The sequence below is a fragment of the Lucilia sericata genome, unplaced genomic scaffold, assembly GCF_015586225.1.
Source record: "Lucilia sericata isolate MDLA Ls3-8-SP2 unplaced genomic scaffold, ASM1558622v1 Contig002320F_arrow, whole genome shotgun sequence".
In the NCBI taxonomy this organism is placed as follows: Eukaryota; Metazoa; Arthropoda; class Insecta; order Diptera; family Calliphoridae; genus Lucilia; species Lucilia sericata.
The window spans coordinates 1-67256 of NW_023996134.1; the positions used below are offsets into that span (position 1 = coordinate 1).

General features: G+C 32.1%; 1 protein-coding gene and 1 non-coding gene across 2 annotated transcripts; both read right to left on the reverse strand.

Moving 5' to 3' along the window:
• Positions 1-4278: 4278 nt before the first annotated feature.
• LOC119613803 (neuropeptide CCHamide-2 receptor) lies at positions 4279-13797 on the reverse strand. Its single transcript, XM_037969861.1, has 6 exons — positions 12870-13797; positions 10081-10300; positions 9778-9956; positions 7749-7942; positions 7147-7267; positions 4279-5088 (listed from the first exon to the last, which is right to left on the reverse strand). The coding sequence occupies exons 1-6, from the start codon at positions 13343-13345 to the stop codon at positions 4614-4616; spliced, it is 1665 nt and encodes a 554-aa protein (XP_037825789.1). The 5' UTR covers positions 13346-13797; the 3' UTR covers positions 4279-4613.
• Positions 13798-64290: 50493 nt separating this feature from the next.
• Positions 64291-64372, reverse strand: Trnal-aag. The gene has a single exon. It is a non-coding gene; the product is annotated as a tRNA-Leu (tRNA).
• Positions 64373-67256: the final 2884 nt, after the last annotated feature.

The following is a 67256-nucleotide window of genomic DNA, read 5'->3' on the forward strand; positions in this document are numbered from 1 at the left end:
TGTTAGAATTCTCATGTTTAGTATTTTGTTTAATTGACGGTGGGTGCTCTTTGTGCAGACATTGGAATCCATAGAAAATAGTTTTAATTACCGTTATTAAAAATATATTATTATTTTGATTTACAGATTTTTTTAAAATTATAATTATATAGAATTTACATACAAACCTGATTATAGCATAGATATACTTACATTATGCACGTATGAACATGATGTGATTTGTTTAAAATATATAAATAATTTTAGCGTAACTAACTAACTAACTACTAACTAACTAACTAACTACTAACTAACTAACTAACTAACTAACTAACTAACTAACTAACTAACTACTAACTACAACTAACTAACAACTAACTAACTACTAACTACTAACTAACTAACTAACTAACTAACTAACTAACTAACTAACTAACTAACTAACTAACTAACTACTAACTACTACTAACTAACTAACTACTACTAACTAACTAACTAACTAACTAACTACTAACTAACTAACTAACTAACTAACTAACTAACTAACTAACTAACTAACTAACTACTAACTAACTAACTAACTAACTAACTAACTAAACTAACTAACTAACTAACTAACTAACTAACTAACTAACTAACTAACTAACTAACTAACTAACTAACTACTAACTAACTAACTAACTAACTAACTAACTAACTAACTAACTACTAACTAACTAACTAACGAACTAACTAACTAACACTACTAACTAACTACTAACTAACTAACTAACTAACTAACTAACTACTAACTAACTAACCTAACTAACTAACTAACTAACTAACTCAACTAACTAACTAACTAACTAACTAACTAACTAACTAACTAACTAACTAACTAACTAACTAACTAACTAACTAACTAACTAACTAACTAACTACTAACTACTAACTAACTAACTAACTAACTAACTAACTAACGAACTAACTAACTAACTAACTAACTAAACTAAACGAACTACTAACTAACTAACTAACTAACTACTAACGAACTAACTAACTAACTAACTAACTAACTAACTAACTAACTAACTAACTAACTAACTAACTACTAACTAACTAACTAACTAACTAACTAACTAACTAACTAACTAACTAACTAACTAACTACTAACTAACTAACTAACTAACTAACTACTAACTAACTACTAACTAACTAACTAACTAACTAACTAACTAAGACTACTAACTAACTAACTAACTAACTAACTAACTAACTAACTAACTAACTAACTAACTACTAACTAACTAACTAACTAACTAACTAACTACTAACTAACTACTAACTAACTAACTAACTAACTAACTAACTAACTAACTACCTAACTACTAACTAACTAACTAACTAACTACTAACTAACTAACTAATTAACTAACTAACTACTAACTAACTACTAACTAACTAACTAACTACTAACTAACTAACTAACTAACTAACTAACTAACTAACTACTAACTAACTAACTAACTAACTAGACTATAGACTAGACTATAGACTAGACTATAGACTAGACTGACTAGACTATAGACTAGACTATAGACTAGACTATAGACTAGACTATAGACTAGACTATAGACTAGACTATAGACTAGACTATAGACTAGACTATAGACTAGCTATAGACTAGACTATAGACTAGACTATAGACTAGACTATAGACTAGACTATAGACTAGACTATAGACTAGACTATAGACTAGACTATAGACTAGACTATAGACTAGACTATAGACTAGACTATAGACTAGACTAATAGACTAGACTATAGACTAGACTATAGACTAGACTATAGACTAAGACTATAGGACTAGACTATAGACTAGACTATAGACTAGACTATAGACTAGACTATAGACTAGACTATAGACTAGACTATAGACTAGACTATAGACTAGACTATAGACTAGACTATAGACTAGACTATAGACTAGACTATAGACTAGACTATAGACTAGGACTATAGACTAGACTATAGACTAGACTATAGACTAGACTATAGACTAGACTATAGACTAGACTAGACTATAGACTAGACTATAGACTAGACTATAGACTAACTATAGACTAGACTATAACTAGACTATAGACTAGACTATAGACTAGACTATAACTAGACTATAGACTAGACTATAAGACTAGACTATAGACTAGACTATAGACTAGACTATAGACTAGACTATAGACTAGACTATAGACTAGACTATAGACTAGACTATAGACTAGACTATAGACTAGACTATAGACTAGACTATAGACTAGACTATAGACTAGACTATAGACTAGACTATAGACTAGACTATAGACTAGACTATAGACTAGACTATAGACTAGGACTACAGACTAGACTATAGACTAGACTATGACTAGACTATAGACTAGACTATAGACTAGACTATAGACTAGACTATAGACTAGACTATAGACTAGACTAGACTAGACTATAGACTAGACTATAGACTAGACTATAGACTAGACTACAGACTAGACTATAGACTAGACTATAGACTAGACTATAGACTAGACTATAGACTAGACTATAGACTAGACTATGGACTAGACTATAGACTGGACTATAGACTAGACTGTAGACTAGACTATAGACTAGACTATAGACTAGACTATAGACTAGACTATAGACTAGACTATAGACTAGACTATAGACTAGACTACAGACTAGACTATATACTAGACTATTGACTAGACTATAGACTAGACTATAGACTAGACTATAGACTAGACTATAGACTAGACTATAGACTAGACTACAGACTAGACTATAGACTAGACTATAGACTAGACTATAGACTAGACTATAGACTAGACTATAGACTAGACTATAGACTAGACTATAGACTAGACTACAGACTAGACTATAGACTAGACTATTGACTAGACTATAGACTAGACTATAGACTAGACTATAGACTAGACTATAGACTAGACTATAGACTAGACTGTAGACTAGACTATAGACTAGACTATAGACTAGACTATAGACTAGACTATAGACTAGACTATAGACTAGACTATAGACTAGACTACAGACTAGACTATAGACTAGACTATTGACTAGACTATAGACTAGACTATTGACTAGACTATAGACTAGACTATAGACTAGACTATAGACTAGATTATAGACTAGACTATAGACTAGACTACAGACTAGACTATAGACTAGACTATAGACTAGACTACAGACTAGACTATAGACTAGACTATAGACTAGACTATAGACTAGACTATAGACTAGACTATAGACTAGACTATGGACTAGACTATAGACTGGACTATAGACTTGACTGTAGACTAGACTATAGACTAGACTATAGACTAGACTATAGACTACACTATAGACTAGACTATAGACTACACTATGGAGATTATATACTTTATTGTCGACTGTAGATTATTCTAGACTAAAGACTGGAATATACACTATACTATAGACTAGACTCTATAACCTAGACTAAAATCTTCTCTATAGTGTAGTCTATATTGTAGTCTATAGAGTAGTCTTACTTCTGGTCAAATTTTTTCATCAAAAGGAAATTAATTTTTTTACTGTTGAAAGATTTGTGTGGTAGTAAAAAACATAAAATTTTTTATAGTTTATTTTTTTTTTTAATTTATTATTTTCCACTCATAAGCAGCGTCATACACATTTCATTCGTTTCATTTTTCAACTTTTTTTTTTGGTAATGAATTATTTATTTATTGGTTTATTTTTTTACAAATTGGATTTAAATTTAATTCTATACAATAAATACATAAAAATACGTTATATACAACAACATATACATATAAATTATATACAAAAGTAATTCAAACAACCAGTAAATATATTTGGAAGTTAAACAAAAAGTTATTTTTGATTTAATAAAAAAAAGTTTATTATACTTTAAGTGGCATAATTTTTGCCTTAAATATGTTTGAGTTTTGGGGTAGAATCCTTTAAAGGCAAATAAATTTAATTGAAATTTAAATTTGTACTTTGTTTTTTTTTTTTTTTTTTTGAGGAAAACATAAAACTTTTTACAACCAAGTAGTTGAGAAACTAATTCTGTATGTGTGTAAGTGTTTTATTTTAAAAGAAATTTATAATTTAATAAAATAATTTCAGTCCTAAAGCTAAGATTTCTTATTTAATAAACATATATACACTGATAGTTTCACTTCTGTTTAAAAACTTTTCTATAGTTTTAATAGTTTCAGATAGTTTTAATAAAATTAAATTTATTTTTTAACATGTGCCACATTTTTTAACATTTATCACACATTTTATTAAACTAAATTCTGTTTTTTCTTTAATTTTATTATAAAAAATATTTAATACTTTAAGGAACAAAGGAGTATGACATAAGGAAATTTTCCTTTAGCCATAAAACTCCCCTTTACATATGATTACAATTTACAATAAAAAGGACAACATTACACTAACACAAATATTGTGTAAATATGTTTGGAAATGTATAGAAGAAATCTTTTTTTCTGAGTCTGTGTAAGTGTTTGTCGTTTGTAAGTGTAAGAGCATATTTTTTTTTAATTTAATTTTACAATATAGTATCGGCCTTTAAGACCACAGTCATTGTACCTCACCTCTTATCATTAAGTATAACACCACTTTGAGCTACAGCAGTGGCTGCAGTTAAACGACCATTATCCACTCCTCCACTCACTTTAACTCCTACACCACTATTGCTGTTGCCATTGTGCTGATGTTGCATAGTGGATTGACGTCGATGCGAATGATGATTATAAGCACTTAAACGTCCCAAACCATTTGTATTGTTGTTGCTATTGAAACTTCCTCCCCCTCCGACACCACCACCACCGCCACCACCTGTACAATGTGCATTATTCAAGTGTACAGAAGCACGATTATAATTGGTTGTACTCCTCATTGACATGTTGACAATGCTGGTGTCCATCATTCCCGTGGCAGTTGAGTGTTGCCTTAGACGTGTTTGTCTTTTGACACAAAAACAGCAGAGATATTGATTGAAATGTGCACGAAATGCTCCCGATACACAATACAATGCCACAGGATTTACGCATGAATTGAGAAAACTAAAATTTTTGCATAGAAATTGTTTGTTGGGGGGGAATTGTAAAAAGAGAAAGAGGAAATAAAAATCAATTATCACCTCAACAAAGAGCATTAAGTTAAACCACAAATTTTATTAATTAAATTGGAATTTAAATTAATAGGAAAATTGGAAATGACAATACATTCGAAATCATTGTTTGTAGAATTAAAAATTGGTCATAATTAAAAGCAGCTTTTCTATAGAATAGTTTTAGTTATGAAAAAGTTCTTGTTGAGATTTAGTTTTGTCCTAGTTCTGTTCTAGTTCTGTTCTACTTCTGTTCTAGTTCTAGTTCTGTTCTAGTTCTGTTCTAGTTCTGTTCTAGTTCTGTTCTAGTTCTGTTCTAGTTCTGTTCTAGTTCTGTTCTAGTTCTGTTCTAGTTCTGTTCTAGTTCTGTTCTAGTTCTGTTCTAGTTCTGTTCTAGTTCTGTTCTAGTTCTGTTCTAGTTCTGTTCTAGTTCTGTTCTAGTTCTGTTCTAGTTCTGCTCTAGTTCTGTTCTAGTTCTGTTCTAGTTCTGTGCTAGTTCCTGTTCGAGTTTCTGTTCTAGTGCTGTTCTAGTTCTGCGTCTAGTTCTGGGTGTAGTTCTGGTGTAGTTCTATTCTAGTTCTTGGTGTAGTTTCTATTCTAGTTCTGTTCTAGTTCGTGTTTTCTGTCTAGTTTCTATGTTTCTAAGTTCTGTTCTAGTGTCTGTTCTAGTTCTTTCTAGTTCTGTTCTAGTTCTGTTCTAGTTGTCTAGTTTCTAGTGCTGTTCTAAGTTCCTGTTCTAGTTCTGTTCGAAGTTCTGTTCTAAGTTCTGTTCTAGTTCTGTTCTAAGTTCTAGTTCTAGTTCTAGTTATCTGTTCTAGTTCTGTTCTAGTTCTAGTTCTAAGTTCTGTTCTAGTTTCGTCTAGTTCTGTTCTAGTTTCCTGTTCTAGTTCTGTTCTAGTTCTGTAGTTCTGTTCTAGTTCTGTTCTAGTTCTGTTCTAGTTCTGTTCTAGTTCTGTTCTAGTTCTGTTCTAGTTCTGTTCTAGTTCTGTTCTAGTTCTGTTCTAGTTCTGTTCTAGTTCTGTTCTAGTTCTGTTCTAGTTCTGTTCTAGTTCTGTTCTAGTTCTGTTCTAGTTCTGTTCTAGTTCTGTTCTAGTTCTGTTCTAGTTCTGTTCTAGTTCTGTTCTAGTTCTGTTCTAGTTTCTGTTCTAGTTCTGTTCTAGTTCTGTTCTAGTTCTGTTCTAGTTCTGTTCTAGTTCTGTTCTAGTTCTGTTCTAGTTCTGTTCTAGTTCTGTTCTAGTTCTGTTCTAGTTCTGTTCTGTTCTAGTTCTGTTCTAGTTCTGTTCTAGTTCTGTTCTAGTTCTGTTCTAGTTCTGTTCTAGTTCTGTTCTAGTTCTGTTCTAGTTCTGTTCTAGTTCTGTTCTAGTTCTGTTCTAGTTCTGTTCTAGTTCTGTTCTAGTTCTGTTCTAGTTCTGTTCTAGTTCTGTTCTAGTTCTGTTCTAGTTCTGTTCTAGTTCTGTTCTAGTTCTGTTCTAGTTCTGTTCTAGTTCTGTTCTAGTTCTGTTCTAGTTCTGTTCTAGTTCTGTTCTAGTTCTGTTCTAGTTCTGTTCTAGTTCTGTTCTAGTTCTGTTCTAGTTCTGTTCTAGTTCTGTTCTAGTTCTGTTCTAGTTCTGTTCTAGTTGTGTTCTAGTTCTGTTCTAGTTCTGTTCTAGTTCTGTTCTAGTTCTGTTCTAGTTCTGTTCTAGTTCTGTTCTAGTTCTGTTCTAGTTCTGTACTAGTTCCGTTCTAGTTCTGTTTTGCCCATATATCCGTATACTTAATAATTGGTATTTATACATTTTTTTCAAATAAATTGATGTGGAATATTTAAAAGTCCTTAGAATTGTGTGAAATTGACAGAAAGGTTGTAGAGTAATATTGTCTATAAATTGTATAAATTTGCTTATAATTAAACCACACATATAAAAGTACGTCATATATCCTTTTTCCATAAATTAATAAATTTCCATAACTTCTTATACATTTGCATTTAAAATCATTTTATAAGTATATATAAATATATTTTAATACTTACTAAGTACAAAATCCAATAATACGTATTGTATGCCAAAACTCATCAAAATCTTCGCGTGCTGTGGGATTCAAATGAAACCACAATTCAAACAAATGATAGGGAAAGAAACAAACAAAAAACACTGAAAATAGAAGAATAAAATAAAGATATTTTATTGAAATCAAATTAAATTTATGGGGAATTACACTTCATTGCCTAAACAATTTCACAGCAATTTACAACAACAAATGATTTTATATGGAAATGAAAAATAGACTTGCTGCTACCTAAACACTAGTATTTTTAGATGCTCAATTGTCTATTTATCTTAACAAATCATTCAAGTGTCAATCAATCTATAAGTTTCACACGCAGCTGATGCTTATCTTTAAATTAAACACTAAAAAGAAAAAATAATCTTTAAAACTAAAAAAAGTAGCTATTGCATAAAAGAACACAATGCCACATAAGTTGCACTAATTGTGTGTGTCTAACTGTCTTTCGCATTGTTCACAAAACACGACAGGAAACGCAAGTAAAATGTAATACGTTTAAAATGGTAACTAAAGCAGCAAAAAGAAAAATTACGTCAACAAGCAGGGAGTTTTTTTCCCAATACTTACCCACTACAAATGCCACTACCATACGAGCTACATAACGTCTTGCTCGTACTTGGGAACGACTCTGCATACTTAACGTTTCACCGGGCATATCACGTGCGCTGACATGTAAACGTTGGGCCATCATCAGATATAAAACTGCAATTATAAATAGTGGCAACAAATAGTACACAAATGCCTTGGTTACCACTACATATCTGGGTGTAGGAATAGAGCAAAAAACGACATAAAACGACAGCAAGGATATAAATGGAAATGGAAAAAAGAAAAATAGATAAATATTAGCAACAAATGTAATATTTGCAAAAAAATATTGTTATTTTCGTGTTTAATTCAAATTAGGAAAAACTACAACATTTCCAAAGTAAAAGGTCGATTTTGTCGTAACAACTTTTCTAAGAAAAAGTTGCTCTGTTATGGACAACTTTTCTATAGAAAAAGTTTGCTCCGTTACAGACAACTTTTCTATAGAAAAAGTTGCTCTGTTACAGACAACTTTTCTATAGAAAAAGTTGCTCTGTTACAGACAACTTTTCTATAGAAAAAGTTGCTCTGTTACAGACAACTTTTCTATAGAAAAAGTTGCTCTGTTACAGACAACTTTTCTATAGAAAAAGTTGCTCTGTTACAGACAACTTTTCTATATAAAAAGTTGCTCTATTACAGACAACTTTTCTATAGAAAAGTTGCTCTGTTGCAGTCAACTTTTCTATAGAAAAAGTTTGCTCTGTTACAGACAACTTTTCTATAGAAAAAGTTGCTCTGTTACAGACAACTTTTCTATAGAAAAAAGTTGCTCTGTTACAGGCAACTTTTCTATAGAAAAGTTGCTCTGTTACAGACAACTTTTCTATACAAAAAGTGCTCTGTTACAGACAACTTTTCTATAGAAAAAGTTGCTCTGTTACAGACAACTTTTCTATAGAAAAAGTTGCTCTGTTACAGACAACTTTTCTATAGAAAAAGTTTGCTCTGTTACAGACAACTTTTCTATAGAAAAAAGTTTTCTCTGTTACAGACAACATTTCTATAGAAAAAGTTGCTCTGTTACGGACAACTTTTCTGTAGAAAAAGTTGCTCTGTTATAGACAACTTTTCTGTAGAAAAAGTTGCTCTGTTACAGATAACTTTTCCATAGAAAAAGTAGCTCTGTTACAGATACCTTTTCCATAGAAAAAGTTGCTCTGTTACAGATACCTCTTTCTATAGAAAAAGTTGCTCTGTTACAGACAACTTTTCTATAGAAACAGTTTGCTCTGATACAGAAACTTTTCTGTAGAAAAAGTTGCTCTGTTATAGACCACTTGTAGAAAAAGTTGCTCTGTTATAGACTAACTTTTCTTATTTCCAAGAAAAAGTAGCTCTGTTACAGATACCTTTTCTATAGAAAAAGTTGCTCTGTTACAGATACCTTTCTATAGAAAAAGTTGCTCTGTTACAGATAACTTTTCTATAAAAAAAGTTGCTCTGTTACAGACAACTTTTCTGTAGAAAAAGTTGCTCTGTTACAGACAACTTTTCTATAGAAAAAGTTGCTCTGTTACAGGCAACTTTTCTATAGAAAAAGTTGCTCTGTTACAGACAACTTTTCTATACAAAAAGTTGCTCTGTTACAGACAACTTTTCTATAAAAAATGTTGCTCTATTACAGACAACTTTTCTCTAGATAAAATTGCTCTGTTACAGACAACTTTTCTATAGAAACAGTTGCTCTGTTACAGACGACTTTTCTAAAGAAAAAGTTGCTCTGTTACAGACAACTTTTCTATAGAAAATGTTGCTCTATTACAGACAACTTTTAAAATTGCTCTGATACAAACATATTTGCTCTGATTCAGGCAACTTTTCTGTAGGAAAAGTTGCTCTGAAAAACTTGTTCTCATATTTTGTCAAGCATTTCTTCTGTGTGAAGTATCTTTTTGGAAATGGTGTTAATTTTAATATGTCTATAAATTACTCTTAGTCTCATTACTAAACCAATTCGATTAAGACCTAAAACATGCCATTATACAATAACAATAATATAACCCACCTGGCATAAATTTCAGAATTGTTGCGCTGCTTACCAAACGGTGTACAGATTATTATGGTTAGATTAGTTTTATCATCGATTAGTATATGTTGTAAATCAGACATTACTAGTGAAGGTGTGGCAAATGTTATGCTCAAAAGCCAAATCATGGCAGCCGTTATAACCGTTAATGGTTTTGTCTATGGAAGCAATAATAAAAAAAATAATATAATAAAAATAAAATTTATAGCAACTCAGCACTATATATCTCTTTTCTCTGTTAAATAATATATATTTATTATGTTTTAATACAATTTAATTTACCTGTAATTTTCTTAAAGGATTTACAATAGCACAATAACGTTCGCCCGACAGAGCGGTTAGTGTGAACACTGAAACTCCTATAGAAACATCTTTGAAAAATTCGGTTACTTGACACATACTTTTGCCAAATGTCCAACTGTCAGTGGTATACACTAAAATGGCTAAGGGAACACAAACGATTATAACTAAGAGATCAGCTAAAGCCAAGGAGAGAATGTAACTGTAAGGGGAAGAAATTTGGAAAAAACAATAAATTAAATAGGAAATGGTAATTTTTCAATGTATTAAAATCTATAAAGATGTTAGAAAATCTATAAAATTAATGAAAGTAAATGTAAGTTAATGCTCTCAATATAATTTACAAATTTGGTTAAATTTAAAACCAAACATAAACGAGCCGGCCATATATCGTTTTTAGGAAAATCTATTAACAATAACATTTTCCACAACTTTTCAATAGAAAAAGCATTTGAACTAGAACTGAACTAAAAATTAACTAGTACTGAACCACTCCTGAACTAGAACTGTCATTTCAAAGAGAAAGCTGATGAAATAACAGATAGTTTGCATGAAAATACGTATACGTGATATTTAATTCCATTATAATTAAATAATACTCATACGTTCGCAACTATTCTTGGAAAACATTATTTTGTAGAAAAGCAGGAGATTCGTTGGAATGCAATGAACTAGAACTGTACTAGAACTGAACTAGAACTGAACTAGAACTGAACTAGAACTGAACTAGAACTGAACTAGAACTGACTAGAACTGAACTAGAACTGAACTAGAACTGAACTAGAACTGAACTAGAACTGAACTACTGAACTACTGAACTAGACTGAACGAGAACTGAACTAGAACTGAACTAGAACTGAACTAGACAAGACTGACTAGAACTGAACTAGAACTGAACTAGAACTGAACTAGAACTGAACTAGAACTAGAACTGAACTAGGAACTGGAACTAGAACTGAACTAGAACTGAACTAGAACAATGAACTAGAACTGAACTAGAACTGAACTAGAACTGACTAGAACTGAACTAGAACTGAACTAGAACTGAACTAGAAACTGAACTAGAACTGAACTAGAACTGAACTAGAACTGAACTAGAACTGAACTAGAACTGACTAGAACTGACCTAGAACTGACTAGAACTGAACTAGAACTGAACTAGAACTGAACTAGAACTGAACTAGAACTGAACTAGAACTGAAACTAGAAACTGAACTAGGAACTGAACTAGAACTGAACTAGAACTGAACTAGAACTGAAAGAACTGAAAACTAGAACTGAACTAGAAACTAACTAGAACTGAACTAGAACTGACTAGAACTGAACTAGAACTGAACTAGAACGAACTAGAACGACTAGAACTGAACTAGAACTGAACTAGAACTGAACTAGAACTGAACTAGAACTGAACTAAGAACTGAAGCTAGAACTGAACTAGAACTGACTAGAACTGAACTAGAACTGAACTAGAAACTGAACTAGAACTGAACTGAACTAGAACTGAACTAGAACTGAACTAGAACTGAACTAGAACTGAACTAGAACTGAACTAGAACTGAACTAGAACTGAACTAGAACTGAACTAGAACTGAACTAGAACTGAACTAGAACTGAACTAGAACTGAACTAGAACTGAACTAGAACTGAACTAGAACTGAACTAGAACTGAACTAGAACTGAACTAGAACTGAACTAGAAAGAAAAAACTGAACTAGAACTGAACTGAACTGAACTGAACTAGACTGAACTAGAACTGAACTAGAACTGAACTAGAACTGACTAGAACTGAACTAGAACTGAACTAGAACTGAACTAGAACTGAACTAGAACTGAACTAGAACTAGAACGAACTAGAACTGAACTAGAACTGAACTAGAACTGAACTAGAACTGAACTAGAACTGAACTAGAACTGAACTAGAACTGAACTAGAACTGAACTAGAACTGAACTAGAACTGAACTAGAACTGAACTAGAACTGAACTAGAACTGAACTAGAACTGAACTAGAACTGAACTAGAACTGAACTAGAACTGAAGTAGAACTGAACTAAAACTGAACTAAAACTGAACTAGAACTGAACTAGAACTGAACTAAAACTGAACTAAAACTGAACTAGAACTGAACTAGAACTAAGCTAGAACCACACTGTGGGAAAAGTTCAGCTTTTCTCTAAAAAATATTCCGTTTAACATTAGTATGTTTACAAAACTAATTTGAACTTTCAAATATTTGTAAAATCGTTAAAAAATCCCGTAATTTATCTTTATTCGGTAGAAAGGTTGCAATATAATGTTGTTATTATATCCTGCTAATTTGATAAGTTTAGCTCAACTAGCAAACAAGTTGTACATATATCCTTTTTTCTATTAAACAACATTTTGATATGAAGTCAAGTAATTAGAAACTACAATTGATGGCTTAAATGTTTACAAGTTAATTACACTTGATAATTAGTTGTGGCTGTTGATTAAAAAACTTACAAAACTACTAAAATAATAATCATATAAAAGTATGTAGTTGGTATTACAAAACCATAATTTGGGTATTCTATACATTTCCGTAAGAAAAGATTTTATCAAAATTTCCTAGTTTGGCTAATGGAAAAAGTTTTTTTTTCAATTTGTTAAGCAACAAATTCAGCAAAAATGAATTGAATTCTTATATAAATAAAATAAAACCTCAAAATAGCTAGACATTGAATAAATGTACATTAAGTTAGTTGAAGAGAAATAGAGTTTGGCCAAAAAAGGGGAAAAAAAAGCAACTTACGTATTTGGAATGTTGCGCATGGAACGATGTCGAAAGAATATTATCACCAAAGTGCCATTACCCAAGACACCAACAATGAATATGAGTAAGAAGAGTATGATTATGAAAATTGTTTCGGGTCGTTGTAAAGGTGGTGTAAACGTTGAATCAGAATCAAAACCATCAAGTGTCGTAATATCAGCACCCCCACCTGACATTCCTCCACCACCAGTACTGCTGCTGCTGCTGCCAACACCCAATAGACTAGTGCGTGTAATGTTTTCTAATAAAGAGTTCTTCCATATTATATCCGTTGTAGTATCATCATATTGTTGTTGCTGGTTCAACTGCTGTTGCTGCAGCAGATGTTGTTGTGTTAATGTTGTTATTGAAGCTGACGATGATGCTGATGATAGTGATGTCGTTGCTATTTCATCGTCGGACATAATGTGCTGTGATAATGTGTTGCCAACTTCAATAAATGTTAAAGGAAACATATCGACTAAGTGGCCTGTTCAGCCTACAATTGCCACATTAAAAATGTTTACGTTTGAACAAACAGCAAAGGAAACATTTGGTTCTGTGTCCTGTCACACTAGTATGGTCAAGCTTTATTTGTGTTTTTTTCTCTCTCTCTCTCTCCGATTTTCTATTAAGAATTATTTTTTCCGTTTCTTGTCTTTTATTTTTTGGAAAATTTTCTATATTTCTTCTTTAGTTATTTTCAGTAGGCTTGCTTTGTATATAAATTTGCTATGTGTTGGTTTTTTCCTGTATCCTTAAGGAAGTTATTTTAGCTTCTTGGCAATATTACGTTTGTTGATTTATTTTCATATCCGGTTTTATTGAAAAACGTGTCCGAACATTATTGGCAATGTCCAGAGATAGATTTAAACCTTTTATTAGTTATTTAGTATTCCTCTTGGTTTTATAGTACCTTGTTATTTTAGTTAGTATTTTTAGCTGCAAAAAAGGCAACAGGATATAAAGATATTAAAATATTTGTTGGTTTATAAATAATAAAATATAGTAGAACTTCTAGGGAAATTTAATAGAAGAGCAATATAAATACGCAAATTATTAAAAGCCCTTTGAAATTGAGTTCTAGCAGTTCAGCTCTATTTCACTTCTAGTTCTGTGCTAGCTCTGTTCTAGTTCTGTTCTAGTTCTGCTATAGTTTCTGTTCTAGTTCTGTTCTAGTTCTGTTCTAGTTCTGTTCTAGTTCTGTTCTAGTTCTGTTCTAGTTCTGTTCTAGTTCTGTTTCTAGTTCTGTTTCTAGTTCTGTTCTAGTTCTGGTTCTAGTTCTGTTCTAGTGTCTGTTCTAGTTCTGTTCTAGTTCTGTTCTGTTCTGTTTAGTTCTGTTCTAGTTCTGTTCTAGTTCTGTTCTAGTTCTGTTCTAGTTCTGTTCTAGTTCTGTTCTAGTTCTGTTCTTAGTTCTGTTCTAGTTCTGTTCTAGTTTCTGTTCTAGTTCTGTTCTAGTTCTGTTCTAGTTCTGTTCTAGTTCTGTTCTAGTTCTGTTCTAGTTCTGTTCTAGTTCTGTTCTAGTTCTGTTCTAGTTCTGTTCTAGTTCTGTTCTAGTTCTGTTCTAGTTCTGTTCTAGTTCTGTTCTAGTTCTGTTCTAGTTCTGTTCTAGTTCTGTTCTAGTTCTGTTCTAGTTCTGTTCTAGTTCTGTTCTAGTTCTGTTCTAGTTCTGTTCTAGTTCTGTTCTAGTTCTGTTCTAGTTCTGTTCTAGTTCTGTTCTAGTTCTGTTCTAGTTCTGTTTCTAGTTCTGTTCTAGGTTCTGTTCTAGTTCTGTTCTAGTTCTGTTCTGTCTGTTCTAGTTCTGTTCTAGTTCTGTTTCTAGTTCTGTTCTAGTTCTGTTCTAGTTCTGTTCTAGTTCTGTTGCTAGTTCTGTTCTAGTTCTGTTCTAGTTCTGTTCTAGTTCTGTTCTAGTTCTGTTCTAGTTCTTCTAGTTTCTGTTCTAGTTCTGTTCTAGTTCTGTTCTAGTTCTTTCTAGTTCTGTTCTAGTTCTGTTCTAGTTCTGTTCTAGTTCTGTTCTAGTTCTGTTCTAGTTCTGTTCTAGTTCTGTTTCTAGTTCTTTTCTAGTTCTGTTTCTAGTTTCTGTCTAGTTCTGTTCTAGTTCTGTTCTAGTTTCTGTTCTAGTTCTGTTCTAGTTCTGTTCTAGTTCTGTTCTAGTTCTGTTCTAGTTCTGTTCTAGTTCTGTTCTAGTTCTGTTCTAGTTCCTGTTCTAGTTCTGTTCTAGTTTCTGTTCTAGTTCTGTTCTAGTTCTGTTCTAGTTTCTGTTCTAGTTTCTGTTCTAGTTCTTTCTAGTTCTGTTCTAGTTCTGTTCTAGTTCTGTTCTAGTTCTGTTCTAGTTTCTGTTCTAGTTCTGTTCTAGTTCTGTTCTAGTTCTGTTCTAGTTCTGTTCTAGTTCTGTGTTCTAGTTCTGTTCTAGTTCTGTTCTAGTTCTGTTCTAGTTCTGTTCTAGTTCTGTTCTAGTTCTGTTCTAGTTCTGTTCTAGTTCTGTTCTAGTTCTGTTCTAGTTCTGTTCTAGTTCTGTTCTAGTTCTGTTCTAGTTCTGTTCTAGTTCTGTTCTAGTTCTGTTCTAGTTCTGTTCTAGTTCTGTTCTAGTTCTGTTCTAGTTCTGTTTAGTTCTGTTCTAGTTCTGTTCTAGTTCTGTTCTAGTTCTGTTCTAGTTCTGTTCTAGTTCTGTTCTAGTTCTGTTCTAGTTCTGTTCTAGTTCTGTTCTAGTTCTGTTCTAGTTCTGTTTCTAGTTCTGTTCTAGTTCTGTTCTAGTTCTGTTCTAGTTCTGTTCTAGTTCTGTTCTAGTTCTGTTCTAGTTCTGTTCTAGTTCTGTTCTAGTTCTGTTCTAGTTCTGTTCTAGTTCTGTTCTAGTTCTGTTCTAGTTCTGTTTAGTTCTGTTCTAGTTCTGTTCTAGTTCTGTTCTAGTTCTGTTCTAGTTCTCGTTCGTTCTAGTTCTTTCTGTTCTAGTTCTGTTCTAGTTCTGTTCTAGTTCTGTTCTAGTTCTGTTCTAGTTCTGTTCTAGTTCTGTTCTAGTTCTGTTCTAGTTCTGTTCTAGTTCTGTTCTAGTTCTGTTCTAGTTCTGTTCTAGTTTGTTCTAGTTCTGTTCTAGTTCTGTTCTAGTTCTGTTCTAGTTCTGTTCTAGTTCTGTTCTAGTTTCTGTTCTAGTTCTGTTCTAGTTCTGTTCTAGTTCTTTCTAGTTCTGTTCTAGTTCTGTTCTAGTTCTGTTCTAGTTCTGTTCTAGTTCTGTTCTAGTTCTGTTCTAGTTCTGTTCTAGTTCTGTTCTAGTTCTGTTCTAGTTCTGTTCTAGTTCTGTTCTAGTTCTGTTCTAGTTCTGTTCTAGTTTTCTGTTCTAGTTCTGTTCTAGTTCTGTTCTAGTTCTGTTCTAGTTCTGTTCTAGTTCTGTTCTAGTTCTGTTCTAGTTCTGTTCTAGTTCTGTTCTAGTTCTGTTCTAGTTCTGTTCTAGTTCTGTTCTAGTTCTGTTCTAGTTCTGTTCTAGTTCTGTTCTAGTTCTGTTCTAGTTCTGTTCTAGTTCTGTTCTAGTTCTGTTCTAGTTCTGTTCTAGTTCTGTTCTAGTTCTTTCTAGTTCTGTTCTAGTTCTGTTCTAGTTCTGTTCTAGTTCTGTTCTAGTTCTGTTCTAGTTCTGTTCTAGTTCTGTTTTAGTTCTGTTCTAGTTCTGTTCTAGTTCTGTTCTAGTTTGTTCTAGTTCTGTTCTAGTTCTAGTTCTGTTCTAGTTTTGTTGCTGTTCTAGTTGTGTTCTAGTTCTGTTCTAGTTCTGTTCTGTTCTGTCTAGTTTCTTTCTAGTTCTTTGTTCTAGTTCTGTTCTAGTTCTGTTTAGTTCTGTTCTAGTTCTGTTCTAGTTCTGTTCTAGTTTGTTCTAGTTCTGTTCTAGTTTCTAGTTCTGTTCTAGTTCTGTTCTAGTTCTGTTTCTAGTTCTGTTCTAGTTCTGTTCTATAGTTCTGTTCTAGTTCTGTTCTAGTTCTGTTCTAGTTCTGTTCTAGTTCTGTTCTAGTTCTGTTCTAGTTCTGTTCTAGTTCTGTTCTAGTGCTGTTCTAGTTCTGTTCTAGTTCTGTTCTAGTTCTAGTTCTGTTCTAGTTCTGTTCTAGTTCTGTTCTAGTTCTGTTCTAGTTCTGTTCTAGTTCTGTTCTAGTTCTGTTCTAGTTCTGTTCTAGTTCTGTTCTAGTTCTGTTCTAGTTTGTTCTAGTTTCTGTTAAATTCTGCTCAAATTCTGTTCTAGTTCTGTTCTAGTTCTGTTCTAGTTCTGTTCTAGTTCTGTTCTAGTTCTGTTCTAGTTCTGTTCTAGTTCTGTTCTAGTTCTGTTCTAGTTCTGTTCTAGTTCTGTTCTAGTTCTGTTTAGTTCTGTTCTAGTTCTGTTCTAGTTCTGTTCTAGTTCTGTTCTAGTTTGTTCTAGTTCTGTCGAATGCAATCTCTTACGTTTGCTATTAACGTTTTACAAATAAGTCAGATATGTTCTGTAAAATGCTTATGTATGTGTATTTAAATGTATTCAATCATTTTGGAGTAAAGATTATGCTAGTATAAATTCATTAAACAAACCCAAAAGTTAATTAAAGAAATACGAACTTTTCAACTTCAAGTGCACAAAATCTTTAAGGCTTTCAAATGAATTTTAAAATTTCACAAAGAATGTTAATTAATTTTTAATAATTGGTAAAGTTGACCTCTGTTGGCATTAAAGGTTAAAAGATTCCCTTTTTGCTTGCAGACTACAAATGTCTTAATAATTCATAAAATAATAATAATATAATAAGAATAATAATAATAATAATAATAATAATGAAATAATAATAATTCATAATAATAATAGTGAAAAAGGTAAACAAAATAAACTCCTTAAAATAAATTATATATATTAGTTTAAACGGATAATATTTTCTATAAATTTTGCCATATATTCTATTTTCGAACAAAAATTGACAGGTTTTATATGGGATTGAAATATTTATAATCTAAAGTAAATTTGCAGAATTTAAACTGAATTTTTTACAAATATCGTTATAAACCAATCGTGTTGATATTCTTAGAAAGAATGTAAATTGATGTGTTCAACATATCTGCAAATTTGATTAATTTTGCTGCAATAACAAAAAAGTCTGTCATATAATCCTTTTTTTCAACATTACTTAAAGTCTAAGAAAATTGCCTCAAAAGTCAACAGACGTTGGCTGCAATAACAAAACATGTCTGTCTAATATCCTTTTTTATAATATTGTTAAAATTTGCCTTCGAAAATCACTCAATATGTTGAAAATGTTTAAAAATAAACATATCGATGTGGTGCATATTTTAGGCAAATTTAAGTCTTACTACTAAGCGGACAAAATAAGTTGCTCATATATCCTTTTTTAAGGTGTTTAAAATAAATACATATAAAATATGTAAATAAATACACTAATTTTGAACCTTAACATATTTGAAAGTTTTTTGTTTTTAATTAGACTTTATAAAAAGAACACAATTGCTTTGAAACTATAACAAAAAAGTGCATTGAGGTGAATAAAATGTTAATAGGATTTTTTTTACTTCTAAATATAAAAAGGTTAATCTTATGTTTTCTGTAAGAGTCAAAATATTTTGAACAATTTTTGCCTAATTGTAACTTAAGTTTTTTTCTAAAATTGTTTATAAATGTACAAAATTTATTGAATTGTTTTGAAATCTTCACAAGGGACCGCCTTTTGATGTGACAAACATTTTATGCAAATTTCAAACTTTTTACTCTAAAGGCCAAAAAGTACGTTATATATCCTTTTTTACAAATTTATGAAAAATTGTATAACTTTAAGTGAGTTAAGTAAGGTGAAGCGTACGATTAAAATTAAACAAAATCTAAAAAGTTTTGTTAAACAATAACATAGCAAACACCTCTTTAAAATCACAAAACTTTTTCCATTAGTTTGAAAATTATAAATAGAACAAGTTTTACTGCAAAGACCAGTTGAAGTTGTTTTTGGCCTCAACGAGTTCATAAACTTAAAACATAAATGTACACAAGTATATTGATCTTTTTTAGCTAATTTTTCCAATGTTTTCTCCACAAATAAGTTGACCATATATCCTTTGTTTTTTGTAAATTAGCAAATATGTACAAAATGTTGCGGACAAAACCCAAAAATTTGTGTATAGATCTATAACAGAACTAGAGCAGAACTAGAACAGCACTAGAACAGAAACTAGAACAGAACTAGAACAGAATTAGAACAGAACTAGAAACAGAACTAGAACAGAACTAGAACAGAACTAGAACAGAACTAGAACAGAACTCGAACAGAACTAGAAAAGAACTAGAAACTAGACATACTAGAACAGAACTAGAACAGAAACTAGAACAAACTAGAACAGACTAGAACAGAACTTAGAACAGAACTAGAACAGAACTAGAACAGAACTAGACACAGAACTAGAACAGAACTAGAACAGAACTGAACAGAACTAGAACAGAACTACGAACTAAGAACAGAACTAGAAAGAACAGAACTAGAACAGAACTAGAACAGAACTAGAACAGAACTAGAACAGAACTAGAACAGAACTAGAACAGAACTAGAACAGAACTAGAACAGAACAGAACTAGAACAGAACTAGAAACAGAACTAGAACAGAACTAGAACAGAACTAGAACAGAACTAGAACAGAACTAGAACAGAACTAGAACAGAACTAGAACAGAACTAGAACTAGAACAGAACTGGAACAGAACTAGAACAGAACTAGAACAGAACTAGAACAGAACTAGAACAGAACTAGAACAGAACTAGAACAGAACTAGAAACAGAACTAGAACAGAACAGAACTAGAACAGAACTAGAACAGAACTAGAACAGCAGAACAGAACTAGAACAGAACTAGAACAGAACTAGAACAGAAACTAGAACAGAACTAGAACAGAACTAGAACAGACCTAGAACCGAACTAGAACAGAACTAGAACAGAACTAGAACAGAAACTAGAACAGAACTAGAACAGAACTAGACAGAACTAGAACAGAACTAGAAACAGAACACTAGAACAGAACTAGAACAGAAACTAGAACAGAACTAGACAGACTAGAACAGAACTAGAAACAGAACTAGAACAGAACTAGAACAGAACTAGAACAGAACTAGAACAGAACTAGAACAGAACTAGAACAGAACTAGAACAGAACTAGACCAGAACAGAACAGAACTAGAACAGAACTAGAAACAGAACTAGAACAGAACTAGAACAGAACTAGAACAGAACTAGAACAGAACTAGAAACAGAACTAGAACAGAACTAGAACAGAACTAGAACTAGAACAGAACTAGAACAGAACTAGCAACAGAAACCTAGAACAGAACAGACTAGAACCAGAACCTTAGAACACGAACTAGAACAGAACTAGAACAGAAACTATAAGAACAGAACTAGAACCAGAACTAGAACAGAACTAGAACCAGAACTAGAACAGAACTAGAACAGAACTAGAACAGAACTAGAACAGAACTAGAACAGAACTAGAACAGAACTAGAACAGAACTAGAACAGAACTAGAACAGAACTAGAACAGAACTAGAACAGAACTAGAACAGAACTAGAACAGAACTAGAACAGAACTAGAACAGAACTAGAACAGAACTAGAACAGAACTAGAACAGAACTAGAACAGAACTAGAACAGAACTAGAACAGAACTAGAACAGAACTAGAACAGAACTAGAACAGAACTAGAACAGAACTAGAACAGAACTAGAACGAACTAGAACAGAACTAGAACAGAACTAGAACAGAACTAGAAAGAACAGACAGAACTAGATTTAAATTAGTACCGAATTAGTACTGAATTACACCTGCATTTAATTTCTTATTAACCTTAAGGATTACCCTTATTTTGTTAAATTATGGCTTGATAATACACACTTAGGCGTGTAAGTAACATGTATATGTCTACACATTTATGTATGTAAATTCAACAATATCATCATTGTAATACAATATTTATAATTTGTTCAATTATGAAATTTTACTACTCCTAAGAGTCTCGTTTTTGCAAATTTTATTATTGCAAAAAAAAAAAAAAAAAAAAAAATTTTTTTTCTAAATGCCACAAACCATGTTATTGTTGGCATTGTTGAAATCAACCCAATAAACTGTATTAAAATATACAAGTACTCGATAACAGAAATAATATTGAGAATGATGAAACAAAACAAAAAAAAAATACATATAAATATACAGATATTTAAAAACAAAAGAAACAATATTGAATTCCAAACACAATGGATTTAAAGTGTTATTATTACATTCACACGAGTATTGGGTGTGAGGTGATTTTAAGATTATTTGAATTCGATTTTCCATTCTCTGCTCAACACACGTCTTCACATATCGTCTATATTATTTAATTAGATTTTGAAAATATTTTCTAATTCTTTTTAATGTTTGTTTAGGTGTATGTATTGCATGTTTACAAATCGATTAAGTGAAAAAAAGTTAAAGAATATATTAAGACAATAAGTTGAATACTAAAGTCGGTGATGGCGAATATTGGTCTTATAGAATTTCTGTTCATGAACTCTGTGACCATAGCACAAATTAAGTTTGTTTTAATACTGAACTGTTATGACTAAACATTTTTAAAATCCCATTAGATTTTAATTCAAACCCTTTAATGAACTTAGATTTATGCATACAAAATATTACCTACGAAACCACAAACTAATACTGACACAAACTAGTTATATTTCCAAAAAAACACTATACATGAATAAAATTTTTTTGTTTGCCACGTTTTCAAACGTTTTGTAGTTTGTGTATATTGATTTGATTGTTTATTTATCCATAAATTTAATCATTTCATTGATTTGCTAAAAAATAAATAAACAAATTTGTGTGAATGCTTACGAACAGACAGACATACATACATATACAATTCACAATCAAAATGAAAAGTGTTTTGAGGAAAAACATTTTTGATAAGTATCATGAAAAATTTACTATAAAGCAAATGTTTTAGAAGAAAACATTAACCATATTTAAGTGAGAAAGAGATTTTGATTTACTAGTTTAAAATAAACAAATATTTAGAGGAGTCACATGGGAACAAAAGAATATAAAACAATAAAAAAGTGTTTAAAACTATTCGTGAGAAATGTTTAAGGAATGTGAAAAATTTAAATACTAGAACAGAACTAGAACTACAACAAAACTAGAACAGAACGAGAACAGAACTAGAACAGAACTAGAACAGAACTAGAACAGAACTAGAACAGAAATATAAGAGAACTAGAACAGAACTAGAACAGAACTATAACAGAACTAGAAAAGAACTAGAAAAAACTAGAAAAAAATTAGAAAAGAACTAGAACAGAACTAGTACAGAACTAGAACAGAACTAGAATAGAACTAGAATAGAACTAGAACAGAACTAGAACAGAACTAGAACAGAACTAGAACTGAACTAGAACTGAACTAGAACTGAACTAGAACTGAACTAGAACTGAACTAGAACTGAACTAGAACTGAACTATAACTGAACTAGACTGAACTAGAACTGAACTAGAACTGAACTAGAACAGAACTAGAACAGAACTAGAACAGAACTAGAACTGAACTAGAACAGAACTAGAACAGAACTAGAACAGAACTAGAACAGAACCTAGAACAGAACTAGAACAGAACTAGAACAGAACTAGAAACAGAACTAGAACAGAACTAGAACAGAACTAGAACAGAACTAGAACAGAACTAGAACAGAACTAGAACTAGAACAGAACTAGAACAGAACTAGAACAGAACTAGAACAGAACTAGAACAGAAATAGAACAGAACTAGAACAGAACTAGAACAGAACTAGAACAGAACTAGAACAGAACTAGAACTGAACTAGAACTGAACTAGAACAGGACTAGAACAGAACTAGAACAGAACTAGAACTGAACTAGAACAGAACTAGAACAGAACTAGAACAGAACTAGAACAGAACTAGAACAGAACTAGAACAGAACTAGAACAGAACTAGAACAGAACTAGAACAGAACTAGAACAGAACTAGAACAGAACTAGAACAGAACTAGACCAGAACTAGAACAGAACTAGAACAGAACTAGAACAGAACTAGAACAGAACTAGAACAGAACTAGAACAGAACTAGAACAGAACTAGAACAGACTAGAACAGAACTAGAAAAGAACTAGAACAGAACTAGAACAGAACTAGAACAGAACTAGAACAGAACTAGAACAGAACTAGAACAGAACTAAACAGAACTAGAACTGAACTAGAACTGAACTAGAACAGAACTAGAACAGAACTAGAACAGAACTAGAACAGAACTAGAACAGAACTAGAACAGAACTAGAACAGAACTAGAACAGAACTAGAACAGAACTAAACAGACCTAGAACAGAACTAGAACAGAACTAGAACAGAACTAGAACAGAACTAGAACAGAACTAGAACAGAACTAGAACAGAACTAGAACAGAACTAGAACAGAACTAGAAACGAACTAGAACAGAACTAGAACAGAACTAGAACAGAACTAGAACAGAACTAGAACAGAACTAGAACAGAACTAGAACAGAACTAGAACAGAACTAGAACAGAACTAGAACAGAACTAGAACAGAACTAGAACAGAACTAGAACAGAACTAGAACAGAACTAGAACAGAACTAGAACAGAACTAGAACAGAACTAGAACAGAACAGAACTAGAACAGAACTAGAACAGAACTAGAACAGAACTAGAACAGAACTAGACAGAACTAGAACAGAACTAGAACAGAACTAGAACAGAACTAGAACAGAACTAGAACAGAACTAGAACAGAACTAGAACAGAACTAGAACAGAACTAGAACAGAACTAGAACAGAACTAGAACAGAACTAGAACAGAACTAGAACAGAACTAGAACAGAACTAGAACAGAACTAGAACAGAACTAGAACAGAACTAGAACAGAACTAGAACAGAACTAGAACAGAACTAGAACAGAACTAGAACAGAACTAGAACCGAACTATGAACAGAACTAGAACAGAAACTAGAACAGAACTAGAACAGAACTAACAGAACTAGAACAGAACTAGAACAGAACTAGAACAGAACTAGAACAGAACTAGAACAGAACTAGAACACAACTAAAACTGAGTTACAGATGAGCGAGAACTGCAATAGAACTTAACCAGAACTGAACAAGAACTAGAGCTAGACTTGAACTGACCTAGATAAAATCTAGAAACACTAAACATCTTAATGACATTGACCGCATAATTTTGGTTTTGATTTTTGTCTGTCACTACTTCCTCTATTGTATTTTACTAATGGTCTTTTCAAGGACAGATTTTTTTTTTATTAAATTACAATTTCATACCCTCTATCCTCTGCTAAAGACTTTTCATATTTAATAAAAACAATCAACAATATTTTGTAATATAATCGCTAATTTTTCGCAATTTCTTTGGGGCCCATATTGTCATGTGTTCGCAATTTATCATGTCGGACCATTAAAGGCAAATGCGAAACAATTTATTTATTGTAGGCTGGAAAAAGCAATGAATTTGTTGGGATTTTTTACTAAAGTATTATGAAATATTATTAAGAGCAGTGGACGGACTATAAATCCCTATGAAACTACGACTTTAATAGAGTGAAATAAGTCAAAGTGTAAAATAATTAACAGTGTAATTTGGTGTCAGATTACTGTGAAAATAGAGTAAAATAGCATTTACATCCTTTGAATATAAATTTAACACTTCATGCTTGTGCAGTATTAATATTAAAGCAGTATAATAAATGTAATCTATTTTATGCCCATAATTACGAAACCATTGTCTAAAATTGTTGTAAACTTTTGATTTAATGGCGCCACAGCAAAAATTATTTTGATGACATTAATTTTTTTTTACACATTTTTGACGCATTTTCTAGTGTCTAGGGGAAGAATAGTCATGAAAATTTGCACACGCATTTACACTTACGTTAAAAGTGTACTCAAATAAAAGCAAATATTCAAATTAAAGCTTTAAATAATGTTATTTTCATTGTATTGCTCCCCAGCCAAATGGTTATAAATTTAACTATTTGGAACATTTTTTGGCATGGGTGTCATTTTCTAAATCTTTTTTATTGTTTTATTTAATTTTCTCCTTTTTTTTCATTTAACACATTTACAAATATTTTTATATTTAACGACATTCTAACACATTTAAGTTTACATTTTAAACATTTGTTTTGTATTAAATTCCTTTTACTTATTACATTTACATTTTGTTTTAATAAACCCTTAAGGGGGTTTGAGAATTTGTCCCCACCATATCTGCTTTGTACATTTTTTTTATTGAATTTTTCTTGGCAGTTTTATAAGTGCCATTAAAGATTTATGTGTATGTTCAGTTTCATTAATTTTTTAACAAATTTTATTTTTATGCAAATTTTTTTTTACTGGAATCAGCAATTTAAACTGAAAAGTTTTATTTAAATTACATGACTTTTAATAATTTGTTTTCTTTATTGAAGCGAAACTCTAGTAATTAACTAGAAAGAAGGAACTAATTTTTTCTATGAGTCATTAAAGCTAAAAGTTAAAAAAAAAATTATATTGTATCCTTAATAGGAGAACATCCCTAGAGATGCTAATTGCGTATGAGTATTATTTAATTGTAATGGAATTAAATATCACGTATACGTATTTCGTATATCATACAAACTACGAGCATTCTCTTTGAAAAGACAGTTCAGTTCTAGTTCAGTTCTAGTTCAGTTCTAGTTCAGGTCTAGTTCAGTTCTAGTTCAGTTCTAGTTCAGTTCTAGTTCAGTTCTAGTTCAGTTCTAGTTCAGTTCTAGTTCAGTTCTAGTTCAGTTCTAGTTCAGTTCTAGTTCAGTTCTAGTTCAGTTCTAGTTCAGTTCTAGTTCAGTTTTAGTTCAGTCCTGCTTTTCGACAAAATGTTTTTCAAGAATAGTATCGAACGTATGAGTATTATTTGATTCTAATGAAATTAAATATCACGTATACGTATTTTTCATACAAACTAACTGGTATTTCACGAGCCTTCCCTTTGAAAAGAGAGTTCAATTCTGTTCTATTTCTGTTCAAGTTCTGTTCTATTTCGGTTCTAGTTCTGTTCTAGTTCGGTTCTAGTTCAGTTCTAGTTCAGTTCTAGTTCAGTTCTAGTTCAGTTCTAGTTCAGTTCTAGTTCAGTTCTAGTTCAGTTCTAGTTCAGTTCTAGTTCAGTTCTAGTTCAGTTTTAGTTCAGTCCTGCTTTTCGACAAAATGTTTTTCAAGAATAGTATCGAACGTATGAGTATTATTTGATTCTAATGAAATTAAATATCACGTATACGTATTTTTCATACAAACTAACTGGTATTTCACGAGCCTTCCCTTTGAAAAGAGAGTTCAATTCTGTTCTATTTCTGTTCAAGTTCTGTTCTATTTCGGTTCTAGTTCTGTTCTAGTTCGGTTCTAGTTCAGTTCTAGTTCAGTTCTAGTTCAGTTCTAGTCAGTTCTAGTTCAGTTCTAGTTCAGTTCTAGTTCAGTTCTAGTTCAGTTCTAGTTCAGTTCTAGTTCAGTTCTAGTTCAGTTCTAGTTCAGTTCTAGTTAGTCTAGTTCTAGTTCTAGTCAGTTCTAGTTCAGTTCTAGTTCAGTTCTAGTTCAGTTCTAGTTCAGTTCTAGTTCAGTTCTAGTTCAGTTCTAGTTCAGTTCTAGTTCAGTTCTAGTTCAGTTCTAGTTCAGTTCTAGTTCAGTTCTAGTTCAGTTCTAGTTCAGTTCTAGTTCAGTTCTAGTTCAGTTCTAGTTCAGTTCTAGTTCAGTTCTAGTTCAGTTCTAGTTCAGTTCTAGTTCAGTTCTAGTTCAGTTCTAGTTCAGTTCTAGTTCAGTTCTAGTTCAGTTCTAGTTCAGTTCTAGTTCAGTTCTAGTTCAGTCTAGTTCAGTTCTAGTTCAGTTCTAGTTCAGTTCTAGTTCAGTTCTAGTTCAGTTCTAGTTCAGTTCTAGTTCAGTTCTAGTTCAGTTCTAGTTCAGTTCTAGTTCAGTTCTAGTTCAGTTCTAGTTCAGTTCTAGTTGTTCTAGTTCTGTTCTAGTTCTGTTCTAGTTCTGTTCTAGTTCTGTTCTAGTTCAGTTCTAGTTCAGTTCTAGTTCAGTTCTAGTTCAGTTCTAGTTCAGTTCTAGTTCTGTTCTAGTTCAGTTCTAGTTCAGTTCTAGTTCAGTTCTAGTTCAGTTCTAGTTCAGTTCTAGTTCAGTTCTAGTTCAGTTCTAGTTCAGTTCTAGTTCAGTTCTAGTCAGTTCTAGTTCAGTTCTAGTTCAGTTCTAGTTCTGTTCTAGTTCAGTTCTAGTTCAGTTCTAGTTCAGTTCTAATTCAGTTCTAGTTCAGTTCTAGTTCAGTTCTAGTTCAGTTCTAGTTCTGTTCTAGTTCTGTTCTAGTTCTGTTCTAGTTCTGTTCTAGTTCTGTTGTAGTTCTGTCTAGTTCGTTCTAGTTCAGTTCTAGTTCAGTTCTAGTTCAGTTCAGTTCTAGTTCAGTTCTAGTTCAGTTCTAGTTCAGTTCTAGTTCAGTTCTAGTTCAGTTCTAGTTCAGTTCTAGTTCAGTTCTAGTTCAGTTCTAGTTCAGTTCAAGTTCAGTTCTAGTTCAGTTCTAGTTCAGTTCTAGTTCAGTTCTAGTTCAGTTCTAGTTTAGTTCTAGTTCTGTTCTAGTTCTGTTCTAGTTCTGTTGTAGTTCTGCTCTAGTTCAGTTCTAGTTCAGTTCTAGTTCAGTTCTAGTTCAGTTCTAGTTCAGTTCTAGTTCAGTTCTAGTTCAGTTCTAGTTCAGTTCTAGTTCAGTTCTAGTTCAGTTCTAGTTCAGTTCTACAACTAGTTCAGCTTTAATCTAAAAACTTTAGCTTTCCAATGAGAGCTTAAACGTTGCATTCCAACGAATCTCCTGTAGAAGGCTTTAGCTTTTTAAGCAGTCCTGCTTTTCTACAAAATGTTTTTCAAGAATAGTATCGAACGTATGAGTATTATTTAATTGTAATGGAATTAAATATCACGTATTTTTCACACAAACTAACTCATATTGGACGAGCCTTCCCTTTGAAAAGACAGTTTTGGTTCTGTTATAGTTCTTTTGTAGTTCAGTTTGCGACTAAAGATCTATTAAGGATTAATGATTAATTACAAATCGATTTAAATCACAAATTTTTCATCAACAATAAAGTGCTGTTTTATTAAAGAGTAACAGCCACAAATGAAAATTAATAGCCTAATGAGAGTCATGAAATGAGAACTACTGAAGCGTTTGGCAACTCATTACAATACATGTTAAAATTGTATTTATTTACAGTTTGAAAATAAATCACTTTTAATGTGTTTTCTTTGTTAATTTTTCTCAAATCTGTCAAATTTTCGCATTAAGTTTCTTAGACACTCTAATGGCAAAATTTTTAACAAATATAGGTGTAACATAATTAAATATTACAAAACACTTATAAATGCTTCAAACATACATATAAAAACTAAAGCAGTGGTCGACTTTCAAAACTACAAGAAGACTAGAGAAAATCACTTTATCCTTATAATACAAGTTGAAGAGATAAAATAACCATTTACTTCAGTTTTCAACAAGACCGTTATATTTATTTAATGCTTGTTTTCTTTTCTCTTTATGTCGATCACTGCTTTTTATTGCTGAAAACTTGCATGAGTGTTGCGTGTTTATGACTCTATAATAATGATTTTATTAGTTTTATGACACATTTTTTCGAATAACTAATATTTTGTTCGTGTTATATATATAATAAAATACTCCCTAGTTACTAAGTACTAGAGACAAAATTCCAAATAAAAGCCGCTACTTTTCTATGGGTATAATTAGATGTGATATGTTTGATATTTAGTTATTGCTTTCCCTTTCCATCATTTGTTGTCTCAATACATAACATAATGCTTTTTCTGTTATTTGTCAATATTAACACGTGCTAAGACCTCTTAATAACTCCCTCCCTACCACCACCAATAAAACATTTAGTACAAGCCTAATGAATGGTATGAAGTTTTTTCAAGTTACACCTTCCTTTCTCCTTAAAAACATATAAAGGAATTGAATTAATAAGCAGCCATCATTCACATGTTGTTTAAGGAAACATGATGAAGTACTTATTTGTTTCGTTATTTGTATTTCAATAAGTATGACGATGTAAGTTGTAGAATGTGTTAGATTGTTGAAGTTGAAGTATTTATCTTAGATTTAAGCTTTTACTTAAATAAAGAAAGTTGGCATTGTTACACACATATTTATGTATGTAAAAGTAGGGGAACGAAATTTGTATCATTAAGTTAAAACAGTACATAAGCAGCTTTTAAATTAAAATTCTTAAACAGGACTAGAACAGAACAAAGAAACTGGTACTGATTCAGATTCGAAATGGAACTTAAAACTAATTTGAATTACAACAGAACTAAGTAGAATAGAAGAAAACTGAAACACCTCTGTTTCAGTTCTCGTTCTGTTCTAGTTTTGTTCTAGTTCTGTTCTAGTTCTGTTCTAGTTTTGTTCTAGTTCTGTTCTAGTTCTGTTCTAGTTCTGTTCTAGTTCTGTTCTAGTTCTGTTCTAGTTCTGTTCTAGTTCTGTTCTAGTTCTGTTCTAGTTCTGTTCTAGTTCTGTTCTAGTTCTGTTCTAGTTCTGTTCTAGTTCTGTTCTAGTTCTGTTCTAGTTCTGTTCTAGTTCTGTTCTAGTTCTGTTCTAGTTCTATTCTAGTTCTGTTCTAGTTCTGTTCTAGTTCTGTTCTAGTTCTGTTCTAGTTCTGTTCTAGTTCTGTTCTAGTTCTGTTCTAGTTCTGTTCTAGTTCTGTTCTAGTTCTGTTCTAGTTCTGTTCTAGTTCTGTTCTAGTTCTGTTCTAGTTCTAGTTCTGTTCTAGTTCTAGTTCTGTTCTAGTTCTAGTTCTAGTTCTAGTTCTAGTTCTGTTCTAGTTCTGTTGTAGTTCTGTTCTAGTTCTGTCTGTTCTAGTTCTAGTTCTGTTCTAGTTCTGTTTAGTCTAGTTCTGTTCTAGTTCTGTTCTAGTTTCTGTTCTAGTTCTGTTCTAGTTCTGTTCTAGTTCTGTTCTAGTTCTGTTCTAGTTCTGTTCTAGTTCTGTTCTAGTTCTGTTCTAGTTCTGTTCTAGTTCTGTTCTAGTTCTGTTTCTAGTTCTGTTCTAGTTCTGTTCTAGTTCTGTTCTAGTTCTGTTCTAGTTCTGTTCTGTTCTAGTTCTGTTCTAGTTCTGTTCTAGTTCTGTTCTAGTTCTGTTATAGTTCTGTTCTAGTTCTGTTCCAGTTCTGTTCTAGTTCTGTTCTAGTTCTGTTCAAGTTCTGTTCAAGTTCTGTTCTAGTTCTGTTCTAGTTCTGTTCTAGTTCTAGTTCTATTCTAGTTCTGTTCTAGTTCTGTTCTAGTTCTGTTCTAGTTCTGTTCTGTTCTAGTTCTGTTCTAGTTCTAGTTCTGTTCTAGTTCTGTTCTAGTTCTGTTCTAGTTCAATTCTAGTTTTATTCTAGTTCTGTTCTAGTTCTATTCTAGTTCTATTCTAGTTTTATTCTAGTTCTGTTCTAGTTCTATTCTAGTTCTGTTCTAGTTCTGTTCTAGTTCTATTTCTGTTCTAGTTCTGTTCTAGTTCTGTTCTAGTTCTTTACTTGTTCTGTTCTAGTTCTGTTCTAGTCCTATTCTAGTTCAATTCTAGTTTTATTCTAGTTCTGTTCTAGTTCTGTTCTAGTTCTGTTCTAGTTCTGTTCTAGTTCTGTTCTAGTTCTGTTCTAGTTCTGTTCTAGTTCTGTTCTAGTTCTGTTCTAGTTCTGTTCTAGTTCTGTTCTAGTTCTGTTCTAGTTCTGTTCTAGTTCTGTTCTAGTTCTGTTCTAGTTCTGTTCTAGTTCTGTTCTAGTTCTGTTCTAGTTCTGTTCTAGTTCTGTTCTAGTTCTGTTCTAGTTCTGTTCTAGTTCTGTTCTAGTTCTGTTCTAGTTCTGTTCTAGTTCTGTTCTAGTTCTGTTCTAGTTCTGTTCTAGTTCTGTTCTAGTTCTGTTCTAGTTCTGTTCTAGTTCTGTTCTAGTTCTGTTCTAGTTCTGTTCTAGTTCTGTTCTAGTTCTGTTCTAGTTCTGTTCTAGTTCTTTTCTAGTTCTGTTCTAGTTCTGTTCTAGTTCTGTTCTAGTTCTGTTCTAGTTCTGTTCTAGTTCTGTTCTAGTTCTGTTCTAGTTCTGTCTAGTTCTGTTCTAGTTCTGTTCTAGTTCTGTTCTAGTTCTGTTCTAGTTCTGTTCTAGTTCTGTTCTAGTTCTGTTCTAGTTCTGTTGTAGTTCTGTTCTAGTTCTGTTCTAGTTCTGTTCTAGTTCTGTTCTAGTTCTGTTCTAGTTCTTTTCTAGTTCTGTTCTAGTTCTGTTCTAGTTCTGTTCTAGTTCTGTTCTAGTTCTGTTCTAGTTCTGTTCTAGTTCTGTTCTAGTTCTGTTCTAGTTCTGTTCTAGTTATAAAGAATTTATTAAACGATTTTCAATTATATTTTAACTAATAAAATGTTTAAATAAACTTTTTACTATGCCTCGTAAGTTAGAATTTATGAAGTGAAACCAAAATACTTAAACAAAGTTATGAACCAACTAAAAACACTTTTCCTAATTTAATACTTTCTTCCTAGAACTTTATCAATCCCAAGAAAGCACGACTAAGACACTGAACTTTTTCTGGTTGATTACATGTTAGGGCAAACAAAAAATAAAATTAATGAAGTAAGAAATTTTGTAGCTTCCATTTAAATTACTTGCTTTTACATGCATAAATATAAGCTGATTTTAATCGAATTGTATTGAAATGAAATTTTTTCTTCTTCAGTTTTACAATAATTTTTATATTTTATAAGACGAAAAGCAATCATTTGAATTCTTAGGGGAGTTTGTGCGAAATTTAAGATTTAAATCTGGGACGAAGTAAAAATCCTTAAAACATGAAGCAAATAAACAATTGTTTTCCTTATAAGAATAAATAAACCCTAGGAAAGCTGTAAGCAAGAGAAGTAAGCAAATGGAAGTAGAAACAAAAGGAAAAAACTTAAGAGTTATGCTGGTATTGAAAACAATGGCAAATATTTGCCAAGAAATAGGGAAAAACGGTTGGTAGTTTGGTTTATGGTACAAATTTTAGCTACAAGATTTATTTTAAAATTGATTAAATCCAATAACTTTTACATATTTATTCTAACAAATTTATTTTGATTTTTTCCATTGCCTTTGTTTTATTTATTGAAACAACATTAAATTTTTTTACACAAATCATAATGATGCCCTAGAGTAAAGAAAATGCAAATAAAATGCTATCTACTAAACCTAGAAATAATCAAACGAGAATAAATTAAATCCCTAGAAAACTGACAGCTGCTATTTAATTTTATTAAGAAATAAACAATTTAAGTTGAAAACTAATTCTTCTTAAGAAATTCAACCTTAAAGATAATTGAAGTGCAAAGAGAAAAGAGTTAAAATTGCTATTTCTTTGTAATAATGGCAGCTGAGCTGAAATAAGAAGAACAAGCTAGATGTTTTATTTTTATAAATGTAACTGATTACAACTGATGGACCAAAGGACCATAAAACAAAATTAATTGCAATATCTAGTTAAGAGCCACTAATGGCATTTTTGCATTTTATATTTTTGTAAAACAATTTTATATAGCTAATATGCGAGGATAGTTATAGAAGCAAAGACAATTTTGGTCTAGTCTAAAATCTAGTCTATAGACTAGTCTTTAGACTAGAATTTAGGCTAGCCTGTAGTCTAGTCTATAGTCTAGTCTATAGCCTAGTCTATAGCATAGTCTATAGTCTAGTTTATAGTCTAGTCTATAGTCTATTCTATAGTCTAGTCTATAGTCTAGTCTATAGTCTAGCCTATAGTCTAGTCTATAGTCTAGTCTATAGTCTAGTCTATAGTCTAGTCTATAGTCTAGTCTATAGTCTAGTCTATAGTCTAGTCTATATTCTAGTCTGTAGTCTAGTCTATAGTCTAGTATATTGTCTAGTATATAGTCTAGTCTATGTCTAGTCTGTAGTCTAGTCTATAGTCTAGTCTGTAGTCTAGTCTATAGTCTAGTCTATAGTCTAGTCTATAGTCTAGTCTATAGTCTAGTCTATAGTCTAGTCTATAGTCTAGTCTATAGTCTAGTCTATAGTCTAGTCTATAGTCTAGTCTATAGTCTAGTCTATAGTCTAGCCTATAGTCTAGTCTATAGTCTAGTCTATAGTCTAGTCTATAGTCTAGTCTATAGTCTAGTATATAGTCTAGTCTATAGTCTAGTCTGTAGTCTAGTCTATAGTCTAGTCTATAGTCTAGTCTATAGTCTAGTCTATAGTCTAGTCTATAGTCTAGTCTATAGTCTAGTCTATAGTTTAGTCTATAGTCTAGTCTATAGTCTAGTCTATAGTCTAGTCTATAGTCTAGTCTATAGTCTAGTCTATAGTCTAGTCTATAGTCTAGTCTATAGTCTAGTCTATAGTCTAGTCTATAGTCTAGTCTATAGTCTAGTCTATAGTCTAGTCTCTATAGTCTCGTCTATAGTCTAGTCTATAGTCTAGTCTATAGTCTAGTCTATAGTCTAGTCTATAGTCTAGTCTATAGTCTAGTCTATAGTCTAGTCTATAGTCTAGTCTATAGTCTATAGTCTAGTCTATAGTCTAGTCTATAGTCCAGTCTATAGTCTAGTCTATAGTCTAGTCTATAGTCTAGTCTATAGTCTAGTCTATAGTCTAGTCTATAGTCTAGTCTATAGTCTAGTTTTAGTCTAGTCTATAGTCTAGTCTATAGTCTAGTCTATAGTCTAGTCTATAGTCTAGTCTATAGTCTAGTCTATAGTCTAGTCTATAGTCTAGTCTATAGTCTAGTCTATAGTCTAGTCTATAGTCTAGTCTATAGTCTAGTCTATAGTCTAGTCTATAGTCTAGTCTATAGTCTAGTCTATAGTCTAGTCTATAATCTAGTCTATACTCCAGTCTATAGCCTAGTCTATAGTCTAGTCTCTAGTCTAGTCTAGTCTATAGTCTAGTCTATAGTCTAGTCTATAGTCTAGTCTATAGTCTAGTCTATAGTCTAGTCTATAGTCTAGTCTATAGTCTAGTCTATAGTCTAGTCTATAGTCTAGTCTATAGTCTAGTCTATAGTCTAGTCTATAGTCTAGTCTATAGTCTAGTCTATAGTCTAGTCTATAGTCTAGTCTATAGTCTAGTCTATAGTCTAGTCTATAGTCTAGTCTATAGTCTAGTCTATAGTCTAGTCTATAGTATAGTCTATAGTCTAGTCTATAGTCTAGTCTATAGTCTAGTCTATAGTCTAGTCTATAGTCTAGTCTATAGTCTAGTCTATAGTCTAGTCTATAGTCTAGTCTATAGTCTAGTCTATAGTCTAGTCTATAGTCTAGTCTATAGTCTAGTCTGTAGTCTAGTCTATAGTCTAGTCTATAGTCTAGTCTATAGTCTAGTCTATAGTCTAGTCTATAGTCTATAGTCTAGTCTATAGTCTACAGTCTATAGTCTAGTCTATAGTCTAGTCTATAGTCTAGTCTATAGTCTAGTCTATAGTCTAGTCTATAGTGTAGTCTATAGTCTAGTCTATAGTCTAGTCTATAGTCTAGTCTATAGTCTAGTCTATAGTCTGGTCTATAGTCTAGTCTATAGTCTAGTCTACAGTCTAGTCTATAGTCTAATCTATAGTCTAGTCTGTAGTCTAGTCTATAGTCTAGTCTGTAGTCTAGTCTATAGTCTAGTCTACAGTCTAGTCTATAGCCTAGTCTATAGTCTAGTCTATAGTCTAGTCTATAGTCTAGTCTATAATCTAGTCTATAGTATAGTCTATAGTCTAGTCTATAGTCTAGTCTATAGTCTAGTCTATAGTCTAGTCTATAGTCTAGTCTATAGTCTAGTCTATAGTCTAGTCTATAGTCTAGTCTATAGTCGAGTCTATAGTCTAGTCTATAGTCTAGTCTATAGTCTAGTCTATAGTCTAGTCTATAGTCTAGTCTATAGTCTAGTCTATAGTCTAGTCTATAGTCTAGCTCTATAGTCTAGTCTATAGTCTAGTCTATAGTATAGTCTATAGTCTAGTCTATAGTCTAGTCTATAGTCTAGTCTATAGTCTAGTCTATAGTCTAGTCTATAGTCTAGTCTATAGTCTAGTCTATAGTCTAGTCTATAGTCTAGTCTATAGTCTAGTCTATAGTCTAGTCTATAGTCTAGTCTATAGTCTAGTCTATAGTCTAGTCTATAGTCTAGTCTATAGTCTAGTCTAGTCTAGTCTAGTCTATAGTCTAGTCTATAGTCTAGTTATAGTCTAGTCTATAGTCTAGTCTATAGTCTAGTCTATAGTCTAGTCTATAGTCTAGTCTATAGTCTAGTCTATAGTCTAGTCTAGTCTATAGTCTAGTCTATAGTCTAGTCTATAGTCTAGTCTATAGTCTAGTCTATAGTCTAGTCTATAGTCTAGTCTATAGTCTAGTCTATAGTCTAGTCTATAGTTTAGTCTATAGTCTAGTCTATAGTCTAGTCTATAGTTTAGTCTATAGTCTAGTCTATGGTCTAGATTATAGTCTAGTCTATAGTCTAGTCTATAGTCTAGTCTATAGTCTAGTCTATAGTCTAGTCTATAGTCTAGTCTATAGTCTAGTCTATAGTCTAGTCTAGTCTATAGTCTAGTCTATAGTCTAGTCTAGTCTATAGTCTAGTCTATAGTCTAGTCTATAGTCTAGTCTATAGTCTAGTCTATAGTCTAGTCTATAGTCTAGTCTATAGTCTAGTCTATAGTCTAGTCTAATGTTTAGTCTATAGTTTAGTCTATAGTCTAGTCTATAGTCTAGTCTATAGTCTAGTCTATAGTCTAGTCTATAGTCTAGTCTATAGTCTAGTCTATAGTCTAGTCTATAGTCTAGTCTATAGTCTAGTCTATAGTCTAGTCTATAGTCTAGTCTATAGTCTAGTCTATAGTCTAGTCTATAGTCTAGTCTATAGTCTAGTCTATAGTCTAGTCTATAGTCTAATCTATAGTTTAGTCTATAGTTTAGTCTATAGTCTAGTCTATAGTCTAGTATAGTCTATAGCCTAGTCAATAGTTTAGTGTATAGTCTAGTCTATAGTTTAGTCTATAGTTTAGTCTATAGTCTAGTCTAGTCTATAGCCTAGTCTATAGTTTAGTCTGTAGTCTAGTCTAATGTTTAGTCTATAGTTAGTCTATAGTCTAGTCTATAGTCTAGCATATAGTCTAGTCTATAGTCTAGTATATAGTCTAGTCTATAGTCTAGTCTATAGTCTAGTCTATAGTCTAGTCTATAGTCTAGTCTATAGTCTAGTCTATAGTCTAGTCTATAGTCTAGTCTATAGTCTAGTCTATAGTCTAGTCTATAGTCTAGTCTATAGTCTAGTCTATAGTCTAGTCTATAGTCTAGTCTATAGTCTAGTCTATAGTCTAGTCTATAGTCTAGTCTATAGTCTAGTCTATAGTCTAGTCTATAGTCTAGTCTATAGTCTAGTCTATAGTCTAGTCTATAGTAGTCTAGTCTAGTCTCGTCTATAGTCTAGTCTATAGTCTAGTCTATCGTCTAGTCTACAGTCTAGTCTATAGTCTAGTCTACAGTCTAGTCTATATCTAGTCTGTTGTTGAGTCTACAGTCTAGTCTATGTCTAGTCTACAGTCTAGTCTATATTCTAGTCTACAGCCTAGTCTATAGTCTAGGATATTAAAAAACTAAATTTCAATTCTTTAAGTACTATTTAACTTTCCGTTTTTAAGCAATTTTTTAAATATTGCAAAACTAAATTTTTTTTATAACCATTTATGAATTACACAATCACATCATAAATATTTGTAAAATTGTAATAAATTATCTAGCAAAATAATACATAAATAATCTTTATTAGTCAGATGTAATAAAGATAGAAAGTTTTTTTTCTCTACCAAAGTGATAATTGCCTTGTTGCCAGACAATCAGCCAACATCACCATCATCATCGTTATTATCATCATTATTTTGATTCACAAATTCGATTTGTTGGGTAATAAAGTTATAAAATATTTTATATATTCTTTTTATGAATAAGTTATAACGCTCTAGAAAAAGCGGAGAAAGAGTGAAAAAATACTATAATATTGTTTTATTAGCTTTTAATAAAATTACAAAGATAATGTTAACAAAGTTGTAGTTTTTTTTGCATTTGATTTTTATTTTGGTTGCATTAAATCAAACATTTTTCTGTAGCATTTTTTTTTTCGACTTAATTCTCATTAAGTTAAACAAACATTGAGGAAATTTAATATTTTACTAGTGATTTTTATTTTTGTTTTTTGTATGTGGGAAAAAATTATTATTACGCAAAAAAAAACTTTGTTGTTATGGAAATTAATTGAAACTATTGATAACAGCAGCATGTTGTGTGGTTGTTTGATTGAATTTAAACATTATGTCATTGAGAGAAATAAATGCAGACCGATCAACTAATAATAAGTACATAAAGACTCGTCTATATATAAAATTTATTAGGGGTATTTCATTTGAAATAGACCACTATAAAACATTAATAGAATATGCTATAAACTAGACTATAGGCCAATCATAAACTAGACTTTAGGACTTAACTATATACTAGGCTCTATAAAATACTACAGACTAGGACTATAGACTAGACTTTAGACTAAACTATAGACTAGACTATGGACAAGACCATTGACTACACTATAGAATAGACTAAAGACTATAGACTATATTATAGACTACACTATAGACTAAACCATAGGACTATACTACAGACTAGACTATAGACTAGACCATAATCTAGACTATAGACTGGACTATAGACTAGATACAAGACCCAAACTATAAACTAGACTATAGACTAGACTCTAGACTAGACTATAGAATAGACTATAGACTAGACTATAGACTAGACTATAGACTAGACTATAGACTAGACTATAGACTAGACTATAGACTAGACTATAGACTAGACTATAGACTAGACTATAGACTAGGACTATAGACTAGACTATAGACTAGACTATAGACTAGACTATAGACTAGACTATAGACTAGACTTAGGACTATAGACTAGACTATAGACTAGACTATAGACTAGACTTAGGACTAGACTATAGACTAGACTATAGACTAGACTATAGACTAGACTATAGACTAGGACTATAGACTAGACTATAGACTCGACTATAGACTAGCACTAGACTAGACCTATGACTAGACTATAGACTAGACTATAGACTAGACTATAGAATAGACTATAGACTAGACTATAGACTAGACTATAGACTATACTATAGACTAGACTATAGACTAGACTATTAGACTAGACTATAGACTAGACTATAGGACTAGACTATAGACTAGACTATAGACTAGACTATAGACTAGACTATGACTAGACTATAGACTAGACTAGAGACTAGACTATAGACTAGACTATAGACTAGGACTATAGACTAGACTATAGACTAGACTATAGACTAGACTATAGACTAGACTATAGACTAGACTATTAGAACTAGACTAACTAGACTAGACTATAGACTTAGACTATAGACTAGGACTATAGACTAGCCTATAGGACTAGACTATAGACTAGACTATAGACTAGACTATAGACTAGACTATAGACTAGACTATAGACTTAGGACTAATAGACTAGACTATAGACTAGACTATAGACTAGACTAAGACTAGACTATAGACTAGACTATAGACTAGACTATAGACTAGACTATAGACTAGACTATAGACTAGACTATAGACTAGACTATAGACTAGACTATAGACTAGACTATAATCTAGACTATAGACTAGACTATAGACTAAACTATAGACTAGACTATAGGACTAGACTATAGACTAACTATAGACTAGACTATAGACTAGACTATAGACTAGACTATAGACTAGACTATAGACTAGACTATAGACTAGACTAAGACTAGACTATAGACTAGACTAGACTAGACTATAGACTAGACTAGACTATAGGACTAGACTATAGACTAGACTATAGACTAGACTATAGACTAGACTATAGACTAGACTATAGACTAGACTATAGACTAGACTATAGACTAGACTATAGACTAGACTATAATTAGACTATAGACTAGACATAGACTAGACTATAATCTAGACTATAGACTAGACTATAGACTAAAACTATAGACTAGACTATAGACTAGACTATAGACTAGACTTTAGACTAGACTATAGACTAGACTATAGACTAGACTATAGACTAGACTATAGACTAGACTATAGACTGGACTATAGACTAGACTATAGACTAGACTATAGACTAGACTATGACTAGACTATAGACTGGACTATAGACTAGACTATAGACTAGACTATATACTAGACTATAGACTAGACTATAGACAAGACTGTAGACTATAGACTAGACTATAGACTAGACTACAGACTAGACTATAGACTAGACTATAGACTAGACTATAGACTAGACTACAGACTAGACTATAGACTAGACTATAGACTAGACTATAGACTAGACTATAGACTATACTATAGACTAGACTATAGACTAGACTATGGACTAGACTAGAGACTAGACTATAGACTAGACTATAGACTAGACTATAGACTGGAGACTAGACTAGACTAGACTATAGACTAGACTATAGACTAGACTATAGACTAGACTATAGACTAGACTATAGACTAGACTATAGACTAGACTATAGACTAGACTATAGACTAGACTATAGACTAGACTATAGACTAGACTATAGACTAGACTATAGACTAGACTATAGACTAGACTATAGACTAGACTATAGACTAGACTATAGACTAGACTATAGACTAGACTATAGACTAGACTATAGACTAGACTATAGACTAGACTATAGACTAGACTATAGACTAGACTATAGACTAGACTATAAATATGATTTTTTTTTTTTCAAAATAATCAAAATTTGTTCACCACTTCATCTGCTTACAAAATACCCCCTTCTATGCCTTGAACTTAAAGAAGGCACCAGTAATTGTTTTGTTCAAATTTCAATACGCCAGAGATTTGGTTTTTTTATTAAAATTCTGGTCATTAAATGCCAAAAATTAAACACAAAAAAAAGCTGCTTGTTATAAGTAAATGTCTGCAAAGAAATTAATAAAGATGATTCAACAAAATCTTTAGAAACAGCAACATTTTAATTGTGGACAACAACATTTAAGAAAATAATAAATTAGAAATCAATTATTTCTCGGGAAAGTAAAAGTACTTAAATATTATAAGAAATTTAATAGAGGATTATAAATTTCAATTTCTTAAATATTATACAAAAGAAATATTATAACTTTAAATAAAGCTGTTTTAATAAATTGCTTTAAATATTAACAAAATATTTAATATTCAACACAGCATTATAAATTTTACTACATAACCTCTAAGTTATTATGTTCGCTATTATTTATGTTTTATAGAATAATCTGCAACATAAATATAAAATAAATATGAACCAAAAATATGCATAAAAGAAAGATTATTTAAATATTATAAGCTGTTACTGATTTATACTTAAATATGTATGTTTACTAATATGATATTAGCAATATTTTCTTCTGTTATTAGAAACATGTTTAAACATGCTTATTCATGATATAAACATATAAATATTTTATACATTCTTTTGTTTGAAATAATCTCATTATGCAGGATATAGAGATTAGAAGCATTTTTATATTATACAGTAATATTTTAATAAAATAACTTATTAAAACGTTAGCTTTTAATTCTTTGAAAAAATATATATTTCAGAACATTTATAGAATATTCCAGGAAGTTTTTATATTTTTAAAATAATTAAAAATTTCAATACTAATTGGCATTGTAATGTAAGATGTACATATTTACTGTACAAATAAAAATTAATGTTAGTTATAAAACGAAACTATCAGATCAGAATGCATGACTGCATACTACACTTTTTGATGGCCCCTAAAGATTTGAGGCCACGGTATCTTTTTTGCATAAAAGTGATCATTTTCTCAGGCTTATATCTTCCCAACCGATCGGAATTTTGATTTACTCTCTGAGGCAAAGTTATAGCTCTTGTCGTAAAAAACAAGAAGTGTAAACATATAAAATCTTTTAAAAACTTCATCTTCATTTCTTAATTTCAAGGGGAATGTTTTACATTGTGAAATACACCGCTTTTTCACCGACACCTGTACGTATACGTGTTAATGCTTTATAGATATTACAAATATTAAGTATACGCGCCGCTTTCGCTGATGCGTTGTGCTGAGCTTACTGCTTTGTCTCAGAGAGTAAAAATATTTCTAACGAATTGTAAGAACAGAACTAGAACAAAACTAGAACTAGAACAGAACTAGAACAGACCAGAACTAGAACACAACTAGAACCAAACTAGAACAGAACTAGAACAGAAACTAGAACAGAACTGAACAGAACAGAACTAGAACAGAACTAGAACAGAACTAGAACAGAACTAGAACAGACCTAGACAGAACTAGAACAGAACTAGAACAGAACTAGAACAGAACTAGAACAGAACTAGAACAGAACTAGAACAGAACTAGAACAGACTAGAACAGAACTAGAACAGAACTAGAACAGGAACTAGAACAGAACTAGACAGAACTAGAACAGAACTAGAACAGAACTAGAACAGAACTAGAACAGAACTAGAACAGAACTAGAACAGAACTAGACACGAACTAGAACAGAACTAGAACAGAACTAGAACAGAACTAGAACAGCAACTAGAACAGAACTAGAACAGAACTAGAAAGACTAGAACAGAACTAGAAGAGAACTAGAACTAGGAGACTAGAACAGAACTAGAACTGAAACTAGAACAGAAACTAGAACAGAACTAGAACAGAACTAGAACAGCACTAGAACAGAACTAGAACAGAACTAGAAACAGAACTAGAACAGAACTAGAACCGAACTAGAACAGCAGAGAACTAGAACAGAACAAGAACAGAACAAGAACAGAACAAGACTGAACTGTAACAGGAACAGGATAGAATTTTCTGTAGACTTTTTCAATATACTATCTTGCAATTTCTTTACTTAATCACTTAAAAAATTAAACTTTTCAATAATATCTTAGATACCCTTACATTTTAAATAAGTTATTTATAAAATGTCTTAAAACTTTCTATTGTTCTGGTATTGTCTTCACAAAACAATTGACAGTAATTATGGCCAAGACATAATTAATCAAATATGTCTTTGTCCTTCCAAAAAAAGCTTAACTTTAAGTCTTTTTAGCACAAAATATTTGCTGAAATCTACTGCAATACTTAAACACAAAATTAATAGTATTTATTAGATTTATATAGATTCCTTTACATGTGCTTTCTTCTAGTCCCTTGTTTTTGAAACTTTCCTAAATCATCTACAGTGACCTAAACTCAAACCTTTCATAGAAATTTTATATTATTTGTGAGCAGTCAGGCATGCGAAACCATAGTAGCTGTTAAGCAAGAATCAAGAGAGTACAGCAAAAGTTTAAGTTTGTACGCCTAAAAATATGCTAAGGAAACAATACTGTTTTCAGCCTGATACACATACAATCTATTGTGGTGTTATGAACTTTTGAAAATAAAAAGAAAAAACAAAGTTAAATCATGTATTTATTATCACATTATTAGATTTGTGTTGTTATTGTAAATGTTGGCTACAAAAATTGTCTATATATTATTTTAATGTGGTCTATGGTTATTTTTCTTATTTCCCCTGCTTTCAATTTTTAGAAATTTTTATTTCAATTTATATCCCAAAGGCAATCTTTTTATAATAAAAATTTTCTCTTTTGGTAAAAATGTTTATTTATACAGAAATAAACAACCCAAAAAATATAAAAAAAAAACTTAATAATAATATTGGGGACATTGGTCAATGATATGCATTGAAATATTTATAATAAATACGTCTGTGCTGGCAAAACATTAAACTAGATTTTAACCTAACAAAATAAATAAAAATAATATAACATTTTGACCTTGTTTAACTATGTACCCACACCCTCGATTTGACTTTATCATTTTGGCTGTAGCAAACCAGAAGCGAAAGTTTTGTTAAAATTTTCTCTGCGGGATTAAATTGAATTTTTAGTAAACGTAAGATGTACAAATAAATCATATAGAAACCCTAAAACTGATTTAAAAATAACAACTTTTTGAATAACAGGGAAATTAGTTTTTGATGATGATTATTCTTTTCCAGCTAAAAGTAAAGTTTTTAAGCTGACGGTAAATCAGAAAAATTTAAAATTCATAAAAAGAAATAATAAAATACCATACTATTGTAAGTATATTAAACAGAAAAAGAACTAGAACAGAACTAGAACAGAACTAGAACAGAACTTGAACAGAACTAGAACAGAACTAGAGCAGAACTAGAACAGAAACTGGAACAGAACTAGAACAGAACTAGAACAGAACTAGAACAGAACTAGAATAGAACTAGAACAGAAATAGAACAGAACTAGAACTGAACTAGAACTGAACTAGAACAGAACTAGAACAGAACTAGAACAGAACTAGAACAGAACTAGAACAGAAACTAGGCACAGAACTAGACAGAACTAGACAGAACTAGAACAGAACTAGCACAGAACTAGAACAGAACTAGAACAGACTTAGAACAGAACTCGAACAGAACTAGAACAGAACTCGAACAGAACTAGAACAGAACTAGAACAGAACTAGAACAGAACTAGAACAGAACTAGAACAGAACTAGAACAGAACTAGAACAGACCTAGAACAGAACTAGAACAGAACTAGAACACGAACTAGAACAGAACTAGAACAGAACTAGAACAGAACTAGAACAGAACTAGAACAGAACCTAGAACAGAACTAGAACAAGAACTAGAACAGAACTAGAAAGAACTAGAACAGAAACTAGAACAGAACTAGAATAGAACAGGCACTTAGAACAGAACTAGAACAGAACTAGAACAGAACTAGAACAGAACTCGAACAGAACTAGAACAGAACTAGAACTAGAACTAGAACTAGAACAGAACTAGAACAGAACTAGAACAGAACTAGAACAGACCTAGAACAGAACTAGAACAGAAATCTAGAAAACAGAACTAGAACAGAACTAGAACAGACTAGAACAGAAACAGAACAGAAAGAACTAGACAGAACTAGAACAGAACTAGAACAGAACTAGAACAGAACTAGAACAGAACAGAACTAGAACAGAACTAGAACAGAACTAGAACAGAACTAGAACAGAACTAGAACAGAACTGAACAGAAACTAGAAACAGAACTAGAACAGAACTAGAACAGAACTAGAACAGAACTAGAACAGAACTAGAACAGAACTAGAACAGAACTAGAACAGAACTAGAACAGAACTAGACAAGAACTAGAACAGAACAACTTCCTGAAAAGTTGTATATTTTAAAACTTCCATTAAATTCGGAATTTAAAAAGTTGCGATATTTAATAGAAATGAACAGAACTAGAACAGAACTAGAACAGAACTAGAACAGAAATTAGAACTAGAACTAGAACAGAACTAGAACAGAACCTAGAACAGAACTAGAACAGAACTAGAACAGAACTAGAACAGAACTAGAACAGAACTAGAACAGAACTAGAACAGAACTAGAACAGAACTAGAACAGAACTAGAACAGAACTAGAACAGAACTAGAACAGAACTAGAACAGAACTAGAAACAGAACTAGACAGAACTAGAACAGAACTAGAACAGAACTAGAACAGAACTAGAACAGAACTAGAACAGAACTAGAACAGAACTAGAACCTGAACTAGAACTGAACTAGAACAGAACTAGAACAGAACTAGAACAGAACTAGAACAGAACTAGAACAGAACTAGAACAGAACTAGAACAGAACTAGAACAGAACTAGACAAACTAGAACAGAACTAGAACTAGAAACAGAACTAGAACAGAACTAGAAACAGAACTAGAACAGAACTAGACAGAGCTAGAACAGAGCTAGAACAGAACTAGAAACAGAACTAGAACTAGAACAGAACTAGAACAGAACTAGAACAGAACTAGAACAGTAACTAGAACAGAACTAGAACAGTACTAGAACAGAACTAGAACAGAACTAGAACAGAACTAGAACAGAACTAGAACAGAACTAGAACAGAACTAGAACAGAACTAGAACAGAACTAGAACAGAACTAGAACTGAACTAAAATTCAACTAAAACTGAAAAAGAACAAATTCCTGAAAAAGCTTAAATATTTTAAAACTTCATTTAAATTGGGACTTTATAAAAGTTGCGATTTAAGATATAAATAATTTACTTTTTAAAATTATTAAATTAAGGAAATGTCTAGTGTAACACAATGGTATTGCCAACAATAGCAACAACAAATGATTTCCTTTTGCTGGTCAGTGGTCTAAGCCTCAAAGGAGAGATTTTTTTTGTCTAAACCTAAAAATAAATCATATTGTATGTTGTATTTAGTTCTTTTATTTCATTTTCATTTCGCCGAATCATTTTAACAGTTTGTGGTTATATTTTTAGAATTTATTAATAAATGACCATTTGACAGCATGTTCGAGTGGCTTTTGCTGACTGTCTTTTCGACCAAACATATTGTTGTGGCTGTTTTATATATCAGTTTTGCTTACCTTATATTACGTTGAATTTATTTTCTAAAAAAAAAGAATGAAATGCTAAAAAATGCGGTCAACAACTTTGATTTATTTGTTTTAATTAATCTTTTGACTTTAACATTTTATATTAAACTAAAAAGAAAAAAGGACATGAGTTTCCTTTGGGCTCAGTAAAAGGACCATATGTACACACAGATAGAAAAAAGAGTAATCAACTAGATTACTTTAAGCAGATTTTTCCCAGTATATACCTTTCAATTTTATTCAAGCGTTTTATTAATATTAATTAATTACGCCACTGCTAATGGCATTTACCTTTTAATCCTTTACCTCTCTTTGCCACTGGCTGCTATGACACTCTTCTTTACACTTATGCTCGGCTTAAATCTCTCACTTTTACTTTCATTTAGGAGACAATGATAAATGTTTTGTAATGATTAATAATCTTAATACTTCTTTTGGGAATTATATAAAGATGTTTCATATGAAGATAAATTTATAAAAAACAAAACAAATTGTAACAAAAACGAAAACAATGAGGTAAATATTTAACAAAATATTACAAAAACACAAATCACTTTAATAAGATTAATTACTTGCAATGTTAACAAAGATTTTTCTTTGAAGATGATCAGGAAATTTTTGTTCTTAACACGAACAGCAAGAGATAAAACAATATAGTTTCAAAATTATAAAAAACGAATTTAACTGGAACAAAGCAAGAACTGAAACAGAACGAAACTAGAACAGAACAAGAACTGGAATACAACAGTACTAGAACGAACTAGAACAGAACTAGAACAGAACTAGAACAGCACTAGAACAGCACTAGAACAGCACAAGAACAGAACTAGAACAGAACTTGAACAGAACTAGAACTGAACTAGAATGAACTAGAACTGAACTAGAACTGAACTAGAACTGAACTAGAACTGAACTAGAACTGAACTAGAACTGAACTAGAACTGAACTAGAACTGAACTAGAACTGAACTAGAACTGAACTAAAACTGAACTAGAACTGAACTAGAACTGAACTAGAACTGAACTAGAACTGAACTAGAACTGAACTAGAACTGAACAAGAACTGAACAAGAACTGAACTAGAACTGAACTAGAACTGAACTAGAACTGAACTAGAACTGAACTGGAACTGGAACTGAACTAGAACTGAACTAGAACTGAACTAGAACTGAACTAGAACTGAACTAGAACTAACCTAGAACTGAACTAGAACTGATCTAGGACTGAACTAGAACTGGACTAGCACTGAACTAGAACTGAACTAGAACTGAACTAGAACTGAACCAGAACTGAACTAGAACTGAACACGAACTGAACTAGAACTGAACTAGAACTGAACTAGAACTGAACTAGAACTGAACTAGAACTGAACTAGAACTGAACTAGAACTGAACTAGAACTGAACTAGAACTGAACTAGAACTGAACTAGAACTGAACTAGAACTGAACTAGAACTGAACTAGAACTGAACTAGAACTGAACTAGAACTGAACTAGAACTAGAACTGAACTAGAACTGAACTAGAACTGAACTAGAACTAGAACTGAACTAGAACTGAACTAGAACTGAACTAGAACTGAACTAGAACTGAACTAGAACTGAAACTGAACTGAACTAGAACTAGAACTGAACTAGAACTGAACTAGAACTGAACTAGAACTGAACTAGAACTGAACTAGAACTGAACTAGAACTGAACTAGAACTGAACTCGAGAACTCGAACTGAACTAGAACTGAACTAGAACTGAACTAGAACTGAACTAGAACTGAACTAGAACTGAACTAGAACTGAACTAGAACTGAACTAGAACTGAACTAAAACTGAACTAAACTGAACTAGAACTGAACTAGAACTGAACTAGAACTGAACTAGAACTGAACTAGAACTGAACTAGAAAGAACTAGAACTGAACTAGAACTGAACTAGAACTGAACTAGAACTGAACTAGAACTGAACTAGAACTGAACTAGAAACTGAACTAGAACTGAACTAGAACTGAACTAGAACTGAACTAGAACTGAACTAGAACTGAACTAGAACTGAACTAGAACTGAACTAGAACTGAACTAGAACTGAACTAGAACTGAACTAGAACTGAACTAGAACTGAACTAGAACTGAACTAGAACTGAACTAGAACTGAACTAGAACTGAACTAGAACTGAACTAGAACTGAACTAGAACTGAACTAAACTGAAAGAACTGAACTAGAACTGAACTAGAACTGAAACTAGAACTGAACTAGAACTGAACTAGAACTGAACTAGAACTGAACTAGAACTGAACTAGAACTGAACTAGAACTGAACTAGAAACTGAACTAGAACTGAACTAGAACTGAACTAGAACTGAACTAGAACTGAACTAGAACTGAACTAGAACTGAACTAGAACTGAACTAGAACTGAACTAGAACTGAACTAGAACTGAACTAGAACTGAACTAGAACTGAACTAGAACTGAAATAGAACTGAACTAGAACTGAACTAGAACTGAACTAGAACTGAACTAGAACTGAACTAGAACTGAACTAGAACTGAACTAGAACTGAACTAGAAACTGAACTAGAACTGAACTAGAACTGAACTGAACTAGAACTGAACTAGAACTGAACTAGAACTGAACTAGAACTGAACTAGAACTGAACTAGAACTGAACTAGAACTGAACTAGAACTGAACTAGAACTGAACTAGAACTGAACTAGAACTGAACTAGAACTGAACTAGAACTGAACTAGAACTAGAACTGAACTAGAACTAGAACGAACTAACAGAACTGAACTAGAACTGAACTAGAACTGAACTAGAAACTGAACTAGAACTGAACTAGAACTGAACTAGAACTGAACTAGAACTGAACTAGAACTGAACTAGAACTGAACTAGAACTGAAACTAGAACTGAACTAGAACTGAACTAGAACTGAACTAGAACTGAACTAGAACTGAACTAGAACTGAACTAGAACTGAACTAGAACTGAACTAGAACTGAACTAGAACTGAACTAGAACTGAACTAGAACTGAACTAGAACTGAACTAGAACTGAACTAGAACTGAACTAGAACTGAACTAGAACTGAACTAGAACTGAACTAGAACTGAACTAGAACTGAACTAGAACTGAACTAGAACTGAACTAGAACTGAACTAGAACTGAACTAAAACAGAACTAGAACTGAACTAGAACAGAACTAGAACAGAACTAGAACAGAACTAGAACAGAACTAGAACAGAACTAGAGCTGAACTAGAGCTGAAGTAGAACTGAACTAGAACTGAAATAGAACTGAACTAGAATTAAACTAGAAACTAAACTAGAACTGAACTAGAACTGAACTAGAAATGAACTAGAACTGAACTAGAACTGAACTAGAACTGGAACTGAACTAGAACTGAACTAGAACTGAACTAGAACTGAACTAGAACTGAACTAGAACTGAACTAGAACTGAACTAGAACTGAACTAGAACTGAACTAGAACTGAACTAGAACTGAACTAGAACTGAACTAGAATGAACTAGAACTGAACTAGAACTGAACTAGAACTGAACTAGAACTGAACTAGAACTGAACTAGAACTGAACTAGAACTGAACTAGAACTGAACTAGAACTGAACTAGAACTGAACTAGAAACTGAACTAGAACTGACTAAAGAACTGAACTAGAACTGAACTAGAACTGAACTAGAACTGAACTAGAACTGAACTAGAACTGAACTAGAACAGAACTAGAACTGAACTAGAAACTGAACTAGAACTGAACTAGAACTGAACTAGAACTGAACTAGAACTAAAACTGAACTAGAACTGAACTAGAACTGAACTAGAACTGAACTAGAACTGAACTGGAACTGAACTGGAACTGAACTAGAACTGAACTAGAACTGAACTAGAGTGAACTAGAACTGAACTTGAACCGAGCTAGAACTGCACTAAAACTGATCTAGAACCGAATCAACAATTTGTATATAAGTATAATAATTTATCGAGATTATACTATGGCCCTACGCAGCGACAACAAGACAATAAATTTTCAAAGGCTGTTTTTCATCAACAACTATTGACCATTTAGCTTTAAGTTACAGGACATTCTGAGGTAAGTGGAAAAAACACAGTTTGATTTTGTTTATAGTTGCAGTCTACAGTTGACAAAATTTTTACTTTTACAAATTAAAGCAAAATATCCACTAAAACGAAGTATTAATTTTCAACAAATCTTTCATAAACATATTGGAATCCTTTCAAAAACATGATAATTTCACTTCACATAATCCCATACCTTTTAAGCACTTGTATATTTATTTACTTTTAACCAGACAATGTGGCGCATACATATTCCTGTTCTAAATCGATTAATATTAATCATAAGCTCAGGTGGCGTTATGCCAAACCATGAACAATATTATCTACTTGTTACCAAGAGCATTTAAGCCATTGGCTAAGTATTTATTATTTGTTTTTAGTGATGACCTTAATAAACTACTCAAATGGTTAATGACTTCTCTACCACTCCCCCCGAAATAAGTGATAGACATTGATGGATGTTTGTTTTTGTGAAGAGTAGAATTTAAACAGGAAAATAACACATGTACAGGACAAGATGGCAACAGAAGCACATTTCAAAGCAGGATAAAGGAAATAATGCAAAATAGAACCTAAATAAATAAATTTTTAAATAAATTTTTTGGAATTCTTAAATTTACTATTAAGAAAATCCAAATCTTGTTTGCAAAAAATTAAAAAAAAAAACTATTCTAGTCCAGTTTTCTGTTCTAGTTCTGTTATAGTTCTGTTCTAGTTCTGTTCTAGTTCTGTTCTAGTTCTGTTCTAGTTCTTTTATAGTTCTGTTCTAGTTTTGTTCTAGTTCTGTTATAGTTCTGTTGTAGTTCTGTTCTAGTTCTGTTCTAGTTCTGTTCTAGTTCTGTCTAGTTCTGTTCTAGTTCTGTTCTAGTTCTGTTCTAGTTCTGTTGTAGTTCTGTTCTAGTTTGTTCTAGTTCTGTTCTAGTTCTGTTCTAGTTCTGTTCTAGTTCTGTTCTAGTTTGTTCTAGTTCTGTTCTAGTTCTGTTCTAGTTCTGTTCTAGTTCTGTTCTAGTTCTGTTCTAGTTCTGTTCTAGTTCTGTTCTAGTTCTGTTCTAGTTCTGTTCTAGTTCTGTTCTAGTTCGTTTCTAGTTCTGTTCTAGTTCTGTTCTAGTTCTGTTCTAGTTCTGTTCTAGTTCTGTTCTAGTTCTGTTCTAGTTCTGTTCTAGTTCTGTTCTAGTTCAGTTCTAGTTCTGTTCTAGTTCAGTTCTAGTTCTGTTCTAGTTCTGTTCTAGTTCTGTTCTAGTTCTGTTTAGTTCTGTTCTAGTTCTGTTCTAGTTCTGTTCTAGTTCTGTTCTAGTTCTGTTCTAGTTCTGTTCTAGTTTGTTCTAGTTTGTTCTAGTTCTGTTCTAGTTTGTTCTAGTTCTGTTCTAGTTTGTTCTAGTTCTGTTCTAGTTCAGTTCTAGTTCTGTTCTAGTTAGTTCTAGTTCTGTTCTAGTTTGTTCTAGTTAGTTCTAGTTCTGTTCTAGTTCTGTTCTAGTTCTGTTCTAGTTCTGTTCTAGTTCAGTTCTAGTTCTGTTCTAGTTCAGTTCTAGTTCTGTTAGTTGTTCTAGTTCAGTTCTAGTTTCTTCTAGTTCTGTTCTAGTTTGTTCTAGTTTTGTTCTAGTTCTGTTCTAGTTCTGTTCTAGTTCAGTTCTAGTTCTGTTCTAGTTCAGTTCTAGTTCGTTCTAGTTCTGTTCAGTTAGTTCTAGTTCTGTTTAGTTCTGTTCTAGTTCTGTTCTAGTTCTGTTCAGTTCTGTTCTAGTTCTGTTCTAGTTCTGTTTAGTTCTGTTCTAGTTCTGTTCTAGTTCAGTTCTAGTTCTGTTCTAGTTCAGTTCTAGTTCTGTTCTAGTTCAGTCTAGTTCAGTTCTAGTTCAGTTCTAGTTCAGTTCGTTCAGTTCTAGTTCTAGTTCAGTTCCAGTTCAGTTCTAGTTCAGTTCTAGTTCAGTTCTAGTTTAGTTCTAGTTCAGTTCTAGTTCAGTTCTAGTTCAGTTCTAGTTCAGTTCTAGTTCAGTTCCAGTTCAGTTCTAGTTCAGTTCTAGTTCAGTTCTAGTTCAGTTCTAGTTCAGTTCTAGTTCAGTTTCTAGTTCAGTTCTAGTTCAGTTCTAGTTCAGTTCTAGTTCAGTTCTAGTTCAGTTCTAGTTCAGTTCTAGTTCAGTTCTAGTTCAGTTCTAGTTCAGTTCTAGTTCAGTTCTAGTTCAGTTCTAGTTCAGTTCTAGTTCAGTTCTAGTTCAGTTCTAGTTCAGTTCTAGTTCAGTTCTAGTTCAGTTCTAGTTCAGTTCTAGTTCTACTTCAGTTCTAGTCCAGTTCTACTTTAGTTCTAGTTTAGTTATTCATTAAATTTAAGGAAAATTAAATAAACCTTTAAGCAAAGTCTGTGAATTGTCCCCAAGAAGCAGGTTTTTAAAACTTCTATTTGGTTAAAAAAGTTCCAGCAACATTTGTTCCTTTACATTATTATCTCCGGGTTTTTTCATAAAAATTCCACATATTTAGATTTTCTTCTCACTAAAAGTAAATAGAAAAAAAGCAACAACAAGAAAATTGCAAAAAATTATTCTTTTGCTGACAACATCTATATTAAATTATAGCGTTATGCAATTTTAAAAAACGTGTCTAGAATTTCGCATAAAAAAATAAAACTTTTATTTATGTCTTTTCATACATTTTACCAAAAATAAAATAAAATTCATTCACACACATACAGTCAAGTCATATGAAATGAAGTCACATGTGTGTGGTGAAAAGTAGGAGTAGGGTGGTAAAGAGGAACAGGCAAAAAAAAAACGCACAGGGCACAAATGTGTACTTTAAAGTTTATCAAGTTTTCAAAGCGAGCACAACATGAAAAATGAAGAAAAAAAATTGTTTGCAAACATTTTTGTCAAAACGCAAAAAGAAGTAGGAAAAACATTTTTCTCTGCAAAAAATTGTAAAAATTGTATTAAAGAGTTTGCTTCCCTTGTATGTTTAGCGAGTTCGTGGCGAGAAAAACAAGAAAATTTGCAAATTTATGGAAATTTTCGCACGCTTTAACACATACGCGTAATTCAATACACCCACATACGCATTTACTAGAAAATATTCAACATTTTGTCTTAAGGGTGTTTTTTCATTAATTTCTTATTACGTTAGCCAAGTTAGATAAACACGCTTTCTACAGTTTTTTTCTTTGGAAAATTTCTAAGAAAATTAAATTTTTGTTCGTACACGCTATTAGTCTAATGTTTTGTAAGTTAGTCTGTAGTCTAAGCTATAGTATAGTCCATAATCTAGTCCATAGTCTAGTCTATTCTATATTCTAGCCTATAGTCTAGTCTATAGTCTAGTCTATAGTCTAGTCTATAGTCTAGTCTATAGTCTAGTCTATAGTCTAGTCTATAGTCTAGTCTATAGTCTAGTCTATAGTCTAGTCTATAGTCTAGTCTATAGTCTAGTCTATAGTCTAGTCTATAGTCTAGTCTATAGTCTAGTCTATAGTCTAGTCTATAGTCTAGTCTATAGTCTAGTCTATAGTCTAGTCTATAGTCTAGTCTATAGTCTAGTCTATAGTCTAGTCTATAGTCTAGTCTATAGTCTAGTCTATAGTCTAGTCTATAGTCTAGTCTATAGCCTAGTCTATAGTCTAGTCTATAGTCTAGTCTATAGTCTAGTCTATAGTCTAGTCTATAGTCTAGTCTATAGTCTAGTCTATAGTCTAGTCTATAGTCTAGTCTATAGTCTAGTCTATAGTCTAGTCTATAGTCTAGTCTATAGTCTAGTCTATAGTCTAGTCTATAGTCTAGTCTATAGTCTAGTCTATAGTCTAGTCTATAGTTTAGTCTATAGTCTAGTCCATAGTCTAGTCTATAGTCTAGTCTATAGTCTAGTCTATAGTCTAGTCTATAGTCTAGTCTATAGTCTAGTCTATAGTCTAGTCTATAGTCTAGTCTATAGTCCAGTCTATAGTCTAGTCTATAGTCTAGTCTATAGTCTAGTCTATAGTCTAGGCTATAGTCTAGTCTATAGTCTAGTCTATAGTCTAGTCTATCGTCTAGTCTATAGTCTAGTCTATAGTCTAGTCTATCGTCTAGTCTATAGTCTAGTCTATAGTCTAGTCTATAGTCTAGTCTATAGTCTAGTCTATAGTCTAGTCTATAGTCTAGTCTATAGTCTAGTCTATAGTCTAGTCTATAGTCTAGTCTATAGTCTAGTCTATAGTCTAGTCTATAGTCTAGTCTATAGTCTAGTCTATAGTCTAGTCTATAGTCTAGTCTATAGTCTAGTCTATAGTCTAGTCTATAGTCTAGTCTATAGTCTAGTCTATAGTCTAGTCTATAGTCTAGTCTATAGTCTAGTCTATAGTCTAGTCTATAGTCTAGTCTATAGTCTAGTCTATAGTCTAGTCTATAGTCTAGTCTATAGTCTAGTCTATAGTCTAGTCTATAGTCTAGTCTATAGTCTAGTCTATAGTCTAGTCTATAGTCTAGTCTATAGTCTAGTCTATAGTCTAGTCTATAGTCTAGTCTATAGTCTAGTCTATAGTCTAGTCTATAGTCTAGTCTATAGTCTAGTCTATAGTCTAGTCTATAGTCTAGTCTATAGTCTAGTCTATAGTCTAGTCTATAGCCTAGTCTATAGTCTAGTCTATAGTCTAGTCTATAGTCTAGTCTATAGTCTAGTCTATAGTCTAGTCTATAGTCTAGTCTATAGTCTAGTCTATAGTCTAGTCTATAGTCTAGTCCTAGTCTATAGGTCTAGTCTATAGTCTAGTCTATAGGTCTAGTCTATAGTCTAGTCTATAGTCTAGTCTACAGTCTAGTCTATAGTCTAGTCTATAGTCTAGTCTATGGTCTAGTCTATAGTCTAGTCTATAGTCTAGGTCTATAGTCTAGTCTATAGTCTAGTGCACAAACTAGTCTATAGTCTAATCGAGTGTAATTATTTTTCTCACGCACATTGCTCTTGTACATACATACATATGTATGTACGTCTAACTAGCATCCAAAAATTACCCAAACTGCAGCAATTTCTAACATTCTTAATTATAGTTTTCCAAAATTTATTTCTTTTCTATTCGTAATTGCTCTAATTTTCACAGCAATTAAAACATGGTTGTTTGAAAAATTATTGCTTCTAAAAGAAATAACAATCAACATTTTTAACGCATCAAACACGTATTTGTCATTATTTCTGTTTATTTTAATGAACAGCAACAAAAAAAGATGAAAAAAATTTCAAAAGCAACAATTTCATCATCATCACCGGAAACACTCAACACGGATACTAAAAATTGCAATTTGGAGAAATGAAAAAGGATTTACCTTCAGTTTTTGGTCATTCTGCAATAAGTGTCAAATATTAAAAAAAAAAAACGAAATAAAAAGAAACATTCTTTCAGTCATTATCACAATTTTGAATGGTCTCCAAGTGGTGAAGAGTCTAACAAGATGATGGCGCAAAATAAAAACAACAGTTACATCCTCGTACTACGGCTAACTTAGTGGGAGAGGGCATAATAATGAATGAGAAAACAACAATTTTCTAAAGGTATACAATATTCAATTGAATTTAAAAATGGTGAATACAAACAAATTTGGTTCTTGAAATGAGAGAGGTCGAGAGTACTTGGAAACTGCAAAAATATAGTTTAAAAACAACGTAGCCAGTGTTTAAAGGACTGTATGTCTTTGTCTATAGTGTAAACTAACGTCCAGTCTTAAGACTACACTGGATTATAAACAAGTCTATAGAGTAATCTACAGCTTAAGTCTACTATCTAGTCTATAGCCTAATCTTAGTTTAGTCTACAGCTAAGTCTACAGTCTAGTCTGCAGCATAGCCTATAGTCCAATCCTTGTGTAGTCATTAGAATAGTCCATAGTCTAGTATAGTCTAGTCTATAGAATAGTCCATAGTCTAGTGTACAGTCTATAGTCTAGTCTATAGTCTAGTCTATAGTCTAGTCTATAGTCTAGTCTATAGTCTAGTCTATAGTCTAGTCTATAGTGTAGTCTATAGTCTAGCCTATAGTCTAGTCTATAGTCTAGTCTATAGTCTAGTCTAGTCTAGTCTATAGTCTAGTCTATAGTCTAGTCTATAGTCTAGTCTATAGTGTAGTCTATAGTTTAGTCTATAGTCTAGTCTATAGTCTAGTCTATAGTCTAGTCTATAGACTAGTCTATAGTCTAGTCTATAGTCTAGTCTATAGTCTAGTCTATAGTCTAGTCTATAGTCTAGTCTATAGTCTAGTCTATAGTCTAGTCTATAGTCTAGTCTATAGTCTAGTCTATAGTCTAGTCTATAGTCTAGTCTATAGTCTAGTCTATAGTCTAGTCTATAGTCTAGTCTATAGTCTAGTCTATAGTCTAGTCTATAGTCTAGTCTAGTCTAGTCTATAGTCTAGTCTATAGTCTAGTCTATAGTCTAGTCTATAGTCTAGTCTATAGTCTAGTCTATAGTCTAGTCTATAGTCTAGTCTATAGTCTAGTCTATAGTCTAGTCTATAGTCTAGTCTATAGTCTAGTCTATAGTCTAGTCTATAGTCTAGTCTATAGTCTAGTCTATAGTCTAGTCTATAGTCTAGTCTATAGTCTAGTCTATAGTCTAGTCTATAGTCTAGTCTATAGTCTAGTCTATAGTCTAGTCTATAGTCTAGTCTATAGTCTAGTCTATAGTCTAGTCTATAGTCTAGTCTATAGTCTAGTCTATAGTCTAGTCTATAGTCTAGTCTATAGTCTAGTCTATAGTCTAGTCTATAGTCTAGTCTATAGTCTAGTCTATAGTCTAGTCTATAGTCTAGTCTATAGTCTAGTCTATAGTCTAGTCTATAGTCTAGTCTATAGTCTAGTCTATAGTCTAGTCTATAGTCTAGTCTATAGTCTAGTCTATAGTCTAGTCTATAGTCTAGTCTATAGTCTAGTCTATAGTCTAGTCTATAGTCTAGTAGTCTATAGTCTAGTCTATAGTCTAGTCTATAGTCTAGTCTATAGTCTAGTCTATAGTCTAGTCTATAGTCTAGTCTATAGTCTAGTCTATAGTCTAGTCTATAGTCTAGTCTATAGTCTAGTCTATAGTCTAGTCTATAGTCTAGTCTATAGTCTAGTCTATAGTCTAGTATAGTCTATAGTCTAGTCTATAGTCTAGTCTATAGTCTAGTCTATAGTCTAGTCTATAGTCTAGTCTATAGTCTAGTCTATAGTCTAGTCTATAGTCTAGTCTATAGTCTAGTCTATAGTCTAGTCTATAGTCTAGTCTATAGTCTAGTCTATAGTCTAGTCTATAGTCTAGTCTATAGTCTAGTCTATAGTCTAGTCTATAGTCTAGTCTATAGTCTAGTCTATAGTCTAGTCTATAGTCTAGTCTATAGTCTAGTCTATAGTCTAGTCTATAGTCTAGTCTATAGTCTAGTCTATAGTCTAGTCTATAGTCTTGTCTATAGTCTAGTCTATAGTAGTCTAAGTCTAGTATAGTCTAGTCTATAGTCTAGTCTATAGTCTAGTCTATAGTCTAGTCTATAGTCTAGTCCATAGTCTAGTCTATAGCCTAGTCTATAGTCTAGTCCATAGTCCTAGTCTATAGTCTAGTCTATAGTCTAGTCTATAGTCTAGTCTAGAGTCTAGTCTATGGTCTAGTCTATAGTCTAGTCTACAGTCCAGTCTATAGAATCGTATAATAGTTTAGTTTAAAGTCATGTCTATAGACTCTATACTAGTGGCTGGTTTATACAATGGTTTCATTCCTTTACAGGCCTGGTCATATTTTGCACAAATTTCCCTTAGCGTAGGCTTGTTGAGCCTAGATTTTTTGTGCACAAACCACAAAACGGAAAAGTGATTAATCGACACATTGTGACAAATTTTCAGCAATTATAGCGAGAAGTGTTCTGTCATGGCTTTTGAATAAAGTTTTCTATACACAAGTTTGCATTTAGGTTGCAGATGAATTATCCTGTTTGGTTTAATTACAACAATTCTCAAACACTTATGTGTAGGTGGCGCCACTTTAGAATATCTAAAAAACAACTTTCTAGGCAAAAGTTTGCTTAATTGCTGCAATTGAGTGATGAAATTTTGTGTTCAAAATTCAGTATGTGTAGGATGCAGAATGAAATATTCATAAAAAAAATCACATTTAAGAAACTTTTGTTTTTATCAAGCAGTATAAGGATCCTTAAGTTGACACAGCATAATTATAAGGATTCATTATTAAAAATAAAGGAAGTTTGAAGGAGTTTTAAGCAGCAATTGAAGAAGTTTTTGCTGTTGCTAGTGTTTTGTGTAAATAAATTATGTTCATTAAACAATTGCCAACTAATTTGTTAATGAAATTATTTTTATGGAAAGAATCATGTTATTTTTATAAAATCTTCCCCTCTCTCTTGTAGAAAACGATAATCATAAAGAAAACCTATAAAATTAAACGCATTTCTTGTTTATATAAATTATCATCACTTGGCACGCCCCAAACATGCGCCATCAATGTCAAGTTTTTAACTGCTAGCTCTTTCAATGGACACACTCCATCCGTATTGGCGAGTGTGTCACGTTTTTGGCAATAAAATCTATCAAATGTCGAAAAAACTGCATGTGTTTGCTGAACACACATTAAATGCGTATTTATTCATTCATTTGTTCAGTCATTCACTATTGAACAGTTTGTTATTTCTCTCTTTTTTCGATCAATTTTAATTGATTTAATTAGAAAAATTCTTTTCATTTTCAGTTTCATGTTTTTAATTCTATTTTAATACTAAATTGACATAAATTGTTACAAAATTGTTGTTGCTGTTGTTGTAGGTAAAAGGAAATTGTTATGCGTATTTTCTTGAATAAATATTGCGTACTTAAAATAAATTATTGTTTAAATTTTGCGTAATTATATGGATTTAATGTGTTTTAGTTCAAAATTGGTGGGGGCATCAACTGATGATAAATAATAGCTATAATCTGCACTCCAGTCTCGTCTATAGTGTATACTCTTGTCTCTCCTATAACCTGGATTACAGTTTGGACTTAAGTCATTAGTCTGGAGTATAGTTAAGTCCATGGTATGGCCAAAATTCTAGTGGAGTATAGTCTAGTCTATAGTCTGGAGTATAGTCTAGTCTTTAGTTTAGTCTATAGCCCATACTATAGACTCGATTATAGACTAAACAATAGTCTACACTAGAGTCTAGTCTATAGTCTAGACTATGGTCTAATCTATAGTCTGGTCTATAGTCTAGCCTATAGTCTGGACTATAGTCTAGTCTATAGTCCGATCTATAGTCTAGTCTATAGTCTGGACTATAGTCTAGTCTATAGTCTGATCTATAGTCTAGTCTATAGTCTGGACTATAGTCTAGTCTATAGTCTGGACTATAGTCTAGTCTATAGTCTGGACTATAGTCTAGTCTATAGTCTGGACTATAGTCTAGTCTATAGTCTGGACTATAGTCTAGTCTATAGTCTGGACTATAGTCTAGTCTATAGTCTGGACTATAGTCTAGTCTATAGTCTGGACTATAGTCTATTTTATATTCTGGACTATACTCTATTCTATAGTCTGAACTATAGTCTAGTATATAGTCTGAACTATAGTCTAGTACATAGTCTGAACTATAGTCTAGTCTATAGTCTGAACTATAGTCTAGTCTATAGTCTGGACTATAGACTAGTCTATATTCTGGACTATAGTCTGGACATAGTCTAGTCTATAGTCTGGACTATAGTCTAGTCCATAGTCTGGACTATAGTCTAGTCTATAGTCTGGAATATAGTCTGGACTATAGTCTAGTCTATAATCTGGACTATAGTCTAGTCTATAGTCTGAACTATAGTCTAGTCTATAGTCTGGACTATAGTCTAGTTTATAGTCTGGACTATAGACTAGTCTATATTCTGGACTATAGTCTAGTCTATAGTCTGGACATAGTCTAGTCTATAATCTGGACTATAGTCTAGTCCATAGTCTGCACTATAGTCTAGTCTATAGTCTGGAATATAGTCTAGTCCATAGTCTAGACTATAGTCTAGTCTATAGTCTGGACTATAGTTAAGTCTATAGTGTGGAACATAGTCTAGTCTATAGTCTGGACTATAGTCTATTCTATATTCTGGACTATAGTCTATAAAATAGTCTAAAGTCTGGACTATAGAACAGCCTAAAGTCTGGACTATAGTATAGTCTATACACAGAACTGTAGTATAGTTCTGTCTATAGACTATACTATAGTCCATTCTATCTTTATTCTGGACTATAGTCTATAGACTGGACTATGGTCAGGTCTATAGTCTGAACAATGGTCTAGTCTATAGTCTGAACTATAAGATAGTCTTGACTATAGTCTATAGACTGAACTATAGTCTAGTTTATAGTCTGGACTATAGTCTAGTCTATAGTCTGGACTATAGTCTAGTATACAGTCGGCACCATAGACTATTCTATAGTCGGGTCTACAGTCTTTTCTATAATCTGAACTATAGTCTGGTATATAGTCTGGACTGTAGTATAGTCTACAGTCTGGACTACAGAATAGTCTAAAGTCTGGACTATAGTATAGTCTATAGTCAGGACTGTAGTATAATCTATATTATGAAATGTAGTAAAATATATTGTGTGGAATATTTTATAGTCTATATAGTAGACTGGAAAATTGTCAAGTCTTTAGTATGTAATATAGTCTAGTCTAAAGTTTGTACTCTAGTCTATGGTCTGGACTACAGTATTGTCTATTGTCTGGACTACAGTCTGGGTTATGGTCTAGTCTATCGCCTCGACTATTGTCTCGTCGATATTATAGACTATATTCTAGTCTATAGTCTGCACTATATTTTTGTCTATTGGCTGGACTATATTCTATATTCTGGACTATAATCTGGACTATATTCTGGTCTTTAGTCAGGGCTATAGTATAGTCTATAGTCAGGACTATAGTCTAGTCTATAGTCAAGACTATAGTCTAGTCTATAGTCAGGACTATAGTCTAATCTAAAGTCTGGACTATAGTATAGTCTATAGTCTGGACTATAGTATAGTCTATAGTCTGGACTATAGTATGATCTATAGTGTGGATTATATTATAGTCTATAGTCTAGACTTTAGTATAGTCTATAGTCTGGGCTATAGACTAGTCTGTACTATAATCTGTAATCGGTAGTGTGGACCATAGTTTATTCTAAAGACTGAATTATAGACTAGTTTACAGTCTTAAATTCTTTCATATTCTTCCATGTTGTTTTGTGAATTAACAATTTTAATACAAATTGAATTATTTTCAAGTTTCCATTTGTTTTGCTACAAACAAAACTTTTTAATTTTGCGCATTTTACTTTTTTTATTTGCAAAATAGACAACTTATTTATGACTGCATCTACAAGAGCAGTTTGTATCCTTAAAACGTAGACATAATTTTGTGGTCTCCCCCACAATTTTAGTAAACAATTATTTCTATATGTTGTTATTTTTGCTGTACAAAAACAACATAAAACTTTTTGAAAAACATATGTTAAATATTTTGAACGTTAACAAAACCCCGAAAACAAAACCATAAAAATTATTTTTATTACTTTTGTTTTACAACAACAGGCAGTAAAGTATGCCAAAGGAAGAGAGAAATATATTTATATGAAAAATAATAAAATAAATAAAACCGTAAAAGGAAGAAGTATCAATAACCCTTCATCATAAAATATAGAAGAAAATAACCCAAACTCTCACCTATAAGTTTTACTTTGAGAGCATGATGTTTTTTTTTTGTATTTTCAGCAAAAATACAAATATAAAATATATTTTTGGCGTTTTAATATTTTTATTGTTGTTATTTTTTATCATCCATAATTTCTTATGTATGAGGAAGTATGTTATGAATAAAATTGAAATTCTGCATTTAAGGTTTTGCTTTTTCTACGTTTTCAAATTTTTAGGTTTCTTCAAGGTGCAAGAATTATATAGTTTTTTTCTGGTGTGTTTGGTTGGAGTTTTTGCGTAGTAGAAGTTGTTTCAAGTAGCAGCATCATAGAGTCATAAATTTAAGGATCACATAAATCTCAGTCAAATTTTATATACATACGTATGAAGGTAAAATAGTGTGGGTTGTGGAAATAGCACATAAATATCTTCTTCTAAAACGGTCCTAACGTGGACTATATTCTAGTTCAAAGGCTATAGTCTGGACTATAGTCTGGACTATAGACTATAGCAAAGACTATAGACTATAGTCTGGACTATAGACTATAGCCAAGACTATAGACTATAGTCTGGACTATAGACTTTAGTCGGAACTATAGGCTATAGTCAGGATTATAGACTAAAGTCAGGATTAAAGACTATAGTCTGGACTGTAGACTATAGACTAAAGTCAGGATTATAGACTATAGTCTGGACTGTAGACTATAGTCTGGACTATAGACTATAGTCTGGACTGTAGAATATAGTCTGGACTATAGACTATAGTCTGAACTATAGACTATAGTCTGAACTATAGACTAAAGTCTAGATTATATAGACTAAAGTCTGGACTATAGACTATAGTCTGGACTATATATTAAAGTCAGGATTATAGACTAAAGTAAGGATTATAGACTATGGTCTGGACTCGACTACAGACTATAGTCTGGACTATAGACTATAATCTGGACTATAGACTATAGTCTGGACTATGGACTATAGTCTGGACTATAGACTATAGTCTGGACTATGGACTGTAGTCTGGACTATGGACTATAGTCTGGACGATAGACTATAGTCTGGACTATAGACTATAGTCTGGACAATAGACTATAGTCTGGACAATAGATTATAGTCTGTACTATAGACTATAGTCTGGACTATAGACTATAGTCTGGAATATAAGCTATAGTCTGGACTATAGACTAAAGTCTGTACTATAGACTATAGTCTGGGCTATGGACTATAGTGTGGACTGTAGGCTATAGTCTGGACTATAGACTATGGTCTGAATTATAGACTATCGTCTGGAATAATAGCTATCTGGACTATAGACTATAGTCTGGACTATAGACTATAGTCTGGACTATGGACTATAGTCTGGACTATGGACTATAGTCTGGACGATAGACTATAGTCTGGACTATGGACTATAGTCTGGACTATAGACTATAGTCTGGACTATAGACTATAGTCTGGACTATAGACTATAGTCTGGACTATAGACTATAGTCTGGACAATAGACTATAGTCTGGACAATAGACTATAGTCTGTACAATTGACTATAATCTGTACTATAGACTATAGTCTGGACTATAGACTATAGTCTGGACTAGAGACTATAGTGTGGACTAAAGAATGTAGTGTGGACTATAGACTATAGTCTGGACTATAGACTATATTCTGGATTTTAGACTAAAGTCTGGACTGTAGACTATATTCTGGATTTTAGACTAAAGTCTGGACTGTAGACTATAGTCTGGACTATAGACTATAGTCTGGAGTATAGACTATAGTCTGGACTATAGACTAAAATCTGGACAATAGAATTTAGTCTGGACTATAGACTATAGTCTGGACTATAGACTATAGTCTGGACTATGGACTATAGTCTGGACTATGGACTATAGTCTGGACTATGGACTATAGTCTGGACTATGGACTATAGTCTGGACTATGGACTATAGTCTGGACGATAGACTATAGTCTGGACTATGGACTATAGTCTGGACTATAGACTATAGTCTGGACTATGGACTATAGTCTGGACTATAGACTATAGTCTGAACAATAGACTATAGTCTGGACAATAGACTATAGTCTGTACTATAGACTATAGTCTGGACTATAGACTATAGTCTGGACTAGAGACTATAGTCTGGGCTATAGATTATAGTCTGGACTATAGACTATAGTCTGGACTATAGATTATAGTCTAGACTGTAGACTATAGTGTGGACCATAGACTATAGGCTAAACTACAAACAATAGTCTGAACTGCAGGCTATAGTTTGGACTGTGGACTATAGTCTGGACTACAGACTATAGAGTGTACTATAGTCTGGACTACAGACTTTAGTTAGGACTAGACTATAGATTATAGTCTGGACAATAGACTATAGTCTGGACTGTGGACTATAGCCTACACCATGGAATATAATCTGGAATAAAGGCTATAGTTTCAACTATAGACTGTAGTCTCAACTATAGGTTAAATAAAAAATAGACTGAACTGTTCATGTCGCTGCTATTTTTAGCCGCTGTTCTGTAAAGAATGTGAGTTACATATTGGTTGGTAGGAAGTTAAAAGGTAAAGAAAATAACTCTCATAAGTATTATATATATGTGAATGCTGATGAAAAATAGTATCTTAAGTATTTCATTTTGAAAATGGAGTCTTATACGAATATAATATGACCTATTTTCAAGGAATGATATTTATTCAGATTTTTTTTTGGAAACTGTCTAAGATTTGAGAATCATTTGATTTGATTATCATTTGACATAATTTATATTTAATTTAGAAAATATTGCCTCCTTTGAAACCAATCGCTTCTTAAAGTTGGCAGTTAACAAAAAGACGGAAGTTTTTTAGGTTGCCCTGAATGATATGTAGCAGCTTGTTGAACTATTTGCCCCCTTTATAAGTAGCGCCAGTTGCTAAAATAGCAATGTGCGTACAAATTTCAAATGCTCATTTTGCACACTTATTTATCAAAATTAAATTCAAGATATTGTGCAAAAAAAAAAATATTTATACAAACGTGGCATAAAAACGGCAGCAGCAACACATGTTGGTAATGGTGAAAAAGCTCAATGAAAAGAGAAATAAAATTTAAATTTCAAACTTAAAAAAAATTAACTTGGCAGCGGTGGGATTCGAACCCACGCCTCCGAAGAGACTGGTGCCTTAAACCAGCGCCTTAGACCGCTCGGCCACGCTACCTTTGAAAAGCATGCCACAACACATATTTTGGTGATTTCAGCCCTTGCCACATGCCACAAACCAAAAAATTTACTCATGCTTATCTGTCTTCAATTCAAATAATTTGTTAAATATTTAATGAGAATTTATTTTTAAAAGGATTAAAATTTTAAATATTTATAAATTGCTGCTGCTGCTTTTGAAATTACGACTACAAGACGATATTTTATTGTTGTTTGGCGTAGCAAATCGTTTGTTCTTGTTTTCTTTTCTTTTTTTTCGTTCAACTATTTTAATACATATTAGAATTTCAAATAATGTAAAGTGTTTTAACAGAAACCAACAAGGTCTCATACATTCATGTTAAGAACTCATTCACCTGCACTAGTTGTGTATGAATTTACGTACATAAGTACGAAAGTATGCATGAATATATTCATAGTATGTAATTGGATATGTAAGCAGTGCAATGCAACCCTAACGAATCTTTAGTATCAAAACAAAATTTTCCATTTGTAACCTCAGAATTCTTAAGGGAATTATTCCATAATGCAAAAGCTAAAAATTCTCCCAAAAAAAAACAAAGAATTTTTTAAATTTTCCAAAAATCTTGTGAGCAAAATATTCCCAAAACTAGCAAAACTGACGAAAATATAAAGTCTAAATATAATCAGATGGGTAGCAAAAGTGCACTACTTCTTTTACAATTTTTTTTTTCTCGTAGTGCCTTTTGTCTTAACACCTTTGTTTGCCAACTGCCAACACTTTTGAAACAGGGGTGGCCAATGTTTGGGGACTATGCGAAGTTATTCCTTATTCACTGTAGAAGAAAAATACACAATAAATCACTCTTCTCTAGTAGATTTATATTTACACCAAAATCTTCCTAATATCATCTACTCGATCCTATCCTAATCAAGTCACCATTCTACCGATTCGTCTTTAATCTAGTCAATTTTCTTCAAATCAATTCGAATCCAGTCTACACTATTCCACTTTAAACTGACTTTCAAATTTAGTCGTTTCATCTCATAGTCTAGTCTATAGTATAGTCTATAGTTATAGTCTATAGTCTAGTATAGTAGTCCTATTTTTTTTTTTAGTCTAGTCTATAGTCTAGTCTATAGTCTAGTCTATAGTCTAGTCTATAGTCTAGTCTATAGTCTAGTCTATAGTCTAGTCTATAGTCTAGTCTATAGTCTAGTCTATAGTCTAGTCTATAGTCTAGTCTATAGTCTAGTCTATAGTCTAGTCTATAGTCTAGTCTATAGTCTAGTCTATAGTCTAGTCTATAGTCTAGTCTAGAGATCTAGTCTATAGTCTAGTCTATAGTCTAGTCTATAGTCTAGTCTATAGTCCTAGTCTATAGTCTAGTCTATAGTCTAGTCTATAGTCTAATCTATAGTCTAGTCTATAGTCTAGTCTATAGTCTAGTATATAGTCTAGTCTATAGTCTAGTCTATAGTCTAGTCTATAGTCTAGTCTATAGTAGTCTAGTCTATAGTCTAGTCTATAGTCTAGTCTATAGTCTAGTCTATAGTCTAGTCTATAGTCTAGTCTATAGTCTAGTCTATAGTCTAGTCTATAGCATAGTCTATAGTCTATAGTCTAGTCTATAGTCTAGTCTATAGTCTAGTCTATAGCCTAGTCTATAGTCTAGTCTATAGTCCAGTCTATAGTCTAGTCTATAGTCTAGTCTATAGTCTAGTCTATAGTCTAGTCTGTAGTCTAGTCTATAGTCTAGTCTATAGTCTAGTCTATAGTCTAGTCTATAGTCTAGTCTATAGTCTAGTCTATAGTCTAGTCTATAGTCTAGTCTATAGTCTAGTCTATAGTCTAGTCTATAGTCTAGTCTATAGTCTAGTCTATAGTCTAGTCTATAGTCTAGTCTATAGTCTAGTCTATAGTCTAGTCTATAGTCTAGTCTATAGTCTAGTCTATAGTCTAGTCTATAGTCTAGTCTATAGTCTAGTCTATAGTCTAGTCTATAGTCTAGTCTATAGTCTAGTCTATAGTCTAGTCTATAGTCTAGTCTATAGTCTAGTCTATAGTCTAGTCTATAGTCTAGTCTATAGTCTAGTCTATAGTCTAGTCTATAGTCTAGTCTATAGTCTAGTCTATAGTCTAGTCTATAGTCTAGTCTATAGTCTAGTCTATAGTCTAGTCTATAGTCTAGTCTAGTCTAGTCTATAGTCTAGTCTATAGTCTAGTCTATAGTCTAGTCTATAGTCTAGTCTATAGTCTAGTCTATAGTCTAGTCTATAGTCTAGTCTATAGTCTAGTCTATAGTCTAGTCTATAGTCTAGTCTATAGTCTAGTCTATAGTCTAGTCTATAGTCTAGTCTATAGTCTAGTCTATAGTCTAGTCTATAGTCTAGTCTATAGTCTAGTCTATAGTCTAGTCTATAGTCTAGTCTATAGTCTAGTCTATAGTCTAGTCTATAGTCTAGTCTATAGTCTAGTCTATAGTCTAGTCTATAGTCTAGTCTATAGTCTAGTCTATAGTCTAGTCTATAGTCTAGTCTATAGTCTAGTCTATAGTCTAGTCTATAGTCTAGTCTATAGTCTAGTCTATAGTCTAGTCTATAGTCTAGTCTATAGTCTACTCTATAGTCTAGTCTATAGTCTAGTCTATAGTCTACTCTATAGTCTAGTCTATAGTCTAGTCTATAATCTAGTCTATAGTCTAGTCTATAGTCTGTCTATAGTCTAGTCTATAGTCTAGTCTATAGTCTAGTCTATAGTCTAGTCTATAGTCTAGTCTATAGTCTAGTCTATAGTCTAGTCTATAGTCTAGGCTATAGTCTAGTCTATAGTCTAGTCTATAGTCTAGTCAATAGTCTAGTCTATAGTCTAGTCTATAGTCTAGTCTATAGTCTAGTCTATAGTTTAGTCTATAATCTAG

Excerpts from the sequence above, each read along its gene's own strand:
- LOC119613803 (XM_037969861.1), bottom strand. The coding sequence starts at position 13,345 with ATGTTTCCTTTAACATTTATTGAAGTTGGCAACACATTATCACAGCAC. Across the intron at positions 10,301-12,869 it reads ATGCGCAACATTCCAAATAC|TTACATTCTCTCCTTGGCTT; the intron begins GTAAGTTGCTTT and ends TTCCCCTTACAG. Across the intron at positions 9,957-10,080 it reads ATCCTTTAAGAAAATTACAG|ACAAAACCATTAACGGTTAT; the intron begins GTAAATTAAATT and ends TTGCTTCCATAG.